Below are 72089 nucleotides of genomic sequence, written 5' to 3'. Positions count from 1 at the left end.
CCCTCACAGACACTTTTCCAGTGATAAAAATAGAGGCATATGATGTGCAGGTGATGTAAATATGTGAAGTAGGTAGTTGTATGACTGTGTTAACAGTTTCACTGTGTATCATTTGATGCATATCCAAGGTTGTATTTGGAGGGGTCTATATTAAATCACTGAAGGTTTCATTCTATGAACGTCTATTCATCGAGACAAAAACAGCAAATGTTTCTTTCAGCAAACATCTCTTTCAGTGAAAATCAAAACAGCAAATAACAGTTAGCCAATTGCAATTAAAGGCTATTTATTACATCATTATATCATCAGTTAAGTAGGAAGCATGCAGGATAACAATCGTGCACATAGTTTAGTTCACCAGATATATCAGTATACCTGTCACAATAAGTGTTTGTTTATATGTGATGGTTTTTATGGTTGTATTTCAATTCATTGTGTTTTCCGTTCTATCATACTGTATGGTAGTCAGGTACTTTTATGAATAAATTGACTGTTTATTTAATTGTAGTTCAGTCTTTGAACCACAAGATGGTGCTATTTCTAATTATATGTTTCAGTGATGTAACTTCCTTTTGGGTCACATGATTTAATGGAGGGTTATTTAAACTGTGTTCTTTACTTTGTGCTTGTTGTCTGAAGTAGTTCATTTTAATAAATACGGAGGAAAGCGCTTACATCATTTAAAATTTAGTGTCTGATTCTTGATTTACCCTTCCACTTCTTCCTAGTACTTGTATTACATCTTTGAGAAGGTTACCAAGGCCATGGATGAGAAAAAGAATGTGCATCCCACATAACTTGACCTGGTCAAGTCATATAACAAAATTCCACACTCGGATATTACAGAGAAACTGTCTAAGCTGGCTATAAACCACTACATCACCAAGTGTGTATCCAGTGTATCACCAGCAGGACACATACTGTCAAGGTGTTTAAATTCACCTGTTGCAAAAAGCCAGTGATCAGTGCATTACCACAGGTTCTATACTAGGCCCTTTCCTGTTTGGTATTTAATTCATAGAAGTCAAGGCAAACTTAGACAGCCTTTGTCCAACAAACTTTGCAGATGACTGCAAATTGAGGATAATCCTTGAACCCAGTGGCGTTATTGGCGTTCTGCAGAAAACATTAATGCACACAAATGATTGATGCCTGATCCTTGGAGACACAATAATGGGTAAAATACATAATTATTCCCTTTTGTAAAAAAAATATCCAAGCTAGTTACAATTTAGATAGCAGACCCTGATGAACAGACCCAGTGGTATATGATCTGGCTGCTCAGGTAGATAGTAATCAGAAGTTCGACCAACATGTTTCCACAGTGGTGACAAATCCCTTATATGTAGTAGAACTAATAAGTATGGGCATATCATCCAGATGAAAGGGCATTATAATTCTATTGTACTTGGCCTTCTTCACAACAATAAGTGAGAAAATGTACCATTTTGTATGCAACTCACCACACGTGCAACAGTTGAAGTAACACCAGGAATTTTGCACAAGGAAGATACACAGTGTACTAGACAAGTCCTACATGGAAAGATTTAAACCCATATCACTGTACACTGTCCTCTACAGACTAATAAGGGCAGATTTTTGTCTGGTCTACAAGGCAGTCTCCAATCTGTGCCTGATGGAAATATTACCCACTTGTAAAAAAAACTGTACAAGGGTTACTCGTTCAAAGAATGATAACCTAGCCTCTGACATAATAAACCATTTTGGAGAGATATAAATGTGTCACAGACACTACTCCTTCACTGGAACAAGTTTCCTATTCATGTAAAGCGAAGGCCTTTCCTGACCATATTCAAGTGCAATCTACATCAATGGATGCTTAATGTTAATAGCAATCCTGGTATTGCACCCATGTCCCTCATGGATAGAGGCAGTTGGTGTTTGATAACATAGCATAGGATCATAACTGTATGAACTTTGTTCACATAGATATTTAAAATTGTGAAACTAGTGTTAAATATGGCTAGGCTTTTATGTTATCTTGGAACATTAGCCTAGTACTCTCCTATGAACCTATGAAGTCCAATTGTATCTTAGTTACAGCTATAGTGTGACTGTACAGCATCATGGACGTACGAGTACATCACATCAGTATTATCACTCAACAGTTTGCATGAACACATATGCAGGCATGTCAGGATTTCATGCCAGTATGACATTTTTACTAGCAATGTCAGGGGGCAGTGGCAGTGTCTTCAGGTCTGACATGTGCTTATAGGGTGTGCTCCATACACTGCTTGGTATGTGAATAATATCACTTTGACGGTTTCCTTGCTCATTGATGCCACACTTTGCACTGCTGTAATTTCTGTCAACATGAGCATAGTTGATGCATTGCCATTAGTCCCATATACTGCTGTATAATTCATAATAACATACTAGCTTGTATTTCAAACATCTGTTGCAAATGCTTCATACAGTTTATCCATTGCTATTAAATTTGGCAGATGCATGCAATAGACAGCTGTGTGTATGGAATCCACTCATAATATCATGTTGTTTGTGTGTGTTGTTATCCTTATGTCCAATACCTACATCAGGGATCAGGGATGCTTTAGTTAGATGTATTACATTTGGCACATTGAGCTCACACACATCTTGTCACCCATACAGAACTATTCTTTGTCATGCAGACCTAGCAGGAATTGGCAGTCCAGACTTCCCTTCAAAGTGTTGTACATGATGCACATGTGATACACCTTTCTCTGCTGCACCCAGTAAATATGGAGATCATTGACAACATGAATGGCATGAGTTCCATTGTTGCATGCATGGCTTGTGGCTTTTGTGTCATGCCAACATCTCAAATGGCCAGGGTTGCCCCTGATTCAACTACAGGTTTAAAACTGTCCCACTTAACATCTCCAAAGACAGCTTATTTTTGGAAAAGGGGTGGTATTCCCCTTATAGAATACCGACCATCATTATAGTTGTGCACATCTGTTGCAACAGAACATGTATAATAACTTAAACTCACAAATTCTGGCAATGTCAGATTAATGTTGATATTTTTAAATTGTTTCTGATTGTACCTACTTCTGATAGCAGTTGTCTGTGAGATTGTTGCTATGTCTTCATAACTGATTGCGAGGTATGCTGACATTCCCAGTCATACACAAGCAAGTCATTTTGAAGATCTTCACAACATACACATACCCCATTGTATATACCATCCATGCTAAATGTCCTCTCCATTGTGCATGTCAGTGATATTCATACCACAGCCATTCATGTTTGTTGACGTGTAACCTTGTGTGGCAGTCTCACACACACACACACACACACACACACACACACACACACATATATATATATATATATATATATATATATATATATATGTGTGTGTGTGTATATATATATATGTATATATATATATATATATATATATATATATATATATATATATATAAATATATATATATATATATATATATATATATATATATATATATATATATATATATATATATATATATAGTTTATTATCAATATGTCGAATGGCAAAATAATTTCCTTTCGACACATCGAAAACAAAACTTGAAAGTCAAAAAAAACAAGTCACAATGTCAAATCAGCTGAACAAATTCAGCAGATTCGGCATTGTCTCCAACACATCACGTGATGTCTGTATAGGAGCTCACATCAAGTAAACTCCTATACCTAACATCTCATTTTTACCGGGGAGCAAGCCCCCTTGCAACTACCCTATGGGGGTCTGCACCCCCCCACACCCCCTGCTAATTATATATTCCAACTCCGAGATCGCACTACAGTGAGTCGAACATTGAGATGTTCAGCCAGATGAAAATTCGAACATCTGTTTCAAATTTTCCATCTGCATGCATCTCAACTCGAGATTTTGATATTAAACCTAAACACACACACACATACATATATATATATATATATATATATATATATATATATATATATATATATATACATACACACACACACACACACACACACACACACACACACACACACACACAAAAGCACACCCACAATCATGTGTGGTGATATACATATACTTGCAAAGAAGGTGTAAACAGCAGTACGTACTGTGCTATCTACATATGTGCTTCATGTTTTGCTACTGACTTGTCTTGGAAGTGTACATACCTTGACATATCTTAGGCACATTACCATATTGTACATGCCTGCTTCCTCTTTATTCATTCCTATGATATATGTCTGTGGCAATTGTAATCAGCACATTTTCCCCTGCCTAGTGAATTTATGTTGCATTGTATTTGCCTGTGCTGATCACCTCAACATCTATTATTTCTGTCTGGAAAAGCCTGTTGCAGTGTACCTTGCAATGAGTACACTTTTATATTATGTGTTCATATTGCAGTTGTTGCAGTATTTTCACCCCTGGTAAAGCAGAACCAAACATACACAGATTTGCCCATCTCTACATAACTTTGAATATTTGTAAAACAATAAACTTTACAGTGGGGTTGTTCTCCCGTTTACACACTTAGTGGGACATAGAATGCACATTGAAGTAGTTACATATTTATTAAAGCTTTTCATCTGCTACTTCATCAACGAATCTGCTTTTCTGTAATTAAGTTCCCATGCTCCTCAACCTAAATGAAACATATTACACTTATAATGCTGCCCCATGTTATGCACGTATGGTCCTTAACTGCTTTCTGTGATTTAAGCACTGCAAATCATGTCCAGTTTCAGTATATCAGTGAATTGCTCTAATGTGAAATGTACTTTAACATTAAGGTGGGGACAATGATTGCCAAGGCTGTAGTTTATATATGTGACCAGCTATTTATTTCCTGAAAAAAATGTTGACTAAAAAAAATCTATTAGGTGGCAAAGTTTTCATTTTTGTTTTAAATACCATCAACCATAAATAAAAAGAACTCCCCACCTCCTCCTGTATGCATTTGTACTCTGAAATTGCACTACACATAAGGACAAGGTTTGATACTTTAGAAGGAAGTGCCTCGTCAATGCACTACAGCTAAAAACTGTGACATGTCTGATCATGCGCACACCTCACAGCAAGAGGTTCCCCGGTTCGATTCTCGGGTGGGGTGCCGTTTGTGCGGAGTCTGCATGTCCTCCCTATGTTCATGTGAGTTTCCTCCAGGTGCTCCGGTTTCCTCTCACGTTTCAAAGACATGCATCCGGAGCATTTCTCACTGGGCCTCCACTGAAAATTGGCTCCATTCCAAGTTAGACTTTCCCAGTAAACAAATGTTAAATAAATAAATAAAACACAATTTCCATGTGTATTACACTGCTTGGACACCTGCTGAGTTTTATTACATTATAAAATGGGCAAACAATTGTTACCAAATAGCTTGCTAGATAGTTGTACCTCAACAATTGCTTCATCTCTGGAACACATTGCCCCTTCATGTTAAGCAGAGTGGTAACCTTACTACTTTTAAGAATAGGATAGATGACTGGATGTGTACAGACTAGTTCATCCCAGGCCGGATGTGGTTTTTTCCTCTTGGGAGTTGGGGATACATCTTGAGGGTGGTATATAGCAAGGTACTCATGGTCTTCAGACTTTCTTCCATTTTATTTTCTATAATCATGTGATTCTAAATGTTTTCAACACACAGGAGAAAATTAAGTCCAGACTACCTAGACTTTACATCCAGTCACAAATCCCCTCTGTCGCTCATCTAGTCAGGATGTAATAGATGAGTCTTTGTGGGTTCTGTTCAAGCAGCTTTATTATGTACAAACACATCACAATCAAAGCTTATCAACTTTAACTTAGGTAACTTATATACAAACTAGCTACATTTATTCTTACATGTTCACTCTCTGGCTGCACTTTCAAAGTGGCACTGAGTATAGCACGTGCCTCCTATTTATATATGTACGTTCAGTCCTTGATATGCTTCTTTAAAGACATAGCACACACACACACACACACACACACACACACACACACACACACACACACACACACACACACACTCTGTTCTACATCCTCCCATTTACAGAAACAGATCATGCAATGCTAAGAATATCAGTTGACATGCAAACAATACAAATAGTCCTTTGTCATGCAATTATGCAGAACTAGGTACATATATACAGTTATGTCCAGGTCGCTGTGTATTCCACACTAGGTCTGGAAGTACGACCAAATTGTGTGACATAAAACTGAGAATTAGACTTAGCAAATGGAACTCTCTCTCTGCTGAATGTTCAACCTTAGGAATATCGGGAACATCCTTAGGAATAGAAGTAGAAGTTAAGACACTTCTGGAATGGGAACATTGTCTGGATAGCTCTGAGATCTAGAGCCTGTATCACAGGAACAGTGCTGTGATAACGATTCTGGTACAGGAAGAAGATGTCTGCAATTTCTTCTGTACTCCATGCCCTCAGATTCTACAAAGTAGGATCTCGACTCGGTACATATACCTATTACTTGACCAATCCAGTCGAAACCTTTCATCGTTTGTATACTCACTGTCTCTCCTTCTTTCACTGGCAGAAGAAATCTGCTGGATTTATCATAACTGGGCTTCTAGAAAGAATGATTCCTGAATAATTGGGCTCTGATGGTTCTGATGTTTTTAGCTTTAGGCCTCAATAAACTGGAAATAATAGGCAGTGTTGTTCTGGTTTGCCTGGATAGAAGTCCCTGAGCAGGCGAGCCAAGTATATCGTCATGGGGTATGTTTATGAGATTAAGTAAATTCAAAAAGACATCTGTATTATCACAATTTGATCTTTCAAGTAATTGCTTTGCACTCTGCACTGCACGTTCAGCTAGTCTATTTGGCTGTGGACATTCTGGACTACTAGTAAGATGTACAAAGTCGCATTCTCTTGAAAATTTCTGAAACAACTGACTAGTAAATTGAGTCCAAAATAACTTTGTGTGGACTACCATGGACTGACAAAATGACATTTCAGCTTAGTTATAACAGTAGTGAATGTTAGATTAGGTAGTAAATCAATCTCAAACCAGTTCAAATAAGAGTCTACCAATACTAAGTAATGATGATTGTTCCACTCGAATATGTCAGTGGCTACTGTTGACCAAGGTAGTTCAAGAACTTGACTTAGCTGGAGTGGTTCTCTTTACAAATGTGGTTTAGTACTATTGCATACTGAAGAAGAAGAAAATACTTCATCAATGTCTTTCACTAGTGAAGGCCAAAATACTAATTCTCTCCCCCCTTCTTTTGGTAGATTCAGAGCCTGGATGACCACAATGCAAATTCTGGATATATTCATGTTGTAAGGAAGCAGGAACAACAATTTTAGGACCTTTAAAAATAATGCCATCTTCTATCAACATCTCATCTCTGTAAGGAAAATAGGTTTACACTTCAGGTGGTACACTAGATTGCTTTGACGGGCTTTTGCAAAATTGGATCGGTCTTTGTATAATCTCTCAGCTCATCAAGTTCTTGTGGTAGAAAAATTCCGAACTGACATTACGTCAAAGTCAAAATTCTCTGGGTCAAGTTGTTCCTCTGTATTTCTTGGTGATCTGGATAAGGTATCAGCCAGATAAAGAAGTTTGCCTTTTGGATAGACCATTTTGAAGTTGTACTTTTGTAATTTGAGCATCATTCTTTGTAATCTTGTTGAATGCATAGGCTTCTTTAGAATAGTAACTAGAGGTTGGTGATCAGTTTCAGTCTGAATAGCTTGACCATAGATATAATCATAAAACTTTGAACATGCAAATACCATTGCCAAAAGTTCTTTCTCAATGTGGGCATACTGCATCTTAGTTTGGATAAGTGTTGTAGATGCATATGCTACTGGTCTGCCTTCCTAAAGAATAACTGTGCCAAGACCAAATTCTGAAGCATCACAGGAAAAAGTGACTGGTTTATTGACATCATAGTATCTTAATATAGGTGGGCTGGCAATTTTTCTGCTTAAGGTCTTCAAATGCCTTTTGGTGCTGTTCCAACCAAGACCATGCAACATTTTTGCATGTCAGCTCTCGTAAAGGTGCTATCAACTCACTGAAGTCTGGTATGAACTTTCCTAAATAGTTGACCATGCCAAGGAAACACTGTAGGACATGAATATTATCTGCTGCTGACATCTCAAGAATAGCTGTTTGCTTGGATGGGTCTGGTCATAAGCCAGTGCTGGTAAATAAATTACCTACATATGTGACTTCTGGTAGCCTGAATTTACACATCAGAGAACTGAGCTTTAAGTTCTCTTCACGTGCTCTGTCCACAACTCTGTTAAGGTTTCTGTCATGCTCTGCTTCACCATTGTCTCCAATCAATAAATCATCTACTATTATGGCACAAGGATAACCTGAAAAAATTTGCTCCATTGCACACCGAAAGACTTCACTTGCAAAATTTATTCCAAATGGCATCATCAGGAATCTACATCTGCCAAACGAGGTATCGAAAGTGGTTAGTAATGAGGATTTGTGATCAAGCATCACTTGCCAAAATGAACTTTTTGCATCCAAGACAGAAAAAAAAGTGGCATTTGGTACTAAAGCTACAACCTCTTTGTATGTATTAAATGATGTGGTCTCTTTAATTCTTTGTTTAAATTTCTTGGGTCAATACATATTCTGATTTTGTCTGAGCCTTTTTTACCATGGGCTAAACACATTCATTTGGTTCTGTAACTGGAGAAATTACACCTTGCTGCACCATTTTATCCACCCGAGCTTTGACTTTATCCTGCATAGCTGTTGGAGCTTTTTGTGCTGGTCTGATTACTGGACTGATCTCTGGGTCTAGCTTCATAGAATACACAACTGGAAGTTTGTCCAACTTGTCATTGAAAACAGCATACTCTTGAGAAAATGGCTTCAGAAAAATTGGAGCTAGGATATGCATTTATATGATGAACTTCTTTGGTAAAAGAAAGAAGATTCATTCTCATACTGTCTCTGAGACCCAATAATGACTGCACAGGTCTTCAAACTGCATGGAATAACAAGCTGTAACAGTTCTTATCCAAACAACATGAAAGTACTACTGAGCCATCGGTTTGAATTTCTTCACCTCCATAAGCAACAAGTTTCACACTACTAGCCACATTAAGTTGCTCATTAGTTCTCACCTTAGCAAATGTATCTGCTGATATAATATTATACTTTGAACCAGTGTCTACTTTGAGCTCGGTGGATTTACCATTGATCTGGACAGTACAAAACACTTTGTTCTTTGCCAACAAATTCACTGCATTATCCTTTTCACCGATTACTGATACACCATCTACGTTGAAAGTGAACTGCAACCCCACTTGATCAATTTGCTTTTTAGAGTGACCCTTCTTTATAACTGTGTGGAGTTTACTTGATTTGCAAAATTTTTGAAAATGGTTCCATTTTTTACACTTGTGTCATTGCTGACCAAATGCTAAGGATCACTCTCTTTTAGACTCATGATTGGCACCACAAGTGTGACAGTTAAAAATAAAGCTGGATTTGGGTTTTGCTGGCTCATGCTTGTACTACACTAAGCATGCTACTTTCTTGGAACTTGCTGGAAAACTACGTCATTTCCTTGGTGAACCAGCAGGGGCTGTGGCTGCCATGTGCTTAGGCTTGCATCTGTTTGCCTTGTGTTGCATGCTATCTACATTTGTTCTGGAGTCTGCTGAAACCATCCTCATCACTTGAAAGCATACCTGTGTGCCTTTCGGTAACTTCATGAATTTGACAAATCTCAATGCCTTTAGTCAACTTTAAATCACTCTGTCATGAAGCAAAATATTTATCACAGCAGCACTATTAATACCACACACAAGCCTATCCTTTATTAACTCATCTTTTAAGTCACCAAACTGACACATTTTAGCTTTGTTTTTCAGGTCAGTAATATAAGCTGCAGACGTTTCTCCATGGTTTCTGATCTCTTGTGTAAAACAAATGCCTCTCTAATGTAATATTCCTCTGGGGGTTGCACATTTTCCTGAATTTGTGCTTCAGACACTCGGGTCTTCCCTTGATTCGGCCTGTACAACAATATGACGATTTTCACCTTCTCCCTTATATACTGCTATTGCATATACAAATGAATGCTCTCTTTCAATGGCCTCTGACCCAGCTTGGTTTAACAAAATGAATGCCCTGGTGTAGGTGTCGTTGTCAGAATAAGCTGCTTATATAAAAATATCATACTCTTTCTCAAATATTCTCCAATTCTCTGCAATATTCTGATCAAATATGGGTGGTGAGGATTTCAAAATCCGTCTACCATATTAACACATGCCAGTGAAGGGTTTTGCAAATATGCACAAATGCACACACATACACATAAGCCAGAAGTTTATGCTAGTATTTGTAACTTTGCCCAATAGTACAACAAGCCTCTGAAAAACTGAATTTTGCAAAATACGTCTCTCAGGCATTGTAATACTCTCGAAATTGCTGAACTGCAAGAAATCACCTCATCAGTGTAAGAAACATTTCAAATAACTGCACTGTACAAATAAGCTAGGAAGAAGAAGCTCAGAGTTAGAAACATTTTGAAGTAACTGTACTTTGCGAATAAACAGTACACAGCACACTAAGACTTCCCCCAAAATGGTGGTACCTTGCTAGAGAATTCTTTACAGTGCAAGAAACACTCTGTAATGGAGGCACTTTGTGACTAGACACACCCAGCACAAGAAAATTTTTGAAATGGCTGTACTTTGACTGTACTTCACAAAACAGTTGCACTTTGCACACAAATAAACTCTTCAGAATACATGTGTAGTAATAAGCACACACCGTAAGCACTTTTACACAATTTGAGATACTTCGAATAATTCTAGTTATGCCCTTGATACAATATAAAGTCGTAGATATGACAAAACACAGCACATTGCCAAAAAAACATGCAGATGCCTTGCTTAATTTATGCTTAATGTGCCCTTTTTGCCTTTATCATATTAATTTTGCTTGTTTAATCTCTTTTCATGCCCATTGCACTTTTCTTGTGCTTGTTTTACTTTAAACACGTCCGTTTTGCTTTAAATATACTAATTTTCCTTTAAACATATTCATTTTTCTTTATTGATAATCGTTTTGTTAAATATCTTAAACTTTTTGTTTAATTAGTAAACCTTTTGTGCCTCTCACTTGTCTAATAATGCGGTTTGTGCCCTTGTTATGCTCCTTTTTATCTTTTTTATAAAATGAACTCTTTGTACAAGTTTTCATTACCTTTGATTTTTTTTCTGGCCCTTTTTCATGCTCGTTTCTCTTAGTTTACTTTCACTGTTATCTCTGCACCTTGTAACTCTGAGTATGAGTCTCTGGAATCCCAGTTTTGACACCATGTCGCTCGTCTAGTCAGGCTGTAATAGATGAGTCTTTGTGGGTTCTGTTCAACCAACTTTATTATGTACAAACACATCATGATTGAAGCTTATTAACTTTAACTTAGGTAACTTATATACAAACTAGCTGCATTCATTCGTACATGCTCACTCTCTGGCTGCACTTTCAAAATGGCACTGAGTATAGCACGTGCCTGCTACTTATATATGCACATTCAGTCCTTGATACACTTCTTAAAGACACAGCACACAAAAACTCTGTTCTACACCCTCTCTCTAACAGCCTTCAAAATTTAACTGGTTGCCATTATTTATTACATATCACACCATTAATCCTAACCTGTAATGGAGAAAGACTTCCATATATATTTTGGAAAAAGGAGAAAATAGTTTAAAAAAAATGAAAAAACAAAAAAAACTAAATGAATAAATAAGTAAATAAATAAAGAATATCATCTAATAATAATAATAATAACAACAACAACAATAGCATACTACAGCTGCTATATATACAGTACAATGGACGCACTATTTCCAGCAATGCTTCTGTCAAGCTGTCAAGAGGAGAAATTGTCAGGTGCAGATGGTGTTAAATGCAGTACTGGCACTGCTTTATTAACTATGATGCTGTGAAGGTATTGCAGCTTCAGAAATTAATGCCAAGACAGGATTTGCAGCTATAGCAGAAGTGCTGAAGTGCTCAGTGTGTGTAATGATTAATTGTAGTAAGCTGCTTGTGAAATTTGTAGCAAGCATCTTGCTACAGCTCATGGAACTACACAGGGTGCTAGATGACTGAGTTACAGTTCTACCCTCTATAGTCGATTACCACCTGATTTATGAAACAAAATTTGTGGAACTCAAATGCAAAATGTAATTTATGAAAAAGAGTGATAATAGTTATGAACTGACTTGCAAAACAGCACACAGTGATTTGACAGAAAAGTTTCTAAAACTATGAAACTCTCATACCAAATTTACTTTTTTTCACTCTTTTTAAAATGTTCTCTACCAGTCATGATGAGAGTTCCACAAAGCAGCATACTAGAGCCTCTTGACTTTAATATTTTCATTAACAAACTCCATACTTCTGTAGGTAATGCAAACACTGTACACTATGTAGACAATTCAACTTTAAATATGTACAGCTTCAACATTACCAGAACTCCATGAAATCACTCAAACTTCCTTCTCTTCTATTAAGACCTGGTTAAGCACTTCACAGTTGTTTTTCAATCATAGCAAAACTCAGTTAATTCTTTTCAAGCCAAAACAATCTCTCAACCAAATTCATTTTTTACAGTCACCGCTGCTAATAACCCTAGAGTTGAACTAGTAACCTATACTAAATTTCATGAACTTCAAGCTATTAAAAAATGCACCCAAAACTAGGTACCCTATAAAGCATCAGACACTACCTAACTGACACAGTTAGAAAACCTCTAGCCTCAATCCAGTACAATCCCTTCTCTATGCTTCTCCTATACTTACTAAATTAAGTACCACACTAAAGGCCAAACTAGGATCCTGTTATAATAATGTTGCAAAATGTGCTGCAGGCGCTACAAATAGAGCCCACCACTGTGAGACCTTAAAACAAATATACTAGCTAGAACTAAACAACTTCCTGATATTCTCTCAGGTACTGATTACATATGAAATAATACAGTATCCCAAAAATGGCCAGCATTAAAAAACACAGTACTGTGTTAAGCTCCTGTAAAGGATGTCTGGTCCACCAAAAAATTCCTTCTAAGTTCTGTTAAATCTAACAACTCATCAGAAGACTCATTATACTCCTAGTATGTGTCCAGACTGTGGAATGCTATCCCCACACAATTAAAAAATGATAGACAAACCACCCTGCTTCAAAATAGACCTCAGCCAATGCCTAAATGAATCCTGGACATGTTCATGCTTTTCTTCAGGATGACAATTTCTCCCATGAATTCACACTCTTCCCTGATCTTCTCAGATCCTTTCACCTCTGTGACTGAGATAGCATGCCCTTTTTACAACCTTTCTAACATTTATTCATCTCAATTCATACCTTGAATGCCACCTCTCCACTCTCTCTCTCTCTAACTTAATATAACATTAATACTTATATACTGTGCAAAGATAAGGCAAGTAGAGCTGAACTTCAACAGCTGAATCACTCGAATTCAATATTTGTAGCAAAAAACACACTTTATTCACAAGAAATATATTACTCTGTAAGCGCTTTTGTTTAAGGCTATTTTAAACTTCATCAGACCCCAGACTGCTAGGACTTATTCCATAGGTTTTAGGACCACTTTGCACATAAATCTCTTGCAGGCTACAAACTTCACCTTCCCAACCTATAATGCATTGCCCCTTCTCGCTGTCCTCTTCAGGACCAAGCAAATGCATAATATAATGAAGATATAAAGCATGAGACAGAGTGATGGAGTGAGAGTTGCTTCCTGCCACTGGAGCTCTGCACAAAGATCTAGTGTTATGGTAAATTTGCATAACTTTTGCATCCAATATTCTACAGGCCCAGCTACAGGAATTGCTAAGACCGCACACACTTTAGTTTCTGTAATATACCCTGGATCAATATAGCCCTAATTGAATATCTACTTGTGGAAGTGATATCCAACTTACAGTGTTTTTTTAACCAAGCTGCAGTTACACAAGTGTCACGTAAGGTAGCATTTTGAAAATAAACTGTGTATTTGGAGACATGTCTAGTAGAGAACACTGCAACATTTTGCCATTTTTGATATGACAGAAAGCAATGCAGCTAGAAATCCATCTCAATAGGCAGTGTTTAGTAATCTTTTTTGTCTTCATGACTCTATAAATGATATGAAAAATCTGGTCATCCTTATGAACCGGTTGATTTCTAGCAAAATAATACCTGAGTTGAGCTATTTATGCAAATCCATACATTGAAGAAGGTAGTTAGCTTATACACTCATAGATTCATAGATGTTCTAAGGCCACTGAGTCTCATAACCCTTCTTGCCTTGCCAGCGCCTTCCCTCAGGCAGCACCTCCTTTCTCCAGGAGGGCCATACTAGTCAAAACTGGAGTAAATTTGTAGATATCCATCCAGTCATCTAGTTTATATTTAAAGGAGGATAGAAGGGGAAGTTTACTCCAGAAGTTGAGAGGTGCCATGTTAGAAACACATCCCTCTATGATACTTACATACCCATTGATGAAGAGTTAGGTCCCTGGTTCTGGTATTGATAGAAATATTGGATTGTCAAAAAAACAGGAGATGCTGAGCAATTGGGTCTCTAATAGTGTGGAATGTGAGACAGAAATCTCCCTTCAAAAGACTAGAGATCTCCTCTCAAAAGACTATACGATGCTGAATAAAAGGACAGAGCTTCCAGCCTCTCTTGGTGATTCAGGGACTTTAGACCTGTGATCATTTTGGTTAGGAACCTTAGGGGACTTTTAACTGTTTGCTATGTCTAGTGAGATAGATCCCAAAGGAGGCATTGTACTCTATAATTGGCCTGATCAATGCTGAGTATAGAGGGAATGATAACCTTTTTATACCATGACAATATTCCTTTGGTAATTAGCTGTGCTAAATAAAAGGATTTTGTGACCATCACTGTTACATGAGGGTTCAAAGAGAAGGAGCTGCCAACCCAAGTATCTAGGTCCTTAACCTTATTTTCTTTTTGTAGAGGTGTGTTCACTAGACAGTATGATGAGATGTTAGATTGTCTACCAAAATGATGATACTACACTTTTTAGCATATAATTTGAGCATGTTTATAGTACACCAAGAGTTTACTAGCTGAGTTTATTCCAGAGGGTTTGAGTGTCATAGGGTAATTTAAAAAAAACTCCAAGTTTGCAATCATCTTCACTCTCTGAGAAGTAAATGCCAAAAGGGAGAGGTCCCAGCATCAAGAACTGAGGGACACTTTCTGTTGAGGCACCAGCAACTTGCATTGCGCAGGTTATGACTTTCAGCCAGTTTGCTATCCATCTTGCCACATAGGATGATTTAAAAGCATTTAGCTTTTGTATGGTGTCAGCATGTGGAATAGTGTCAAAGGCCTTAGCCAGGTCAAAATATGCCACATGCATTGCATGGCCACCATCTACAACCTCCATAACCCATTCAAGGAAATTCATCAGATTAAATAGACAGGATCTATGCTTCACAAAACTTAGCTGTTGGGGGTCAAGTCTAACAAGATTCTTGATATCACAGATTATGAGATCAGTTAAAAGATGTTCCACAGCTTTGCATATAAGTCTTATAAGTTTGTTAGGTCTGCAATTACTCAGGTCAGTTGTAAGGCCACCCTTATGTTGTGTGCCATTCATGAGGGACAAAACCAGTAGCTAAAGTTAAGTTAAACAATTTGAGGACTATGCCTGCAAGGGCATGTTTAACACTAATAATCAAACAACCAGGTATGTTTTCAGGTCCCATGGAAGAAATCTTTGGTTTTGGTAAGCACTTTCAAGAAATTATTTTTAGAGACAATTGGATGAGTAAGGGATCAGATATTTTGGGACTTTAAACTGAAATCACAGGCGCAGAGTTGCACTAAATTTGTTTGCATGATATTGGCAATGTCAGTTGGGATAGAATGGGAGGCCCCATTATGAAAAGATTCTGAGCATTGTAGGATATGATTTTTGGTTTTCTAACACAGATAATGAAGTAGTTATACTTATCTTTGACTTCGGAGGCCAACTTTAATTCATGAGCAGCTTTAGTGGACCAGATAGTGTCATTTTTTTTTTGTAATGCTTTTGACATTATCCTTAAGAAGAGCAGTTTTGGACTACCAGAGTGCATTGTTCTTGAATTAACCATGATACATGGTTGTGGTAGGGACTGCTATCTCTATGCATTTTTCTAAATGGGTGTTGAATTTCTTAGTGATGCTTGCTGCTGTATTAAGGTCTGGGGATGTGCAGCCATATTGAGCAATGGAGGTGGTGTTTCAGTTTATTAATGCGTAGTTAAAGTCATCCTAAATAAGGGAATTTTTGCTAATATGGAGATCATGTAGAACATGGTGGAATCTTAAATGTCATTGGGGGACAATGAAAGTATTCTATAATAAGCTATTAGTTGGCTATTAACCCTACCTAGAATGATTTGTAGTTCAGTGAGCTCAGCTTGTGAGTCACTAGGGATCTGCCTGGAGGTAACATGTTCAGTGACAAATATGCAGACTCCACCATAGTTGCCACTGGAACGGAAGTAATGTAAAACACAAAACCTTTGTACAGAGGGAGCACTTTCTTTACATTTACATCAGATTTCAGTAACTACACAGACATGTTTTCCAACCGCAAGAGTGCCTCAAGATCAGGCAATTTATTGTTTAGACTTCTAGCATTAAGGAGAGCTACACCTTAATGCAATCCAGTTTTAGGACTGACATGTTGATTAAGTGAAATGCCCATCAAATGGAGTCTGTCTAAAAAAAGGTATGGGGGGCAACAAAGGTTTTAGCTAATGTTCAAAAGCATTGAAATGACTGGTACAGGCTATCCTTAGAAAATCAAGCCAGACCATTGAGCATCTCATCTCATGTTGACACATGCTAGACCCCCCCCCCCTGGAATGACCCCGGCTATTTCACCTATTATTGGAAGCAGTTAGCTTTTCTTTGTATCTAGGCATCATTCAAGCTTCTTGTCTTCTTATCCTGATTATATTACTTAACAAGAAACATAGACAAATGTACTGACTGCTACAGGGTCACTTCAGTGACTGCCTTAGGTATGAACAAAGGGCTGATCCTTCAAAGAAACCCTGTATTTAGGGAAAGTAAAGTAAGAATATTTTAGAGAAAGCATTTAAAACTCATATTTTTGGCATAAGTAACTGCAATAAAAAAAACTTTATGAAGTAGTTGGGTCATTATATAAAAATACTTAATCCAATTATAAGGCAATCTAAAAGAAAAAAAAAATTAACTTGTTTTTTAAAAGAGTTATAGCAGCAGAATTGCCAGAGACTCAATAGAAACATGCCCTCATGCAAATGGTTGTAACCAATATGCACTGGGGATTGATAATGCATTTTTTAAGTGAGTAAATGTCTTGCTGCCTTTAAACAATACAGTCTGATTATAGCCAGATTGTTTTGTACATGTGTATTTTCACTTACAGATTGCTGTAAAGTAGCAAAGGACTATATTTTGTAAAGACAAGTTTATAATGTGGTATATTTTTAATGGGATCAATGAAATGTTATAAAAATTTCAAATTGTCAGGTAAAGTGGCTAGAAATTACAAGAAAAATAAGCAAAATGAGTAATAAGTGTAAATGACTGTATTACTAAAAGAACTGACATATTACCAGTTAATAAAGAAGTGGAGATATACATACTTGTCAAAACGTTTGAAATTTGACATCAGGAATTTGTTTTTGAAACAGCAACTTAAATTGGTTTCTATGATTAATGGAAAGATTCACAAGAGAGTGGCTGTCATTCAGGCTCTTATAATGTACAGCAAAGAGCTATGTAGTAGCCATCCATGTAAAGGGTTGAGGGATTCAAAGATGATTCCTAATACACCTCTTTTTAGCCTTAGCCATCCCATGGAGTGTACTCCTGTGTATTATCTCATCTATGAATCCCACCTGCTATATTCTTATATTCTGACAGAATTCTATTCAGCATAGTACAGGCAAGTTTATGAGTTTTATATCTACCCTTTATTTGGATATTGTATAAATTTGATTTATTATTTATTTATTGACACGTGATTACTAGGAAAGTCCGACTGGGTAGAAGTTCATTTTCAGTGGAGGCCCAGTGAGAAAAGCTCCAAAGTATTATAAAACATTTTAAGAACCAACCACTCATAGGGCATCAGTAAACGAAAAAAAAAATAATCTGCCCACTAAGCATTTGCCTTTCTCTGGGATGTGCACAGCTAACAGGAAGTAGTTATTCTTGAAGGCCCACACCCATATTATCACAACCTGTCTGCAAAATGGGAAGGAGTGAGCCCCTCTCTGCTTGTTGATACATCAAACTGTGGCCATTTTGCATGAAGGAATAGAGATAAGACCAATGAATCTTTCTAGATGTCTAAATCCGATATAAGTGAGTCCCCTGGTTGGATTGCAGACCTTGGGTTGTACAGCCCCAAAGAACCCACACCACCAACTAAGGGTTCAGGCTTCTGTTGTAATGATGATTTAGGGTGATGGTCTTCCCTTCAGTAGGTGAGCTGGAAAATACCAAATTACTATAATGTTCTTGCAGCCTCTTGGCAAATTTATTATATGACCCAGAGGATTCATCTCTTGAGATCACTGGACTTTGACAGCACAGTGGAGGTCTTTAATATAACACAACCCATGAGAAACCACTACAGATACAATCAGTCAAGGGTCTCTAAATCATGTTGGCCATAGTGAGTGGCTCTGCCAGAAGTCAGTCTAATGCTTTCAGAATGTCTTGTACTTCCTGTAGGACTAAAATACTCAAACAAGGCTTGGTTGCTAGGAAATATCTTGTGAAGTTCAGCACCTGAAACTAGAAGTTGAAACTTTGCAAATTTCAGTGTAATCATCAAACAGTGGAGTACATGAAGAAGATTCTTCTCTTGCCTGACAGGACTGCAGAAACCATTTGTCTAGGTATGGGAATTCTCTGGTCTCTTGCAGCCTTAGATGAGCTGTGATTACTACCATACATTTTGAAAACACTGTAGCAGCCAAGATGGGACTGAAGTCGAGCATCAATTAATGGTTAAGACTATCTTAAAAGTGAAGGAATCTTTCTTGAATGATTGTAGTATCTATTGGAAAGTAACATAATCACATAGTGGAGATTCAAATTACACCTCCAATCACCTTTGGGTAGGATGGGATGTCACTCATCCAGTCAGGATAAAATAGACGAGTCTTTGTGGGTTCTGTTCAAGCAGTTTTATTATATACAAACACATCAAGATTGAGGCTTAATAATTTTAACTTAGATAAACTTATAAACAAACTAACTATTACACTCATACATGCTCACTCTCTGGCTGCACTCTCAAAATGGCTCAAAAGCTAGCATGTGCTTGCTATTTATATGCACAGGACGACCTTGAAATGCTTCTTAAAGGTACAACACACACACACACTATTCTACTTGGAAGAAATGGCAGAATGATGATCATAAGGAAAGATTATTTTAGGGCAAATGTTTTTATGCTGATTAAGTCTGTAATGGGCCTAAGGTCACTTGTCTATTATGGCACTATAAAACACCTGCAATAATGCCTTAGTGATTACTGGTTTGGAAGGAATTTTTTAATTGTCCTTTTTTCAAAGTGATTTAGAATCTCTTTCCTTATATCATCCTTTTATCAGGACAGTTGTAGATTTCCAAACTAAAGAGAACCAGAAATGGGTTTGGAATGGAAGGATAACAGATAACTTGTATTTATGATCTGTTTTTCCATGCCTTCTTGATTATGGAAAAACAAACTAGGACATGGAGTTAGAATCTCTCTCCAACCAACTCTGAAGGAAGCTAACTTGAATACAGACAGAACTGCTGTGAAACACCTTCAAATTTGTCATGTCCACTTTGGAAATATGAACAACCATGCCCTAATGTGGCAGATGAAACTAAATTTCAGTAACTGAAAGGCTCTACCCTTTGTCTTTCATGAACTTCAAGTGATTAATGATTTCAGGACCAAGCAGCACTGGGGTGTTTGAAAGCAGAGTTTAAAAAACATACCCTTGTGACTTCAGTGACTGTTGGGAGAAACAACAAAGAGTGCAGCTGAATGGCTAAGCTGAATCATATTACTCTATTGACCACATCTGTAATATAGTATGCCACATAGCCCATAAGGCTGGCTACTGTAACAGTCATGGAGGAATGTGGTTAAATGTGTTTTTGAAGCATCGCTCAGAAAGTCCTTCAGTAGTACATTGTACTTCATTCAATAATTCTCACTGAATATACAGCATGTGTTTTACATAGTTCATGTCCTCAGTGACAGTGTGGATGAAATAAATTTAAAACTGGAGGTTTAATACAGTTCATGCCTTCAGTGGTAGTGTGGATAAAATTAATTTAAAGCCGGAGATACTTCCCCCTGTACATCCATCTGTATTTAAGGACATCTCAAAAACAAACCTTCGTCAGTTACTTGACCCAAATAAATTCAGCTTTAACCTTCTTCCAATGGATCTCATTGATAACGCTGAAACCTATGCCTCTGACTTCCACTCTCACTTATATAGCTGTACTTATATAGCTGTACTGATAAGGCAGCCCCTATCCACACCAAATATAAATCTAAAAACAAACCCCTATGTTGGAATACCCATATACATTTACATAAGAAGAGAAAGAAAGTGGATAATTCTTATAAGAGATCTCTTTCTAGCTACTTAATCAAACTAGTAAAGAGTTTAAGGGAGCCATTATGATGCTCAAAGGTGAAGATCAGTTTAAAATAACCAGTAAAGCCATAAATAGCTACAAATCTATGTCTGAAAGTTAGGAATTAATACTTGACAATGTTCAAAGTTAGTCTACAATAATAGTGCACACTCTGCTCACAAGGAAATAGCTAATATCCTAACTAACTAATTTACTGCAAATTTTATTCTACCTACAAATATGGTTATTTCACAGATTCCACAATCCAGGCCCCTACTCTCATTTAATTACTGTGAAACAAGTTTGTGCAACCGTTTAAAAGCTAAGAACATACCATCCATGGGTTCAGGTAATATACCATGTTTTCTGATCATTTGTGCCAACTGTAACCTATATGGACCCCTACTTAACCTCTTTAATCTAAGCCTCTACACTGGTTATATTCCTGAAACCTAGACAACATCAATTTTAATGACATTATGCAAGACCTTCCCAACCATGGAACCTGGTAACTGTAGACCTTTTAGTCTGAATAGCCTCAGATGTAAAGCTATGGAGCATATTATCTGAGACCTCATTAATTTGAACATTGGAAATCCCTTAACCTGGACCTTCTCCAGGTCGGCTTTGCCAAATAAAGATCCTGCCTCTTTAACCTAATTAATTTCTTTGAAAAAGTAAACAAAACAGTGACTAGCAGTTATGCAGTACATACAGTATATCCACACCTGGCCAAGGCCTTTGACACCATTCTCCATGCAGGCCGTATTTGTATTATGTGGTGGACAGCTAATTAGTTGCCTGACAGACCCAAAATGTTTTGAATTGCAGGTGCTGCTTCTGGAAGCAAAAAAAAAAAGTTATCAGTGGTATACCAAAGTGCTCACTGTTGGGTCTTTTCCTACATGCATCTGTCTTTCAGACATTCAGGTCATCACTCCTGGCCTATGGTCATCTAAGTTTGCAGATGACTAAAAACGTGGTGCTGTTACTCAAGTTTCCACTGACTCACAATTGCTACAACCTGGGTTAGACTATGTTAACAGTTGGTGCAAGGACATTGGTTTAAAATTAAATGTGAAAATATTTAGTAGAGTTCATTTTGGTAAACAAAACATTTTTATATATTGTATAAGTGACACACTTTAACTGTAGGGATTTTGTCTGACTTTGACCAGTGAAAATTATACCTGATGGGTAAGCATTGGTAGAACTCACATCTGAAGTTCTGGTGGCTGGAAAACAGTCTCATCACTAAACATTTAATGACAGTAGCCAAAATATCATAATCAGTTCGAAAGAAGGTAGAAGACTTTGTGTAATATTTTCTAAACCTTTTAATTTTTATTTGGCCTATGCTATGTTCATATCCACAATATTTATAATATTGTTGTTCTCAAATTTTGGAAATTGTACTTGTTTAACTGTTATTTTACCTGTGCATTGTACTGCTGTGCACAACTTTTTGACTTGTACTATATTTATGTGACCCTACTTTAATATTTTGTAAATATCATACTTTTACTATTTCTGGAGTTTTTCTTCTTAGGTCTCAATTGAAAATGGGCCCCTAACTCAGCTGGACTAACCTGGTTAACAAATGTCAATAAATAATTAATTAATTAATAAATCAATTAATTAATTAATTAAATGAGAAAGTGAAGTAAATGCAGGATAAAATGCAAGATCTGCATTAAGTGGAGAAACCACACCAGAAGTGGTGGTAGGATGCATTACAATTAAAGTGGAACATTTGACTTTGGTATCAGTAAGGTGCTCCATAGTCTTGTAAGGACCTCGGGTGACTGCCCTAAGACTTAGAATGTGAAGGTATGGGTAGAGCCTGCAGCCAGATCTCTAGGATATTAAGCCTTATTTCCATGACATAAGGTGGAACATCTAAGCCATTTTAACTTCACAACTTCATCAAGAGGTGCCTTTACTATTCTACCGTTCTTTAATGCATATCAATCAGCAATTGATGTGGTTAATTCTAATACATCACTGCACAATGCAATATCTTCTTTTAAAACACATTTATGCTGTTAATGTTTTAAGTTTGCCTATAGAAATGTTATTTCCAGATTTTAAGACAAGGATTATCAATCATCAAAGTGATATATGAAATAAGAAAAAGAAAAATGGTCCGCATAAAACATTTATTATTGGGTCAATCTAGTAAAATTTCTTTCTTATTTTGGAGTACACTAGGTTGCAAGTTTATGTTTTATTTTGTTTATTTAACTATGTAAACCAACTAGACATTTGGCAGCCTCGGAGTACTGTCTAGTAAAGTGACTTACTCAGTCATACAACAGCTGAATGAAACCTGTGAGAATCAAGATGAGGACCACAGGGTGAAGCTCTTTAGCCGCCCATAGCCTTAGCTGTCTGTGGTTAACTGACAAATTATGAATAAATGAGTAGAAGTGTAGATAATTATTTGAGTAATTGTGGAAACTACTGATTTTGTCTGTGTATAAAACTTTTTTTAATCCAGCAAAGTAAAGTATAATTATTACATCCTAGGAAACATTAAGTTGACAGTGTTAATTAAGCAGATTTTTTATTGAGGAGACTTACATTAATGAACATTTTTTGTTAAAGTATATTTTTATTATAAATATTGTGGATACAAACATAGCATTTTATTGGGGAAATGTGTTTAAAAGGAAGATTTTGGACTGTCCATTGCTGCATGAGAATTGTGATGCCACTTGCTGTTTGACAGAAATTAAGCAGTGGCAAGCTAACAGAGTGTTGCCTGATGAAGATGTAAAGTTCAGAGGTAAGTACTAGGCTAACTGCCCTTGCAGACCATTTTAAGCTTAGTCAACTTTTGTTGGAAGGTCAGAATCAAATCCTGCATTTTGTATCTGTGAGGCAAACAACCTAATCATTACACGAATTGAAATGCACTGTCATTCATTATGGAAATGAAAGTCAGATGGTCAGGCAAGTTCTGTTGCTGATATGATTGCTGTTATTTATAAATGCCTCATTGCTGGATTTACCCACATCCTGCAATACCCACCCTTTATACTTAGCTCCTGAGGACAAACAATAATGGTCACAGGTAAATTCAACATTGTCCATATGCAAATATCCCATATTGCTTAAGAAATCACTGATCTCAGATTGTAGAATATAATATTGTTAATTAAATTAGTGTTTGCACCTCACAAACTCTGACAAGCAGTTTGTGTGCACTCTTGTGTATTTTGCTAAAAGCAGATGACAATGTCAAACACTTCATGACCGTGATTAGCCTCCACATTGGTAGTAGCATCTTCTTCCTTCTATCATCTAACTGCATCACATGTAACACCACTGAAGGGGATTGAATTTCCAAACTGCTCTTTGCTTAACATTTAGCAGTAAACAACTTGCTGACATCTTAAGGTATTAATATCACTGTATATCAAATGTCCCAAAGTGCTTTACTGCATGTCCTACTATGGTGTACATTCAGACACATCTTACATAGATTCACAGAAATGTACTAGGCTAATTACCACAAGGGCCCTTATAAGCCTAGCCATGCAACTCAAATGTGACCCACAAATTTGATTTATAGTGGATGATTTACTGACTGCCTCTGTCTATCTGGGATAGGTGCCAGACCAGGGGTGAATTTCCGATTCCCCATCACTAATCCATGTTGACATTAAATATGGTTAGGGAGGAACTCTGCTTCAAATGGATGGGGAGCCTGTTCCAGAATGGGAATTCTCTGAGAAGCATATCTGTCTCTCCAACATGTCCTATTTATGTCGCGAGCAAACTTTACGTCTTTTAATCTAGTAGTTCTAATGCTGTTTGTTTTGTAGATGTGTACAAGGTTCATCAAACAGGGATGCCTTGTATACCAGGCAAAGATCACTTTTCAGACTTCTGTGTGATACTGAGTAAAGAAACAGGGCTTTGAATTGATCAGCAAGGTACCATTGAGGACATTCCAGTTGTTGCATGTATTTGGTCAGGTACATATCAAAGGGGGCATTATACTCTATGGTGGGTCTGATGAGGGACGAGTACAGTGGTACAGTGACCTCTCTGGACCTAGATGCCATGTCCTTACTTATAAGTTGAGCAGCATAAAAGAATTTTCTTACTAACATGGACATGTGCTGGTGAAGAGTAGATTGGTATCTACATGAGTTCCCAGATCCTTGACTAATGAATCAACTTTTAGGGGCATTTTATTGATGATTTAGTTACTGGGTGGCTGACTTCCTAAAAGGTACTATAATGCATTTCTTAGTATTGAGTTTTAAGCCATGGCTTTGGCACCAAACATTTGTCTGTGTTAGACTTTCTTGAAAGGTGTTCTTGTCGTAGGGAGATTGAATGACTGCTCATAGTTTGCAATTATCTATAAACTTGGTCAGCCAGAAGGCTTTGACATTGGCTTGACATATGAGAAGAAGATATAACGGCTCCGATGCATGAATATGATACACCACAAAATTTATTCCAAGTAGATGTGAAGCGCTTTTCGTTTACATATTAAATAAAAGAAACATATAAAGTTAATAAAATTAATCTATGACACTAAGCAAAAATGTATTAACAGGCATATGGTATATTTACAGAGAAAGTCAGGAAAGAGCATTAGACAGCAGTAAGGAAGTAAGTGAAGAAGGGAGAGTAAGGAGGTATAAGGAATAAAAAGTTACTTGTTCACATTTAGGGATATAGTTTATCCTGGTTTAGGATAAGAAAAATCGATGCCTTTCAAACAGCACAGCCTTTACTTAATCATGTAATGGCTGTGCAATTTGTACCTTCACTAATGATAAGGTAAGTGTGGAACCTGCAACAAAAAATAAATATATTATAGAACTGACTACTCTCATATAGAAATATGTATATGCCCCTAAGCAGAACATTTCTCTAAGGTTTACAGTTATGCCAGTAATATCTCCTCGGTCATATTGTTGCTATATTCACTTACATGTCACAAACAATACTGTGCATCAACCATTTCAATTGACCATCATCTATAAAAATGGATCAGGTCAACTATGCCCTCATTTGCACAGCTATACCAAGAGGCAAGACTGCAGTACCTAATGTTTCCATTGCTGTTATGGCAATACTAACTGAAATGCAATGAGGTTCAACAAATATAGAAGCAAACATTGACAAGTGAGAATGAACAAGAAATCAACAATATTTCTTCTGAAATGCATATTGACAAATGCAAGCTTGTGAACAGGCAAGCATTAGCTATCTACTGTGTGCATCAGAAATACATGCAACCCAGTCATCATCATTCACATGGGGGGGTAAGAAGGCACCAAAGAAGTGTGTGTGCAAGTAAGAAACACATATATCTGTCACAAGTATACAGTGTTCAAAGTCAGTAACAACAGAGATATAGCACTCAAAAGTGCTGTGTAGGTAGTTTGCTCGTCTGTGAATTGGTATGGGCAAGTGTGTGTGTGTGTGTGTGTGTGTGTGTGTGTGTGTGTGTGTGTGTGTGTGTGTGTGTGTGTGTGTGTGCATGTGTGCGTGTGTGTGTCTGTTTGTCTGCATGAACACAATCAAGCACTGTGATAGCAGTACATCCTAACATCTTGAACAGGTGTGATCCGTGCATGGTGGAGATGTCAGTTGTTACCCCCATCCATGAGAACCACGTCTAACTGGACTTGCACTTCTACTTCCATGCTCCTGGCTTGAAGTCAAAGTGCTACCCGAATGTGAGTGATATAGCTGCTGGATGAGATCTCCTCATGACAATGTCCAGGACCATGGCTGCATGGCCTACTATATCTGTGCATGGACACTGCAATCGGTGATAGAGTAGTGGATAAAGTGTCACTGAGGGAGTGGGATCTTGCATGGCCACATCTGCTAACACCAGAAGATGTAGCATATTTCTGGCTACATAGATACTCACCTTCCCCTGACAGATGTACCATCACAGGCACTGCCTGATCCAGTATGTTATTCATCCTGTTCAAGGAGTTGCCCTCATGGTTCAGGGAGTCACTCAAGCCAGAATACATGACACTTACTAGTCATACTATCTCTTCTGAGGCCCTGGTGGAACATGCCTGTGCCTTGACTATGGCCCTACACATATGTATGGCAGCAACTAATGATACACCAGCATCAGGAGGAGAATGGACAGCAGACCTCCTCTGAGCACCCCTAACAACCCCCCTGTGTGGCCCCATCTCCTCACAATGGCTATCAGAAGAAGCAACTGGCTCTGCAGCCAAAGTAACTCACTAGCCTAATCAACTGTGTCACCCTCAACCTGTACTATATAAGAGTTCTTTGTGTAATTGGTATGCATAGGCATACTGACTTTGTCTAAAATATGGGCAGGGGATGTGGGAGTCACAACCTCAGTGTCATACTGACCCTCTGCAACCCCAAACTGCACCTCATCATCACCTCCACCACCACCATTATTATCATCAGAGTCTACCAATACTTTGACATCAGGTGTAGGAGTTCCACAGTGCCACTCTCAGGATCACCTATAATAAGAAGCAGTAAACACAACAAACAGAAAAAGGGGGAATAAAATTGATCACATATTTCCTTATACAAAAGATATGTTAAACTTTAACAGATGCTAAAGCAACACAAGCTTTACTCTCATATAGACCTGAATCTACCGTATATACAGTATTAACAATAACCAAATGTGTGCTGATCATGTGCAGGTGGGCTGGCAGTCTGTAATCCAGAACTGCCTGTATGTAAAAAATGGAAAGGAAAGAAGTCTGCTAAGTATCATCATGTAAACAAAACAAGAAAAAGAGAACAATCTCCTTCAGAATTACAGATTAAAAATATTCTCATACAAAAAATGTAGTGAACAGTTGGCTCTCTCCAAACCCCAAAACATCTTTTACTATTTCTCTATGACTGCAGTCTGGCTCACAGTTATTGCTGGCTCTCTATATATGTATCAGACATCTAAGATATATGCATATAAAAGTATAAAAATGGCAATTGCATTTTGCATACCTGAAAAGTCTGCTTGTGGCAGCCTGGGTGTGTTGTCCACATCTCTGCACCAACATCAAGGATTCTGTGGGAACCCTCTGCCAAGTTATCTGGGTCTCTGACAGTGGACAGGAACTCTGCTGTTTCAGTTAGTGGTTGTTCACTAGCAGAACTACTCCCCAATAGCCACTTGCTCCTGGGCAACTGAAGCCACCCTATGGTGAGCAGAGGTTATCATGTCATTTGCCCAGTCTCATATCTGGGAGCAAGTTCTTCCATGCCTTCCAATGGCATTAATGTCATCAACCACCTGCTGCCATATCCTGTCTCAGGCATATTGGTCACCTCTACCTCTCCCTAACAGAACAACTTTATGGCAAAATAAGGCCTGGATAATGACCTCATTTTCTGCATCAGTATATGGTGGCTTTCGGGGTACAGATTTTCTCTTGGGTGCCATATCTCACTATGAGATAAAGCAGAAAACAGACACACATAATTACATATATAATACACAGGATGGCTGTGAGCTAAATTTATGTGTGACTGTGTGCATCCAACATGCATCTAACAGTTTAAAAGTTAATGCCCCCTATCCCTATGAAAACACTCACATTAAGACAACCCCCCAAAAAATATTTCAAAATCAAATATCAACAAAGATCTGTAACACTTCTGTTATGCAAATAGCACAGGCTTAACTGTGCAATACATTGCAGCATTAACAATAACAATGAAAAATGTAGCAATAGAAATGTAAGAAAAAAAACATTATAACTGCCAATGCCTCTGGTGTGGAGGTCAATCAGGTAAAAATCCACAAACAGATCACATTTTCTTTTCCTGCTAACACAGGTAAAAATGCTAAACCTTCCTACAAATTTAGAATACACTCATCTGCAATAACTGTGCAAACATCAGATTAAATACAAACTAAGAAATAGGTCATGTTACATTCTGTTGCATACTTGTTTGTAATAAAGACATAATTATGCAAAAAGAAAGGGATAAAAAATGCTTTTCACTGGTCAGTGAAATTCAGATTTTAATGTTAAACTAAAAGCATTATGTAAGATATTACAACATATCTTGACAATAAATCAGTGTAGAAAATAAGTAATTCTCCAAACATTGTGTTTTTTAGGAGTATCAACCTTTTGGGATCAAAACAGTCTCTCCAGTATGATACAAGGGCATTAGCTACATGATTTCCTTCATATAGTGCATACTGAACCCTTTCAGCACTGTGAGTATGCAAATGAGGTATTACATCATTAACATTCATGAATACCCCAATCTGCACTAACTGTAGGGAATGTAAGCATGGTGTAAGGACCTACACAATTATATGCTTACACAATGCAAGGTAAAGCACTGAGAAGTGTTCCCTGTTAATGGCTTGCAGGTGTCTATGATTACTCTGACTGCAGAAACAATCAGCTTTCGCAGCCTCTCTTCTTTAATGTATAATTACTGAGGATGTGTCAGGGAGAAGAGACTTACCAGAAAGGCTGAAAATACATTCAATGTTTTAGGAAAGTGTCATTCCTAATATTTAAATGCTGGCTTTAATGACCACAGTTACTGCCCCTTAGTAAGAAATGCTGTTCATATTTAAGCATTGATAAAGATAACATATGGCAATAAAACAGAGATAAACTTGCTATTAAGAAATCATAGATAAGGGACTGAGGCACCAGAAAGAAAAAAAGAAAGAAAGAAAGAAAGAAAGTAGGAAAGAAAGAAAGGGATAAACCTGCAGTGTTTGCAGTCTTTATTTAATATTGTGCAAGTATATCAGTATCATTACTGTTTACAATATCCCAATCAACTAGACATTTACTGTCAAATGAGAAAGGACAACTTTCATAACTTGCTTCTTTTGCACTTTCAGTGTGACTTGATACAGTGTCACATTTTCAACGCATCTACACTCTTTATCACCTTGCTAATATATGTCGTTGTCTGTGGCAACTCTGAAAAATTGTGTGTATAATTATTTTCAATACCCTTTTTGAGAGTAAAGAAATGCAGCATCCTGTTGTAAGATAACAAAGTTGCTTGAACATGTGAAATGCACATTTAAATTAATGATCTACATGTTTTCCCCTTGTATCATTTGCATGTCGTTTGGCATTGCATGCCATTGACTGGCAGAGGCAAATAGCATTGAACTGCATTTCACTGTCCAAAGTAAAAAATGACACATTTTACTTGGACTGCGATCAATAGTGAAATGAAGGCTAGCATTGTTTTGCTTTCCTCAGCAGTGTGAACAGTACTGAGTGAAGAAATTAAAGTTGTCATTCTCCTATCTCTGTGGCATAATGCATAAATGAATTGAGCTCAGAGAAAAAGTACATTTGATGCAGGATTTGAAACCTGTTCCCAGATAATTTTACTGAGGGAGTTCATGCTAAATCTTGACACTTATTTTATTGTATGAATGTGTTGATGTGGGGAACTCAAGTAAGGTCAGTATTGACTAAAATGGACAGACACATAAGTCATTTGAAATGACAGCAATATTAATTGTGTGTTCTGCGTGAACAATGAAAGCATTTCTGCTATTCCCTGTGCTCTTCCTCATTCCCATGGCATTAGCTAAAGTCCTCATATTATAATGCACACAAGATAGCACTGATGTGGCAATGAGTTCTGAGACAGCAAAATGTATCTAATGTATCTAATGCAGTACTATCCATACTCATTACTACATATACACTGTGAATCATTTCATGCGTCTTCAAGTTGTTATTCTCAAAAAGTTGCTTGAATGCTTCTGATAAATATTGCCTTCTGCATTTGCATGCCACTTGAAAGCATGAAATTCTCTTTCATGGCTTAAGGAAAAAAGTGAAAATTTTAGTTTAGGCTGCCTTATGTAGCACAAACCATCAGAAGCATTGCACAACTGTCAGCACTCTGGATAGTACTCAGTGAAGAAAATACAGCTCTTAGGTAACTTTCTCTGTGTCACAAGGTATAAGTGCAGTGAGCTTAGAGAAAAAGGAAATCTGATTCATGGTCCAAATACAATTAAATAATAATTTAACAGAGGGTGGTCTGAATATATATTTAATCATGTTTTGTAATCCCATTGTATTGTTTTTAAAAAGCAAGTCTCATCACTACTACTAGCAACATGTGAGATTTTTATCTGTTCACTTTCACATTATTTTTATCATTAACTATAAGTCTGATAATGTGTACCACAAAGTACATTTCTGATGTTGCAAGGAGATGTGAGAAGGATGAATGTGTCACCTGACTGTACCTCTTGCTCTGGTCATTGCTCCATATACCCATTCACTGTATTTCATTTATAGTCTGCTTTTTTGTCTATCATATATTTATTTCCTAATGTCTTTTCCATTTTTCTTCACTCAGCAGTGTGCAAAAATGGTTCACTGCCTAAGGAAAAAGTGATAGTTTAGGCTGCCTTATGTAGAGCAACTGTGCCTGTCCTCATTGCATGGTCTTCCACAACTTGGGTAGTACTTAGAGAATACACCTAGCAGATGTCCAGTTCTGTGGTACAAGATGTGAATTAAGTGAACTGAGAGAAATAAGGCACACAAAGCATTGTTTGAATCCTGTTTAGAGATCCTATTGCAATTATTCACAATATGTAATTTTTTGTCATTTTAGTTTGCATTTGCTGTCCACTTGGCAGCACACAAACATGGTTACCTACCCAAGGGAAAAAATGAAAAATTTAGTTTAGTCAGCCTTATGTAGCACAAACACGACTGGCAACTGTGTGCTTTCTTCGGCATTCTGGACATTACAGACTGGAGACATTACACCTATCACATAACCTCTGTGACGCAAGCTGTACCTGATGTAAATTGTGAGAAATAAAGCACATGAAGCATTGTTTGAATCCTTCTTAGAGATCCCATTGTAATTATTCACAATAAGTAATAATTTTTGTGACATTTTAATATGCATCTGCTGTCCACTTGCCAGCATGCAAACATGGTTACCTACTTAAGGAAAAAGGAGAAATATGTAGTTTTGGTTGCCTTATCTAGCACAAATACATCTGACAGCTGTGCAATATACCCATCCCTATGGACAGTACTGACTGGAAAAATTTCACTTGTCACATACTTATCTCTGTGGTACAAGGTATAAGTGTAGTGAGTTTAAATAAGGAATACAGCTAATCAAGGATTCAAATCCAGCTAAAAGATGTTTTTACAAAGGCTGTAAGAATCCCATTTGTCAAAATATTTTTATTTGGATTGTAACAGTAAAGAAAAATGAAAGTATTAAACATGTTTCTTGTAAACAATGTATCAGCAATGCTTGTATAAGTAAACTTTTCTATTTAGCATGTATCACTAATGATTCACATATAAACTCAAGATAATATGTGTGTCCAGTTTCTTGAACCTGACGAGATTTAATAAAAAAATTGCTTGCATATGTATGATGGGCACAATAAATGTGTTATAATCATCACAACTCATCCAATATCCAAACTATGTTTTTAGGACAGTTATGTATTGTGAAGTATGTATGTACCATACCCCAGCCTGTACAACTCAGCTCATTCAACTGTATCCATCTGAAATACATTTACAAACTGAAATAACGAGTTTTACATAGGAATTAATTCCCAGGACTAATTAAAATTCCAAACATACAGGCCTGTCTGTAGTTTATCGCCATATATTCCTAAATTAGTATAAAAAGAAGTTATGTACCTACCATAACATTCCATGTTTGTTGTCCTTCATCTCGCCTTCCTTCTTGCTGGTTGGTTGGATCGGCTCCGACTCGGCTGATTTACTATAGCTCGAGAACTTTTACTGGCTCGAGGCTACCCCTTATCCCTACATGCCTAGCGGCAGCTACCCAGATCTCATTTGTTATAGCCAACACTAGACATGCATAGTAAAAAACAATTTTACTAAGCTCTTATACATCTAAGGTAGGCAGGAAGGAGGAAAAGACAATGCATGGTTAACTAACCTGGTATGTCAACAGGAAACTCAGCCAGTGTAACCAATAAATAACTCCTCTCATACCTCCAGGAAGGAGGAAGGAGGGGGGATGCAAGAAGGAATGCAAGATGAAGGACAACAAACATGGAACATTATGGTAGGTACATAACTTCTTTATGTTATGTTATCCCATCTCTCCTTTGTTCTTGCTGGTTGGGACCACATCCCCTGCACCTGGTTCTTGGGTGGCTCACTGGAACAAACTCTTCAGGACCGTGGAACCAAAGGATGCCCTATTCTGGGAGACAACATCCACTTTGTAATGAGAGATAAAGATATAAGGATTTGCCCATGTTGCTGCTGCACAGGCAATTTAGTTTGGAAGGTAACAGGGCTAAGTCCCTGGTTGAATGTCCTCTGGGCCTTCCTGGAAGTGTCTTTTTACACAAATCATATGAATAACTGATTGTGTCCGACAGCCATTTTGATAAGGTCACTTTTGAAACTGGATAACTTTGTTTATTGTCAGCAAAGGATATAAACAATTGGTCTGATTTTCTGAGGTCTTTGGCCCTGTGTAAATAAAAACATAATTGCCTATGAACATCTAATTGGTGTAATCTATACTCAGCCTTGTTGCCGTAATTGGGGAAGAACACAGGAAGCTCAATGGACTGATTTAAGTTATACTCTGAACAAACCTTTGGCAAGAAAGAAGGATTGCTCCTAAGAGAGACTCTGTCTTTGTGAAAAATGAGATAAGGCAGGCAAATAGACAAAGCATGTAATTCAGAAACCCATCTAGCTGAGGTTATAGCAACCAAGAAGGGGTTTTTCCAAGATAGAAACTTTAAGGGGCAAGATTCTGCTGGTTCAAAGGGAGGCAGACCCATCGAAGCTAAAACCAAGTTTAGGTCCCGGGGGGGGGGGGGTCTCTTTCCGGGGCCCATAAAAGTGCTGTACCTTGTAAGAATGCTCTGCATAACTTATGGGACATAATGTTAGAACCCAAGTCACCTACATGAAAATTGTTGATGGCAGCAAGTTGAACCCTAATAGTAGCTGCAACTGCCCCTTTTTCGAAGGTTTTGGCCAGAAAGTCAAGAATCTTGTGAACAGCAGCCATAAAGGGATCAATGTTATTGCTCTTCACCCAATAAGAGAACCTCTTCCATTTGCTAGTGTAAATCCTCCTGGTACTGGGCTTGTGGGAGGACACTAGGATGTGTTGTACAGCAGGGGAAATGTTTGGGAGCCTGGCTAAGACTGGAAGTGGAGTAACCAAGCAGTCAGCTTGAGATTTTGGAGGGATGGGTGAAGCCCGCCTGACTGATGCATCAGGAGGTCCGGAACTGGGTCCAGTATCCAAGGCTCCAGTTGAAGATGATGGCGAAGAAACGGAAACCACATCTGACGAGGCCAGTAAGGAGCAATGAGGATGAGTTTGCAACCCAACGATATTGCTTTCTGAAGTACCTTTGGAATGAGAGGGAAAGGTGGAAAGGCATATAGTAGTCCCGGAGGTCAATCGTGAACAAGTGCATCGCTGGGTGACTGTCCCAGAGGGGGAAATAGAGCAAAGTAGCTGCTGCATTTGTTGTTTAGGGGAGTGGCAAAAAGATTGCAGCATGGCTGGACCCATTTGCAGAAAATCAAGGCCACTACTTCTTGCTTCAGGGACCACTCATGAGGCATGAGGAGAGCCCTGCTGAGCCTGTCCGCTATCACTTTGGATTTTCCGGGAATGTGCATCGCAGTCAGAGACCATTGGGAAGACATCGCCCATTGCCATACTCGAAGCACCTCCCGACACAAGGGGTAAGATCTGGTTCCACCCTGCTTCTTGATGTACCATACCACTGACATATTGTCTGTCTGGATTGCAATGGTCCCGGAAGGTAGAGAGTCTTAAACTGCTTGCAACGCCAGAAGTACCGCTCTCATCTCTAGAACATTGATGTGCAAATGGTACTCATGAGGTTGCCATGTTCCTTGGACAGTCTGTCCCAGATAATGCCCCCTCACCCTATCTGGAAGCATCCATAGTCACTGTGGCTACAGGATGGGGGTCTAAAAAGTGTCTGCCCAGAGTCACCTGGGGGGAGACAAGCCACCATAGTAGGTCCTTTCTGCAAGATTCCGTGATCACGATCAAGTGTGACATTGGCAAATCCTGGAAAGACCACTGAGCGAAAAGAAGCCACTGTAGAATCTGCATGTGGAAGTGTGGTAAAGGAACTAGTGTAATTGCAGCAGCCATTGAGCCCAGGACTTGTAAAACTTGTCTTGCCTGAACTCTCGTCTGCTTTATGAGAAACAAAACTTGCTGATGACTGGTTAAAACCCAGTTTTGAGGCAGTTTTGCTATCATGCATCTTGTATATAAGTCTGCCCCTATAAAAGTAATAGACTAACAAGGCAATGAGGCAGACTTTTTATAGTTTATGGTGATGCCTAACTGGGAACAAGTTTGGATTGTGTAGTCCCATGCTTTGATCAGTTGATGCTCAGTGTAGCAGTGAGGAGCCAGTTGTCTGGATATGGAAACACCTGGAATCCTAGATGCCTCAGGTGAGCTGTGACCACTGCCATACACTTGGTTAACACCCTGGGGGCTGTGGGGAGACCAGAGGGCAGGGCCCAGAACTGATAATGACTGGCTCCCAGCCAGAAGTGTAGGAATCCATTTTTATATGGTATTACGCATCCTGGAAATCTATGAAGCACATCCAATTGTCCTGACCCAAGTAGGGAAGAATGGACTGCAGTATTACCATCTGGAACTTCATCTTTTTTACTGATTGGTTTAGTTTGCTGAGATCCAAAATGGGTCTCAAGTCCCCTGTCTTTTTTGGAACTAAAAAGAACCTTGAGTAAGTTCCAGAACCAATTTGGTCTATGGGTACTTCCTGGATGGCTCTTTTTTCTAGCAATCTTTGAACCTCTAGGATTGCATGATCCCAAAGACTGGGAGGAACATCTGGGATAGAACATTTGTCTTTTTGGGGGGGGGGACTGAGAAATGGGAATTTTGTAACCCCTGGATATTATTGACAGTACCCATGTTTCTCTTGTGATAGATTGCCAGGCTGCTGGGTACAGTGATAGTCTGCCCCCAACTGTCTCCAGAGGTGGACAGCCAGACCTCCCATCAGGAGGGCTGGAAGGACCTAGCAGAGAAAGTATCTCTCTCACCCTGCTGTTGCGACCCCCCTGTGCCACAAGGGTGGCATCTTCCATTGTTCTTTCCCCCTCTGCCCCTGAGAGAAAAATCTCCACATGTGTCAGGCGAAGCTCCCTGGGATTTTTGGAACCACATTTTTTCACTCTTCTGACCTTTAGGATAGGGTCTAGATGGAGTGTAAAAATGGATTCCTATGGCAGTGAGAGTCCTGCCATCCTATTCACACCTGGTGAGAGTATCTTTTACCTGAGGCCTGAACAAGGATGAGCCATCGAAGGAGGTGTTGGTAAATGAAGACTTAAAAGGTTCCTCAAATTGACAAAGGCGTATCCAGGAGTGTCTCTACAAAGCTACTCTGGTACCTGGTTCCCTACTCACTTCATCTGCCACATAAGAAATGAGCCTCATGGAGGAGTTAACCACGAAGGTCAAGGTCACAAGCTGGGAAGCTGCCCTGTTTGCAACTTCCTCAGCTGTAGGATCTTGCAGGGTATCTCCTAGCTCATCAGGAGATCTCTCTGAAGTCATGAGAAATGAGACAAGTAATTCAGCGACCTGAAAGTAAAGGTCGCTGAAGAAAACATACACTTCCCATACCTGTCCATCATACGAGACTCTTTGTTTGGTGGATGGACACATGAGTACGTTTCCACAAGTTCCTCCTTAGTGGCTGCTGCCACCACCATGGCATCAACAGGGATCCCTTTGGAAAGGAAAGACTTATCCTCTGGAGTAAGTAATAAGTTTGTTCGGTCACCTCAGAACTGGTTCCATGGTCTCTGGAGTGCTCCATGCCTTTCGATTCACTACAGACAAAAGTGGGTCGAAAGGTGGAAACACCCAAGAGGTGGAGGGTCGGGAACCAAATGCATCCAGACAGACAGAGTCATCCTCAGAAGGGGCTAGGGACTTCCAGCCACCCCTCTGTCTAAGGATCTCCAAGATGTCTGAAAAAGAGACATCCTCAGAGGGGGACTGTGGGGAACCTTCCGATTCATACAAGTCTGTATCTGAAGTGATAGACTCTGGGGAGTCTAGATGCTTCCTCTTACATTTCTTCTTCTGAGGTACCTCCTCTGAATGTTTGGGGGAGGTTTTGGAAGAGGTGGGGTCACGCAGTGGGGCATGCTGGGGCACAGGTTCCCTATGCTTGGAGGCAGGAATAGGGGCAAAGGCAGGCACAGGCACTGAGGGAAAAGGAGCCAATGGAGCCAAGGGTGGAGCAGTCTCAGGAGACAGCAGGCTCCTCATCACCTCAAAGGTACCATGGTCCTGAGTTGAAGGAGCTGCTGGCTCAGAAGAGCCCAGAGATCTCCTTCGAATCGGGAGCGACGGCTCCGAGGCTGATGTCGGAGCCGAGCTCACCTGTGCCAAAGCTCCGAGAGGAAGAGTGGGGTCAGACAAGGGTCCATTGCCACTTTCCCCCTCAGAGCTGGCAAGAGAGCTTCACCACCCAGATCCCTCGATAGACTGAGACATCGAGGAGATAGGAGTGGTCATGGTAACCAATAAGGGAGAAGAAACTGGAGCCGACGGTTCCACCACCATGACCTTCATGCACTCCGGCTTCGAGATAAAGAGAATCAGAGGAGGAATCAATGGAGAAGTTGGAAGGGCTGAAGGAGCCAATTTCTTATGGGCTGGGCTTGAAAGTAATTTGGCAAGTGCCTGTGACTTGAGGACCCTGTTGACTACTCTCTCTACGTCGTGATCCGAAAGCCTGGAGGATCGAGAGGAGTGTGAAGAGGACCGGTGACTGCCCACTCCAGGTTGCAGCAGAGGAGATTGTGGAGCAGAGCATACTGGCTCAAAAGAAGGAGACCTTGATCTCTTATGGGTCCGGACTGGCTCCAAGGACACAGAGGGAGCCGCCGGAGAATTTGCTTTGTCAGAGCCAATGCTAGAAGCTGACAGAGCCAAAGGCTTTTCAGTGATTTTTGTCTGTTCTGAACTCAGAACCGATGGCTTGGACTGTTTCTCGGACACTTTGGCTGGCTGAGAACCCTGAGACGAAGAATCTCGAGTGTTCTTCAGGAGGCCACATAAAATAAGCTTATTTCTTCTCTCCTGCAAGACTCTGGAAATGAAAGCATGACAGATCGAACAAGAGTCCTGCAGGTGAACAACCCCTAAACAATAAACACAACTCATGTGCCCATCCGTAGGGGACATTTTCTGGCAACACAAGTCGCATTTTTTAAACCCAGAGGGTTTCGACTCTTTAGACATGGTAAATACTAGACAAGGATTTTTCACAGTACAGGAAAAAACACAAAGCTAACTAACAGCACACAACAACTAACTGCAACTAGGCTGTAAAGGGTAGCCCAACAACAACAAAGGAAGAAATTTGTTTTTTTTTTTTTTGTTTTTTTTAGGGGAGAAGAAAGAAGGGGGAGAGCCTCTAACTTAAATGGTGCCTCGAATTTAAATAGCAATCCCAGAAAGGGTGAGGAAAAAAGAAGAACCCTCTAATTTAAACGGGCTCTAAAGGGAAAGCAAGGCCTGAGGAGAAAAAACAATGGCCAAAAGCACCACGACAAGCAGAGAAAGGGGTTGTTAGGCTAAATGGGGATAGTACACACTCTAACAACAAAAGATCGACCTGGAAGCTGACACCACAGTTAGTCGATAGTCCACAAATTGCTCTTTATTGTGAAAACAGATGCCCAAAAACGTAACACAAGCGCTTTCGCTAGGATGTTCCTAGCTTTCTCAAGTACAAAAACACATTGTAAAACTTCAGTTTAAATAGTTATTTGTCATCAATTAAAACAGTTTTACACCAATTAAAAATTAATTAATTGATAAATTGAAAAATTAATCCATACCATTCCCACTGTTTAAAGAGCTACCTACTAAAAGGTTATGCTCATAAACAAATATGTACCAGGCTATATTATTTTATATTGAAACACCTTACTAAGCAATAATGTGCTTCATTTAAAACTATAAAAATGCGCTAAAAACATACATATTATGTTAAAAAACTAACTAACATTAAAAGGGGGAACCCCTTATTTTTTCTTTAAGTGAATACAGGACCATTATTATTTTTTTACTCCTGTAGAGTTGTACAGACTAAAATAGAAATACATACTTGTGGATAATAAGCACTAAGTGGATCTGCCAGTACAATGTGAGGATGTCGTAATAACAAAGGCTTACCAAACAAAGGAAGGAGTGCAAACAATAGCTACAGTATGAGATACATATGTAGGGAAAGAAAAAAGGAAAGAAAAGAAAAGAGAAGAGAAAGCAAACAAAAAAGAGAAAGGAAAAACCAAAGATAAACTCGTAAATAGATGGCCTTTTCTTTTAAACTTAGCATACCCATAAACATACACTGCCAACAAATATAGCACTGAATAAACTACCTAAATAAATAATATTATAATCTAGCCCTTCTCAGCTTCAAGATGGGCTTTATACTAATAGTATCATTCAGCCCAGGCCAGCTGGCTGCGTTAAGCTTAAGCTGCCACACTAACTCCCTATATTCCAGGGTGGCTTCCCAATCGCCACCTCTGGAATCCTTGCTGATTTGCTCAAGAATCATAAATTTGAAATTATGATGGGGACATACCAGGGAGTGCTTAAAAAGAGCATTGGTTTCCTTGTTTTTGGCTAACTCATAAAAATGCTCATACATTCTTTTCTTAATTTCCCTTTCCGTCTTCCCTACATAGAAACTTTTACAAAACATGCACACAGCCAAGTAAACCACCCCTCTAGAATTGCATGTAAAATGCATAGGGGAATCCACCCTAATCCTTCTAGAAGGCAGATATATTCCTTTGCTATTCAAAATTGCATGGCACTGTTGGCATGCTCCACATTTGAAAGTACCAGGCTTTTTAGTTGTTAAAGCTTTTGTGTTATATGCCCTTGAATTTCTTTCAAACATGTCCTTCAAATTCACACCCTTCTTTCTGATAAACTTCGGTCTACTTGGTAAAATGTTCTTAAATTCCTCTTGTGCCATTAACAGTGGCCAAAACTTTGCAATTGTTCTCTCTATGTCTTCTGCCTGACTACAATAAGTGTATATGAACTTAGGACCTGCGAATTCATTATTGTTTACCTTGTTCTTATTTCCTTCCCCAGGCAGTTGGTTATTCAACACATGTGTACCTAAAAGTGGAGAATACAATGTGTCCCTTTTACTATTCACTTCCTTATGTAATGCTTTAAAGAGATCTAAGGGATAACCCCTTTCCAAAAACATTTTTTGCAACACCACCACTTCATTGTTAAAATCCTGCTCTAAGCTGCACATTCTTGAGGCCCTAATCAACTGGCCTTTAAGAATCCCTTTCTTTTGTGCAAAAGGGTGGGCGCTTTGATAGTGCAAAAAAGAATTTGAAAATGATGGCTTACGATAAATTTTGGATTGAAATGTTTTTCTACTGTAATCCTTGTATAAGCACACGTCCAAATAATGTAATTCGGCCAATGATACTTCATGGGTGAATTTCAAAAAATTAGTTGAGTTGTTAATATGAGTTAAAAATTCTAACAACAAGTTGTGTGTTCCTTTCCATAGGATGCATATGTCATCCAAAAACCTCCTATAGAATAGTAGGTGCTGGTTCCAAGGGGGTACAAACACAAAATCGTGTTCCCATCTATGAAGGATGATGTTGGCATAGATGGTAGCACACGGTGCCCCCATTGCTACCCCTTTTAGCTGTTTGAACATTTCACCCTTGAAAAATACAATGTTGTTGTCCAACACTATACCCATAAACTCAACAATCAAATTGATTAAATTAGAGGAAAGATTAGTTTCCTTCATAAAGAATTCACCAGACCATTGTAACCCAATATCATGGGGTATACTAGGAAAAAGATCCTTTATATCAATGGTTACCAACAATAGTTCTGCATCAAAGTTGCTACACGGAACCGTGCGTAAAAAGTCCCAAGAGTCCCTACACACATAACTTAGCAAATGTGCGAATTTTTTTGCTACATGTTCAATGAATTTCGAAAATGGCTCCGTTATACCACCACTACCTGCCACAATTGGTCTAAATGGCAAGGGGTCAAGCCCCTTATGGGTTTTAGGAATCCCAAAAATTATGGGAGCCTAGGTTTTGGGACTAACAAAAAATTGTGCAATTTCTCATTAATGGCCCCTTGCCATAGGTGGTCATTCAAAGAATACTTAATCTTAGACCAAAAAATGTGCACTTCATTTCTCGAAACTGCCATGTATTGACTACTGTCTTGCAACATTTGATAAATGTACTCCTCATAATTGTTCTCATACATAAGTACAATGCCCCCCCCTTATCGGGTTTCATCACCCTTATGCTCTCATTTTTTAATAGCTGAACAAAATCAAACTCCACCTGCTTAAAATTGAACTTATCAGAGTTGCTTGAGACTCCTAAGCTCATCTTCCACTAGTTGTTCAAACAATTTAATGGATGCATGCATGGGGGGGGTTAAATAAACTTTTCCTATTTAATTTAGAAGTTGTGCTTGTCTGCTCTTTAAATAATAACTGCAAATTGAGACTTCTAGTGAATAGTTTAACATCTATTAAGGTCAGGGGTATGTTACAATTTTTTAATGGAACAAAATGTAAACCTTTTGTGAACACATCAAAGGCATTGCTATCAATTACAGTGTCCGTATAATTATAAATAGTAAAACTAGACTTAGTGTGTGTTGTGCATACTCCTTGTTTAGAAATTATAATTACTTCATCCACCTGCTCCGGGCCCTCTGGAAGTACATTGTTAACCGTACCTATAATATTCCCCATCATTACATTTAAAATATCAGGGGATGTGTTAAAGCCTATGTGTTCCACTGACGTGGTCCTTGCTGTTTCTGCTTCCACCCCATTGCCCTGCCTGGAGGCTGATGAAAATCCTGCACTGAACCTTTACGTTCTTTACCAGCTAGCCTTTCACTTCTCCTTAAAGGTTCCCCCCCCAGCTACTTAAAGCTGAATTTTCTACAATATTGGGGTTCTGAACCTCAGCTCTGTACTGTCTAAATAGGGGATATGCCTTGTTGCAAAATGCATCAACCTCATCAAATGCTTTGCCATAATCAAATTTAATTGCCATAAAATTAGAGTCAGTAACAATACAGTTGTTTAAAGCATTCAAGTCATTAGTGAGTGTTTTCTGCTTAAATTCGTATTCTTCAATCATGACATTAAGCATTTCAATGCCTGCTCTATTGAAAATGTCACAAAGTTTAAAGTAGTACGGTGTTCCAACTTGAACATTATTAGGGAACTTGAATATTCTCAGGCCCTTAGGAACACGCTTTTGATTCACACACTCTTTCAAGTAGTCCACTTCAATTTGAGTATTTTTCAAAGCATGTAATTTCTTTTTTAATTCCTCAAGCTCAAGCTCAATGTTAGTTAGTTTTTTAACATAATATGTATGTTTTTAGCGCATTTTTATGGTTTTAAATGAAGCACATTACTGCTTAGTAAGGTGTTTCAATATAAAATAATATAGCCTGGTACATATTTGTTTATGAGCATAACCTTTTAGTAGGTAGCTCTTTAAACAGTGGGAATGGTATGGATTAATTTTTCAATTTATCAATTAATTAATTTTTAATTGGTGTAAAACTGTTTTAATTGATGACAAGTAACCATTTAAACTGAAGTTTTACAATGTGTTTTTGTACTTGAGAAAGCTAGGAACATCCTAGCGAAAGCGCTTGTGTTACGTTTTTGGGCATCTGTTTTCACAATAAAGAGCAATTTGTGGACTATCGACTAACTGTGGTGTCAGCTTCCAGGTCGATCTTTTGTTATTGGTCTTGGTTCTTGGTTTTTGCGGTTTTGTCAGAGTTCTACATGGCTGCGGAAGCGGACACTTTTGATCCAGTGGAAACACCACGTATTTTGGCAAGCAACGACTCAGACGCACCGGTAACTCGTGCGGAATTTAATGCTGTGCTGGCAGCTTTATCTGATTTAACTAAGCTCCTGAAGGGAGCTGAACCGGATGTGGGAGGTCTACTACCAGGTCGGCAGCACGCAGCACAAGCTGATGGCAAGTCTGGTGTAGCTTGTGGAGGCGCCAATGTTTTTGGATCCGCAAACGGAGCTAAGGACAACCCGAATGTAGGGCAATTCGGGAATCAAGGTCCTGACCGAGTTGAAAGGGCTAACAACACGGAAAGGTGCAATGGTTCCAGAGCTGAGAAAGGGCAGCAGCGTAAGGACTTTAATTTTGAGAACTGGATGGAGCAACAACACGCATTCACTAAAGGTACTGTTAATGTTAGTAAAACTGCTAACATTGAGCTTGAGCTTGAGGAATTAAAAAAGAAATTACATGCTTTGAAAAATACTCAAATTGAAGTGGACTACTTGAAAGAGTGTGTGAATCAAAAGCGTGTTCCTAAGGGCCTGAGAATATTCAAGTTCCCTAATAATGTTCAAGTTGGAACACCGTACTACTTTAAACTTTGTGACATTTTCAATAGAGCAGGCATTGAAATGCTTAATGTCATGATTGAAGAATACGAATTTAAGCAGAAAACACTCACTAATGACTTGAATGCTTTAAACAACTGTATTGTTACTGACTCTAATTTTATGGCAATTAAATTTGATTATGGCAAAGCATTTGATGAGGTTGATGCATTTTGCAACAAGGTTATCAGCAGGAAAATTCGCAAGCTTGAAAGAGACTTGAATGAATATAGGGAGGGGGTGGCATATCCCCTATTTAGACAGTACAGAGCTGAGGTTCAGAACCCCAATATTGTAGAAAATTCAGCTTTAAGTAGCTGGGGGGGGAACCTTTAAGGAGAAGTGAAAGGCTAGCTGGTAAAGAACGTAAAGGTTCAGTGCAGGATTTTCATCAGCCTCCAGGCAGGGCAATGGGGTGGAAGCAGAAACAGCAAGGACCACGTCAGTGGAACACATAGGCTTTAACACATCCCCTGATATTTTAAATGTAATGATGGGGAATATTATAGGTACGGTTAACAATGTACTTCCAGAGGGCCCGGAGCAGGTGGATGAAGTAATTATAATTTCTAAACAAGGAGTATGCACAACACACACTAAGTCTAGTTTTACTATTTATAATTATACGGACACTGTAATTGATAGCAATGCCTTTGATGTGTTCACAAAAGGTTTACATTTTGTTCCATTAAAAAATTGTAACATACCCCTGACCTTAATAGATGTTAAACTATTCACTAGAAGTCTCAATTTGCAGTTATTATTTAAAGAGCAGACAAGCACAACTTCTGAATTAAATAGGAAAAGTTTATTTAACCCCCCCATGCATGCATCCATTAAATTGTTTGAACAACTAGTGGAAGATGAGCTTAGGAGTCTCAAGCAACATCACTCTGATAAGTTCAATTTTAAGCAGGTGGAGTTTGATTTTGTTCAGCTATTAAAAAATGAGAGCATAAGGGTGATGAAACCTGATAAGGGAGGGGGCATTGTACTTATGTATGAAAACAATTATGAGGAGTACATTTATCAAATGTTGCAAGACAGTAGTCAATACATGGCAGTTTCGAGAAATGAAGTGCACATTTTTTGGTCTAAGATTAAGTATTCTTTGAATGACCACCTATGGCAAGGGGCCATTAACGAGAAATTGTACAATTTTTTGTTAGTCCCAAAACCTAGGTCTCCCATAATTTTTGGGATTCCTAAAACCCATAAGGGGCTTGACCCCTTGCCATTTAGACCAATTGTGGCAGGTAGTGGTGGTATAACGGAGCCATTTTCGAAATTCATTGAACATGTAGCAAAAAAATTCGCACATTTGCTAAGTTATGTGTGTAGGGACTCTTGGGACTTTTTACACACGGTTCCGTGTAGCAACTTTGATGCAGAACTATTGTTGGTAACCATTGATATAAAGGATCTTTTTCCTAGTATACCCCATGATATTGGGTTACAATGGTTTGGTGAATTCTTTATGAAGGAAACTAATCTTTCCTCTAATTTAATCAATTTGATTGTTGAGTTTATGGGTATAGTGTTGGACAACAACATTGTATTTTTCAAGGGTGAAATGTTCAAACAGCTAAAAGGGGTAGCAATGGGGGCACCGTGTGCTACCATCTATGCCAACATCATCCTTCATAGATGGGAACATGATTTTGTGTTTGTACCCCCTTGGAACCAGCACCTACTATTCTATAGGAGGTTTTTGGATGACATATGCATCCTATGGAAAGGAACACACAACTTATTGTTAGAATTTTTAACTCATATTAACAACTCAACTAATTTTTTGAAATTCACCCATGAAGTATCATTGGCCGAATTACATTATTTGGACGTGTGCTTATACAAGGATTACAGTAGAAAAACATTTCAATCCAAAATTTATCGTAAGCCATCATTTTCAAATTCTTTTTTGCACTATCAAAGCGCCCACCCTTTTGCACAAAAGAAAGGGATTCTTAAAGGCCAGTTGATTAGGGCCTCAAGAATGTGTAGCTTAGAGCAGGATTTTAACAATGAAGTGGTGGTGTTGCAAAAAATGTTTTTGGAAAGGGGTTATCCCTTAGATCTCTTTAAAGCATTACATAAGGAAGTGAATAGTAAAAGGGACACATTGTATTCTCCACTTTTAGGTACACATGTGTTGAATAACCAACTGCCTGGGGAAGGAAATAAGAACAAGGTAAACAATAATGAATTTGCAGGTCCTAAGTTCATATACACTTATTGTAGTCAGGCAGAAGACATAGAGAGAACAATTGCAAAGTTTTGGCCACTGTTAATGGCACAAGAGGAATTTAAAAACATTTTACCAAGTAGACCGAAGTTTATCAGAAAGAAGGGTGTGAATTTGAAGGACATGTTTGAAAGAAATTCAAGGGCATATAACACAAAAGCTTTAACAACTAAAAAGCTTGGTACTTTCAAATGTGGAGCATGCCAACAGTGCCATGCAATTTTGAATAGCAAAGGAATATATCTGTCTTCTAGAAGGATTAGGGTGGATTCCCCTATGCATTTTACATGCAATTCTAGAGGGGTGGTTTACTTGGCTGTGTGCATGTTTTGTAAAAGTTTCTATGTAGGGAAGACGGAAAGGGAAATTAAGAAAAGAATGTATGAGCATTTTTATGAGTTAGCCAAAAACAAGGAAACCAATGCTCTTTTTAAGCACTCCCTGGTATGTCCCCATCATAATTTCAAATTTATGATTCTTGAGCAAATCAGCAAGGATTCCAGAGGTGGCGATTGGGAAGCCACCCTGGAATATAGGGAGTTAGTGTGGCAGCTTAAGCTTAACGCAGCCAGCTGGCCTGGGCTGAATGATACTATTAGTATAAAGCCCATCTTGAAGCTGAGAAGGGCTAGATTATAATATTATTTATTTAGGTAGTTTATTCAGTGCTATATTTGTTGGCAGTGTATGTTTATGGGTATGCTAAGTTTAAAAGAAAAGGCCATCTATTTACGAGTTTATCTTTGGTTTTTCCTTTCTCTTTTTTGTTTGCTTTCTCTTCTCTTTTCTTTTCTTTCCTTTTTTCTTTCCCTACATATGTAACTCATACTGTAGCTACTTGTTTGCACTCCTTCCTTTGTTTGGTAAGCCTTTGTTATTACGACATCCTCACATTGTACTGGCAGATCCACTTAGTGCTTATTATCCACAAGTATGTATTTCTATTTTAGTCTGTACAACTCTACAGGAGTAAAAAAATAATAATGGTCCTGTATTCACTTAAAGAAAAAATAAGGGGTTCCCCCTTTTAATGTTAGTTAGTTTTTTAACATAATATGTATGTTTTTAGCGCATTTTTATGGTTTTAAATGAAGCACATTATTGCTTAGTAAGGTGTTTCAATATAAAATAATATAGCCTGGTACATATTTGTTTATGAGCATAACCTTTTAGTAGGTAGCTCTTTAAACAGTGGGAATGGTATGGATTAATTTTTCAATTTATCAATTAATTAATTTTTAATTGGTGTAAAACTGTTTTAATTGATGACAAGTAACTATTTAAACTGAAGTTTTACAATGTGTTTTTGTACTTGAGAAAGCTAGGAACATCCTAGCGAAAGCGCTTGTGTTACGTTTTTGGGCATCTGTTTTCACAATAAAGAGCAATTTGTGGACTATCGACTAACTGTGGTGTCAGCTTCCAGGTCGATCTTTTGTTATTGGTCTTGGTTCTTGGTTTTTGCGGTTTTGACACACTCTAACAAGTCAATATAACCACAATAAATTAGGAAAATAGCGATAAATAGAAAAAAAGCACAAAGTACTTAGCCTGAGCCAGTAGTAGCAATCCCAACACTGCAAGTGGCAAACGAGATCTGGGTAGCTGCTGCTAGGCATGTTGCGATAAGGGGTAGCCACAGGCCAGTAAAAGCTCTTGAGCTATAGTAAATTGGCCAAGTTGGAGCCGAGGATCAGCTCCGAACCCAACCAACCAGCAAGAACAAAGGCGAGATGGGACAACATAACATGTCTAATTTCCATGCTTATGGAGCAGTTCTCCTGTGGGAATGTCATTTAATAAGCTAAATTTTATTCCTTGCATGCTTTATCCCATGAGTTCAATTCCCATCTGGTATAATAATACTTTAACACTGTGTAAACCCCAATGTCATAATATGTCAGACTTCATCCTCTTTCTCCTTCCAAACTGCAAGCAGTAAAAGCCATACCATTAAGCATTCCATTGTTGAACACCAGAACCAATGTCAATAGAATGAGAATCATGCATAGCAAATCGAAATACCATATTTCACACCTTTACTTCTATCAGCAATGCTTGTATAAGTAAACTTTTCATGATGTAAGCAGTACCAATGTGTCTGCAAGGAGTCCATCTGCTTTCAAATATGCAAATGCAGTTGGCAAGGTTGTATGTCTTTGTGCACAGTGAGTTACCTGTGAGATCTCAACTGGGTGCCAATTCAGACATATTTTGTTAGCTTGACTTTTGTAGACTTGGCTGACAATGAAGAGAATGGTGCAAAATGTAGAGCACAAAGGCGGGGTGTTGAGGAGTTCAGGATATTTGTGGCACTCCTCATGTAGTGCTACAGCTGCAAGCTACTGCAGGGGTATCATACCAGGACTCGTTATAAGGCTGAGGCTTGGAATAGCTTTTCCAAGGTGGTCTCCAATACAATAGACATTCAGTGCACTGTGGAACAGTATTATCACCACTACAGTGACCTTAAGAAGTGCAAGCAGGTCCTTCTAAGGTGATGGGAGGCTGAATTTAGGACTGTGAACACCTCCAATTGTGTAAGTATACTGATCCATAACCAGTCTATGACATGGCATTAATGATCTAGTCAGTGAACACAGGTACTCATTATGCTTTCATATATATATATATATATATATATATATATATATATATATATATATATATATATATATATGGATCTAGGACTTTTGATCGAAAGATCAAAAGTCCAAATCCATTATCACCGAACATACTTTACCGAAAGCGCTTTTGTGCACGACATTCTGATTTTCGGCAGCATACATGCCAACAGAATGTCGTTTGCACAAATGATAGTAAACTATATATATAGATATATATTTATTTTCATATTGTACAGCTGCAGTGGAGATAGCTGCAAACTATGAGGTACACCAACAGAGATTAACTTGCCTCAGAGACACTTGGACTGAGAATTACTCAGGTACAACTTCAAGCCTAAACTTTATTTTCATTCCCTCAAGCACTAGCATCTTGAGCAGGCATACCTCATCCTTCATCTCAAGCATGCATGCCTTCCCCAATAACTCTTGCTACTTGCATTAGGCAATGAGAACACCAACTTAACTGTGTGTGGGTTCAGTATCCTGAGGCAACAATTACTTATTATTGCTGGATAAGCATTTATAAAATATTAACAGCAATAATATATCAGAAAGAATTACATTATGGCAATTGCAATTATTAAATTAGAATGCATATTTCTTATGCATCATAGGGGAATAAATGCTACTGTTCTTATGTCATAGGAGTGGAATTTGTTTATTTTATGACACATACATATCTTTCCATCATATATGGATGTGGTAAAGGTGTACAATAGTAAATTATCATAATTGTTTATATATTGCCAAACCAGGATTATTGAAAAAATGGATCTAGGACTATTGAACGAAAGATAAATAGTCTGAATCCACAATACCCAAATGCACTTTAAAGAAAGCGCTTTCACCGAAAAAGCGCTTTCATTAAAGTCTGTTCAAAAAAAAAAAAAAAACACTAAATCTTCTTTTATCCAGGGGGGGCAAGCCCCCCTGCACCCCCCTACCCCCTATTTTTATATTCTCACTCCGAGGTCGCACTACAGTGGGGAAAAGGGAATACTCCCTTAACCGCACCATAGTGCAACCAGCACAACCAGCATACATAACTGAAAGTGCTGCTTCGGTGAACAGCACTTTCGGTTATGTATGTTCGGTGATTTCTGCTTCAGCAGAAAGTGCCGTCGGGGATCTATACAGATCCCAAAAAAAGACAATACTGTAACATGCTATGTATCTAATTATCTCTTTTGCTTGTCTCCCCCACCCTTTCTTTCTCTCCTTTTTTTTTGGAGGAGGTGGGGTTATGATTTATTAACAATCTGCTGTTTACATAACTTGCAGCTGAAAATTAATGATTAATGATCAACAGCACAGAGAGGTACACTGACCACTGTGGCTTGCCCCATCATACCTCTACAGATGTCATCACAGATACCCAGCACTTTGGGGTCACAGCCGGTCAGTGTTGCCTCAACAACCCCTGCTCCAACTGCATCAGGTATCTCTGCCATGGCTGCTGATGCAGTGGTACCCTGTGACAGCAATTCCAGTGGAGGTGGCAGTTTTGTGACCTAGCTGAAGCTGACAAGGCTCAAGGAGTATAAAATGGGGAGGGGCATTGGCCCCCAAATTGGCAGGGTTGAAAAGGTCCAATGTTGCTTTGCAAATATGATGCCACATCCATCACTGACTCAGTGAGCTGCTGCAGGAGACAGTGATGACAGTTCTGAGGGAGAGGACTAGATTAAATAACACACACAGAGTGAGGCCTTGAAGGCCTCTTGGCCGAGGTACCAGGAGCATTTTATATTAAATGTTATTGCAGCTTTCCGCCTTGCTCTGCGTGTGTGCTATTTAGTGTTTTTCAGTGTTTTGATAGTAAGAGAGGACTAGATTCTCACTATTCTGTAGCTGGATGTAGGTGGGCCTCTAATGTCCTCTACCTATCTCCAATCATGGTGTCTTTCAACCTTTTTTTTCCATCACTATCCCTATCTGTCTTGTATGTTCATAGATAGATTAGGTTCATAGATTAGTCCTAGGCTAACTGACCTCCTGGGCCATTTCAAGCCCAGTTAATTAACCCATGTGGGAATCAAACCCTGCACCTTATGTCTGTAGGGCAAATATCTTAACCATTATGCCAACCTCCCTTCCTTAAAAAATTCAGCTCTGCCAAGTCTCAACCCCAGGACCTTGTTAACTACACCATAGTGTATTAGCCCACTAGGCCACTCAGCTGTGCTCTGTATGTCTGCCAGTGCTTCCTAACCAACCCTACCTACCCAACCCTCTCATTCCTAAGCACCTTTCCCAACATTCCTTTTTCACCCCCCTAAAAAAATGCGCATCTGTCCCACAGAAAATTACACCCCATATATAGCTCTCTGCTTTGCCTATGTGTCATCATCACACAACTGATTTGCTCCAATTGACCATACAACATTATTCTGTTGTTGTCACCCATCATTGGTGTGGTGACACTACAAAGTCATGACATTGTGCGTACAATTACACATTTATATTGTGAAATGGATAGCTATGGGGCTCTCTCATGACCCCTCCTGCAAATTCCTGTATGCTTTCCCCTGTGTCCTACCCTCTGCTTCTCAGCCCCATTATACACTGTCTTATCCACCCCCTTTTCACACATTTAATCTTGTCAAAAAATAGATTCATATACAACACACTTGACCAGAAATTGTCCATGGAAAAGCCTTCACTTTATGTCCTTGATATTTGTGCGGAGTTTGGCATAGCACAGCAATGCTAAGTGACAGTGAATGCTGTGCAACTTCTTATTGCAAAAGATGAAGATTTCCTTTTAGTCTGCAGTAGTCTGGTTACATTTGTGCAAATGAATTTAAATCAGCACTATGGGGAACAGAGATTAAAGGCAGGCTAATGGATGTACTGTAGAACAGTTAATGTAACAGTTCTTAGACTGCTGGATGTTTTAAAGTAGGAGATCCTATGTGGTGTGTTGAGATAATTTTGATGTTTTTAGCCCAATGCTTTTGCACAGTGTCATGAGTTCAATTTCAGTTATAGGTCAATTTATTAATTCATGACATTTCATATTCCTATCGTATATTTAACTGTGCACATCTGTATTTCCCTGCATATACATTTCCTTAACACACCATTGGAATAGTGCAGCAAGACATCATTTTAAAAAAACATTGCAGCCCCAACTAGGGGGAGATTTATAAGCCAGCATTATCCTGGTTATGTCTTCATGTTTATTGCACACTCTCCTACCTCTTATTTGTCACTATAGCAAGCACTTTATGTACACAGTATGACAGGTTAATTATGATCTAATAAGTAAGAGTAACACACCATAGATACATCCCTATGTCTCACAAAACATGTTGTTATTACTCTCTGCATCTGTCTTTATCTCTCTCTCTCTCTGAGCACCCCTTCTGTTTTAGTAAGTTGTCACTGTGCTTTCATTTGGGTTATTTTAATGCTGTGAAGTAATAATTCCTTTGTAGTGTGACGAGCTAACACTCACATGGATAGAAAGATTTTTGACTAATTTCAAGGGTTCTAATTCAGTCGCTAGTCAAGTGTTGTTGACTGATTTTGGTGCACTAATCTATGTGTACCTGTTGTCTATATTATCTTTCTTCTGTCATAAGCTACTTTATCCCTGCCTCCATGTCACCCTGTTGATGTATCTTCTCCCTCCTGTATCATTAATCTTCCACATCTGCATTTGCTCAATGTCTGTCACCAGGCATCAAATGCAACTAGGGCTAAGTGAAAGCTCACAGCTTATGGCAATATCTTCTGATTTTACTGCCTTTGGATGCATTTCTCTGTTACACTTCACACCACTGTGCTAAGCTATGTTTGGTCAGTTTCATGTACTTTTCGACAAGCTGAAGAGTTGGATGTACAGATTACAGTGGTCAATAGAATAATGAAGATGAATACATACATTCACATTTGCTAAAATATGGTGTCAAATGTTAACTGTCAGAAGTATGCCTTCCTAAGTGATGTGCTTAGATAATACTCAGGTATTAATGTTTTTCTTAGAATTCTGTAAAGGATCAAATACAGATGGATGAAAAACTGTTTCAGGATGTGTTGTCTGACTCTTGTGTATGTAAATGCTGGCTATACCTTTACTTAACACATCATTATCCTGCTGCTATACTGATGTGCCTGCTACCTATTGTGAAGCCTGTCTTGTACAGATCTTTGTACCAAAGTTGGCACAGAGCAGCACAGTATACTGCTAATTCCCATTCTACATTAAAAACATTAAGATATTATTATGCATGCACTAACACTTTGCCATCAGCAGCACAATTCAGCTTGGTAATGCTGCATTCAAAGACTAAAACAAAGATAAAAAATAAAATAAATGAATTCTTATTTTAGCCTGCACAATGTTTGTATTTCCCTGTTACTTTTGTTAATAGGTGATGTTGATTTCAGAATGATGTTGGCTCAATTAATTCAGCCATTTAATGTATGTCTGCTCTACAGTGTTTAAAGTTGCAACCGTGTTACAAATTTGCTTAACCTATTCTTACATAACCCATCACTGTTATTCTGCAGTGCACTGTGCTATGCATGACTTACAAGTTTCTGTTGGCAATGCACATAGGGCAAGTATGGGGCAATACAAGGGTGCAATCATCCTGACATGAAGTCGCAGGAAAGTCTAATTGATAATCCAGTGGTGTACAGCAGTGAATGTCTATGTCACCCAATAATGTGAAACATGTCAATATCCCTCACAGCAATGCAATGTACATGAAAAACATTATCTAAATTTTACTACAGAAGTATGTCATTAGATATGACAATTACAGTGATGTTACACTGTCCTGTGCACGCATATGTATTTGTTACACAGCCTGTGATGCACAGCACCATCTGTTCAAAAAGTGAATTTTAAAAAAGGTCAAATGTCCTATTTCACACCATTAAAGACAGACTTCTCCAGTGGCTCTTGTGACTAATGCAGTGCTCTCTAGATTATGTAACCAAATAGGTTTGATGTTTGATGCCCAACATGAAAAACTTGTATGCGTTTGTAATATTTGGTACTGTATCTACTTCCTGTGAGAAGAATACATTTAACTGTTCACACTGCTCTCTTATACCACTTTTGAATGAAACACACTGATGAAGTCATCCTGACAAAAGTAAACTCTCTAAGCTTAAGACTCAGACTTCTCCTGTGATGCTTGTGACTAATACACTGTTTTCCACCTTGTGTAACTATATAGGTATGAGGTTCAATGCTCACCATTGGGAATGTGTGTGTGTGTGATGCTTGGTGTTGTATCTACTTCCTCTGAAGGGAAAGCATTTAAATGTGCACAAAGCCCCCTTGTCCAAATTTTTACTGAAACATTGTCCATGAAGCACACTGATGAGGTCATTCTGACAAAAATGCACTCTCTACCATTAAGAGTCAGACTTTTTCTGTGGCACTGGTGACTAATACAGTGCTTTCTACATTGTATAACTAGGTAGGTATGAGGTTCAGTGCTCTACATGAGACATGTATTTGTGTGTGTGCAATCCTTGGTGCTGTGTCCATTTCTCCTGAAGAGAATACATTTAAATGTGCACACAGATCTCTTATTTCATGTTTTACTGAAACACACTAATGAGGTCATTGTGACAAAAGTATATTCTCTACCCTTAAAAGTCAGACTTCTCTTGTTGTGCTTGTGATTAATACAGTGTTTTCTACATTGTGTAACTAGATAGGTAAGGAAGCTCAGTTCTCAATCTATGGAACTTGTATACATCTGTATGTGAATGGTGGTGTTTACAGTAAGGTGAGCATGTGCTTAATCAACGTCTACTCTGGATAAGCATTTTAAACAGCTGCATAACTACACCATCCCCTAATCCCACTTTTCACAAGGGTGTAGCTAGGTATACTGTTTGTACTCTACTGAGTACAATTTCTATACATTACTTAAAGAAAATATGACTTTTTTAGGCCTTAGTCTGTCCACCAATGTCTAAATTAATGCTTCCAATAAGAGTCTCATAGACTGAAAAAATGTCCATTTAATACTTTTAGAGTGAAAGTGATGCAAGCATTTGTTAAGTTGGGAGATTTCTTTTTTTTTTTCAAATGACAGGTGTTTTGCTGGCCAGCTATAAGGCTGCACAATTACAAAATTGTATTATCTGCCTACACTCCTGGTGCTACATACTGATGAAGTCATTCTTTCTCAAGTGAACTGTTGGAATTTAAATGTCAGACTTCTCATGTGGTGCTTACATTTCTTACAATATTTTCTAGAAAGTATAAATGGATAGGCAGGAAGTATGGATACAGCAGTCCTTAACTTCTATAGATGTAACTGGAAATTAATTCAGGACTGTTTTACACGCATTTGCGGTGGCAACTTTTATAGGTCCGTAGGTTTATAGGAGGTTACTAGGTTAGCGGCCCTAAAGCCTTTATAAACCTAGACATGTTAATCCAGATTGCCTCAACTCCAGATATGCTGTTTGACTGGCTTGCACTCAGTATTCTCCTATGCTGCTGGCTGCTGATAATGTGGTGTATAGATAGTATAAGTGGATAGGTAGGTGGTTCAATTCCATCACTGTTTAAATAGTGTGGCTGTGGTTACTATCATATACCACTGGCCATCTCGCAACCACCTTTATGTATGTGATGGATTTATGTGGAACACTGTGACACTAGCAAATCTTAGCATCCACAGGAAAATAGTGTTTTGTCACACAGTGATTATATAATGCTATCACATGTGCAGTATCTCACATCTGGAATGCAAAATCTCTTGTGTTGCCTGCCTTTTATATTGTGCTTTGTACATTGTGTAACTGCATAAGTAGGATGTTTGAGGTCAGATGTGAGTGTCTTTCACTCTCATACTATGTATGTTATTCTTCAAATGCATATATGATGTGTAGTTGTACAGTGTTATTGTGCACTTAGACCACGTTTTAGCTTAAACATCCAGCTAATAAACAGTAGTGATGTCATCCATTTAACTGTGCAGTGCCCCAGTTGCACCTCAACATGTTGTGTGGCACTTGTGATTCAGATAGTAATCTTTAGCTTGCGATCTTGGCTATTTAGTTCAAATCCAGCCATTACTGCTTAGACTACATGGTGTCAGTCTTATTGTGACTGTTCATGTCACCAACACCACTGTCAAACATGTATAGATATTGCACCCTCTTACAAAAAGTTATGATAATTTGTTACACTCAATGCTTTTGTTCAGAGTAATAATGACATGTGACTACATTTTCCTTACATAACATATGTACAAAGTGTTCTTGTCTGGCATGAGGAAATAAGATGACATGCTGAATGCTGTTAACTTAGTACAGCAATTACAGGCACACATATCCCTTGCAGCAATAAGATGATGTAATGCCTTCATATAATGACATCTCTCCAATTGTAGTGATACTTCCACTGTGGTGCATGCATTTGGTACAATATCCTGTGTTTTCTGTTGTCAAATGCTCATGTGTTCAGCATCCACATTCATTGCCTGTAAGTATTGCTGTACCTTATACTGTAATGCATGAATAGCATCTACCATAGTTATAATGTGTCCCTTTAGAGCAGGAGAGGCCTCCACCATATGTTTTATCTCAGAGATTACCACACATACATCTGATGTAATAAATTAGTATAGGTGGAGTGTGACAGTAGTGTTAAGACTTCCACTGTGGTGCTTGTGGTTGATCCACATGTCATTACTCAACAGAGTTACATCACTTGCTCTTCAATTCCTAAAAGGGGTAACATTATATGAATGTACTTTCATTACATAAACATCATTGTATATAGTTATTGAAACCCATTTTTATGTTGGACATTAATATATTGTCATGGGTTGTGATTGCATGGGAGTGAAATGGTTATTTCAGGTATGTAATGCTGTGAGTGCTCCTATGGTATCTGCATTGGTTTGTATAGCATAGCTGCACAGATAGACTGTGGTTCATTTCTCAGACAATACGTGTAATACATGATGGAAACAACTTCCTTGTCAAAGAAGTATTGAGATAGTACTGCTCACTGCTGTGTGGGCAGTAACATGTGTAGTTCCTTTTCAGCATTCTGACTAAATCTGATTGTTCATATTATAGTCCTAACTTCTTCCTTAATGCACATGCTCAGTTCAGTTATTTGTGACAACCTGCATTGCTATCTGCTGTAGCCAATGCAGTCAATGCAGAAGTCTGGAGACAGCCAATATAATAAGCAGGGGTTTGAATCTGATAATATCTGTCAGACTAATGTGTCAGAAAACAGTGACTTAAACACAGAGAACAGTTATGGCACACTCAGAGGGCCAGCTTTTCAGGCCTTGTCCTATAAGACAGGTCATCCATATACTTTATGATAGGAAAGTGCTGTAAGCCCTTCAAGGGTATTCTTCATGACATGAACCACGTTGCCAAAGTGGTTAGAAAAACATTTTATATAGCCCACCTAATCATGAAGGGATTCACATCTAGATCAGGGGAGGTCATCGTGCCTCTTTACTCATCCCTCATCAGGTCCATAATTGAGTACAATGCCCCTTTTGGGATGTACCTTACCAGACACCTGCAGCAACTGGAAAGACCCCAAAAGTACCTCACCAAGAGGATCAAAGGGCTCAAACAGATGCCATATGCTGCCCGGTTAAAGAAACTCCAGCTCTACTCAGTGGCATACCGCCTGCTCAGAGGCAATCTGTGCCTGACGTATAAAGCCATGTCCAACCCGGAATTAATTGACATGCTGCACCTCAGAAAATTCAAATCCCATCGAGCTACGCGCTCGAGAGACTTGAACCTCAGCACTGAAATAAATAGGACATGCTGGAGGGACAGATTCATAACCCAGAGGCTCCCTTCACTCTGGAATAAAATCCCAGTCCAGGTTAGGCAGATAGTACTGCTCACTGCTGTGTGGGCAGTAACATGTTTAGTTCCTTTTCGGCATTCTGACTAAATCTGATTTAGGGGGTTTGAATCTGATAATATCTGTCAGACCAATGTGTCAGAAAACAGTGGCTTAAACACAGAGAACAGTTATGGCACACTCAGAGGGCTAACTTTTCAGGCCTTGTCCTACAAGACAGGTCATCCATATACTTTATGATAGGAAAGTGCTGTAAGCCCTTCAATGGTATTCTTCATGACATGAACCACATGGCCAAAGTGGTTAGAAAAACATTTTATATAGCCCACCTAATCATGAAGGGATTCACATCTAAATCAGGGGAGGTCATCGTGCCTCTTTACTCATCCCTCATCAGGTCCATAATTGAGTACAATGCCCCTTTTGGGATGTACCTTACCAGATACCTGCAGCAACTGGAAAGACCCCAAAAGTACCTCACCAAGAGGATCAAAGGGCTCAAACAGATGCCATATGCTGCCCGGTTAAAGAAACTCCAGCTCTACTCAGTGGCATACCGCCTGCTCAGAGGCAATCTGTGCCTGACGTATAAAGCCATGTCCAACCCGGAATTAATGGACATGCTGCACCTCAGAAAATCCAAATCCCATCGAGCTACGCGCTCGAGAGACTTGAACCTCAGCACTGAAATAAATAGGACATGCTGGAGGGACAGATTCATAACCCAGATGCTCCCTTCACTCTGGAATAAAATCCCAGTCCAGGTTAGGCAGAGTCCTCATTGACTCTCTTCAAGAGGAATCTTGATGAGTGGATGGGAGATAGTAGGTTTACCCCTGGTATCACTTCTGTGTCACTGTTAGACAGAGGCACAGTATACTAACCTCGAAAAAGGGCATAGCAAAATTCATTTGAAATGGGTGGCGAAAGCCAAACACACTCTGGCTAGGCTTATAAATGCCCTAGGGCAGATAGCCTAGTATGAACCTATGAACCTATGAACCTATGAACCTATGACTGATATGCATATTTCTGTGGCACCCATGATTGTCATGCATCTCTCTCCCTGATATCTGTCCTGGCTTGTGTTTGAAAATGACATGATGTGAATGTTTATTATGTCATTCATTAGTCACATGCATTACCTATTCACAAGATAATTATGCTTTTTATTGCATGTCTTCATTTGGACATTTCTTTATTACTGCAGTTGTTTTTGTCACATTATACAACTTAATGTCAGATGAAGGGTACCATAAATGTTTCTTACTGTATGGCATGCTACCAAACTATAAGAAACGTAATTGGTCCTCTCTTACAACATTTTCTATTGTGTTGTTGCTGTTGAATTGTTATGTTACTGCTCCCTGTAATTCCATGTGAGCATGCCCAGTGTATCGATGTCAGAGATGTTTGCAAATCACCAATGGAAAACCCGAACTCATGACATGTATTCTGATCAGTGTTGTGATTTGTCACCTATGTAAATTGTGTATTAGATTGCCATTTAGCATTTATAAAACTATCCAGCACTTGTTTATCTATTATATGGTCATAGGTGATGAACCCCTTTCCTATATATGCTACTGTCATTTCTTTGCAAAAACATGTCCATTTCTGATGTACCTGACAGTACGGCTGTAAGATTCATTTGTTCTTGTGTATACATGCTGAGGTGGAGAATACAGTAGCAGTGTCAACTTGCTTAAATAAATTCCATCTCACATTTTTGCATTCATCTCATAATGTTATTTTCTGCCTTTGCTGTTATCTCAACTCAGCATTTAAATAACATGTATATCACATTTTCACTCCCCTTTGTTACACTGCAGATTTATGTCCCTATCACATCTTTTATTAGCATATTAGCATTTAATTATGTGCATAACTGTGGTATTGTCATTGATATTAATTATCATTGCATCGATATTGCTGGTTTTATATCAGAAATGTTTATTTTATACTTCATCACATTTGCCTGAAGTATGATTACACTTTACACAGTTCCTCTTCAAGCTTAATTAATTGTGCAATATAACACAATTTCTGTACAATTCACCCATTTCACTGCCCATCCTTCTGCAGTCTTTCCCTGTACTTGCAAGTACCACAAATAGAAATGAAAATATAAATACCACAGTAAAAAATCACAGGCACAAGACTCAAAGCAGCAGTCACAGCAATTTAATTCCAACTTAGCGCTTCAGCACCAAGCCTCCAATGAGAACCAATTCATTCACATTTACATTAGTATTTATACACATATAAAATCAAATTCAATTAAACAATCAATCAATTAGACAATTAATATACTAAATTACATATTTCCAATTTACTTCCTTATGTAACCCATGATTTTCTAAAGTATTGTATTTTAAAATAAAAAGAGTTTCTTTTTTCAACAACTTTTCTTTAATACATGAAACTTCACCCAATGAAACCTTCATTTTTTCCAGGATGCATCCTTGTAAACAATCTGGTTTAGCATTGTGTGCTATTATTAAATGTCCCAAAGGACTACCTATTTTACAATTTTTAATGTCCCTTATGTGTTCTTGCATACGCATTTTGAAAGCGTTCCCTGTTTCTCCTATATAATATAGGTTACAGCTACACCTGAGAGCATAAATTACTTCTTCAGTACCACATGTATAGGAATCTCTAGGGGTAAATTTGACACCATTAATTTTTAGAAAAGCTACCACAACATGTCTATACACTGAGCACTTTTTACAAACCACGGTACCTACTTTTTTATCCTTTACTCTAGGGTATATGATAGTTTCAGGTGGTATAAAACAATTATGTACTACCATGTCAACCAAGTTTCTCCTTCTTCTATAAGAAACTTTTATCTCATTTTTTAACAAATATTTCAAATCTTTATCATTAATTATCATTTTCCAGTACTTCTTAACTTCCCTAACCATAGCTTCTGTCAGAACATTAAAAGTTGTTACACAATAAACTTCTCTATCACCCCCTGTAGAGTTTTCTGTCTTATTTTTATTTTTATCTCTTCTTCTTTCACAATTATTTCCATTTGCTTCACCTTTCTTCCAGGCACTATTATGCCTACTTATTATTCCATATCTATATTATTTTACCTTATTCTTGGATTCTTTCACTGTTAGTTTATTATACCCCCTCTTTATAAACATATTTTCTATTTTATGTAGTTCACCCTCAAAAACATCATCTGAGCTACATAATCTGTTAAGTCTTAAAAACTCATTATATGGCAATACAGATATCATATGGTTTGGGTGACAACTAGTGCCATACAGAAAGGCATTATTCTGGCCAAACTTCCTATGCACTGTTGTTTCTAAGCCATTAAAATCAATATCTAGAAACTTAACTTTCTTATCCGTTTGTATACCATCAAATTTAAAGCCAAACACATTATTATGTAGGTCATCTATAAAAGGTTGAACCTCATCCTTATTTCCATTACATAAGAATATCAGGTCATCTATAAACCAAAAATAGTAGACTACTTGATTTCTATAGAATGAATGTGTGTGTGTGTGTGTGTGTGTGTGTGTGTGTGTGTGTGTGTGTGTGTGTGTGTGTGTGTGTGTGTGTGTGTATATATATATATATATATATATATTCCATTTCAAACTTTGCCATCACAATGTTTGCATACGTGGGGGAAAAAGCTGCCCCCAATGCAGTACCTTGCAACTGATGGTAAATTTCACTGTTAAACAGAAAAAAAATATTTTTTAAACAGAAATCTGTTAATTCTGTTATGAAGTGGGTCAGTGGAGAATCACCCAAGAAATATCTTAATGCTTCAATGCCATTATTATGCCTTATGTTAGTATACAGGCTCTTAACATCTAGCAAAGCCAATACATGTTATCATTCCAAACTTCTTTTCTGATTTTGCACAGAAAATCTTGGCTGTCCTTAATAAAGGAAGGTAAAGCAAACACATAAGTTTTTAGATACTCATGCAACAAAATACATATGTTCTTTAAAAAGTATTTTTCAGCTGACACTATTGGTCTGCCACTCAGATTTATTAACCCTTTATGTGTCTTTGGTAGACAATAAAACTCTGCAATACATGTGTTTTCTGTACTAAGTTTTTTTAAATCATTCTTAACAAAATATTCTAGGCGTAAACCTTTCTGAATCAAAACGTCATATTCTGTTATAGCTTTTTCATATTGTTTTACATTACATTTTTCATATACTTTTTCATCCCTCAAATGAGCAGAGCATATTTCAATATATTGCACATGATTTAGTATTACTACTTGATTTCCTTTGTCAGATCTTTTAACTACTAAATTTCTATCAGCACACAATGCTAAAAGCCATCGATTCACTTTTTGTCAGGTTGTAAGATACATTTTGTTTTTCATTTTCAAAATCTGTACATAACTTTTCAGCAAAAAAATTTAATGTCATAATAAAACTTTGTATATTCATATTTACAAAAGGTGGAATAAGCTTTGATTTAACCTCTATAGCTTCAGTATTTAAATTACTATAAGCATTAATTTCATCTCCAAACAAATCAATTTCATCTGAGATACATGAATAAAAAGATTCATTAAGGCTTTCATTAAAACTGTTATCAGCATTTTCCAATTGATTAACATTTAACATTTGATTCCCATCTTGCCTATTGAAGTAATCAATTAAATGCAACTTCCTACTTAATTGGAATAACTCACTTTTCACTACATGTAACCTAGGCAAAGCCGTTGGTATAAACTTTAACCCCAAATTTAAAACAGAAATTGCCATTTCTGGCACATCCATACCTGACAAATTAAGCACCAACGTTTGAATTAAGGCATCATTGCATTTAGTTCCATTTTAGTTCTCTTGTTAAAATATTTGTTGTGACCGCTGTTTCTACCCTTTCCCCAGTCACTTTTGTTTCTTTTCTTTCCCTGATAACAGTTTCCCGGTTCATTCCGAAACCGATTATTAAAGTCACTTGAATTCTGGGCTGTTGGTAAAGGTGGATATTCCTCTGCATCAAATTCTCCTTCTGTAGTGCCATCTGTTTCTTCAGAAGTAACAAAAGACAAGGAAGCTTTAGCTGATGTTTTTCTTTGGTTCATAGTTCCATCGTGTGTTTGCGCCAGCCTATTACTTTTGTGTTTCCATAGAAACGCTGTTTCATTGTTGTAATCCCTAATATCCCTTGTGATTTTATTGCTTTTCCTTCCCACAAGTTAATTTTCCAAAGTAATCAATTTTTTATTTATATCCCCCAGGAATTCATCCATTTTTGAACCACTGAGGTGCTTTTGTAGGTCAGAGCTAACCCGTTTAGCTTCCCCTTTTAGTTTTTGTTGTTTTAACAAGTCTCTTTTTACGAGGATTTTTCACCCATTCCATGGCACAATGATGTGCCGCTGCTAACTACCTTTGTTTGAACAACAAATCTTCCTTATTTGTTGAATCAAAAGGTGTGGTAGGGGATTTAAATGCCCTTAATCCCCTCGGGGCTATATCTAATTCAACATACCTTTTCAGGCACAAAATGTTTAAATGTGTACTAGTTTCTTTCCATAGCAAGCCCTCCAATTTTTCACACAGTTCCCAGACTTCAGCAGGAAAAATATTTCCTCTCCTCCTTTCCCTGTACTTGCCCTTAATATGTCTGGGCTACAACACATTCTTGTATGTGAGCCTTGCCTATCTGCAAACCATTTTGTTTACATTCAGTGTTTGTGCTTGCAAGCACCTTTCCATGGCCATGAGCACTATTGCTCACCATGAAAAGGTGCTTGTAAAAGTGTATGCACGATGATCAGCCTGCATATTTGATTAGTGCTGATGCTTATCATGCTGTCATGCTTACATCATGCGGGTTTAGTGGGATATCTAGATGATGGTTAATGAATCCCAGAGTATATTATGATTGTGCAGTCATTACCTAGCTGTGCTGAAACATTTTCTTTTCAGTATAATGTTGTATAGCTCCTTCGGTACCTTGCTGTGAATGTCTTTGTTCATGTATCACCATTACAGACAAAGTTTTACATTTATTAGTCCTCTTTATGCTCTTAAATCCCTTTATTCTCCTCTGGAGACATCTGCTCTACAAAAGTTACATGAATGATGCAGGATGTCTAAAAGATGAGAAAATGAAACACGGAACGGATTGTATAAGGTGCCATGCACAAAAGATGAAAGGAGCTTAGTAAGTATACCTTTAGGAAGAAGAACATAGAGTTTGACATTGTATATGTTCCTGCCTGCATCCTTTATACATTGCTGTATATTGTTTGTTTCATGGAACTATTACTTTTTATTTTCCAGTTGTTTAAACTATACTGCTTAATGTATAATTATGACTGAAGAAGGGCCAGTTTGTCCATTCCATATGTACACTATATAAAAGAAAATAAAACGGAATCTTAAACGCTCAAGTGAGTAGCATGTTTCAAAAAGGAGATTTGTAAAAACAAAGTGAAGCACTCTGACATCTGAGGGGATGAGATGACTTTGTAGCTGTGTGGAATGTGTAGGTTTTTCTTCAAAGTATAGATTGGAGGGCACATAAAACAGCTGCTCTGAGCATATTATAGTATCAGACTCAGTGGAAAGATTCAAGAATGTACTGGGCAGATAAACAGTAATTCCAGTATGAATTAGACTGTTATTTAACTGGACTGCAGCTTATCAAGTAGAGAGAAAAATGAAAATATGTCAGTGTAGCTGGATTAAGCACTTATCTGCTGGATACAGAATTTGTGTTCATGTTATGAAGTAGTTGTCTGATAAAGCATTACAATGTGTGAATGTTGTACTCATTCAGCCTTGAAAGGATATCAACTAACAAACATTGTACCTGCTGCAGCCTAGCTTTTCTTTTTGTGTGAATCTCCATCTTTGTTTAATAATAGATTCTAAAGAAATTAATGTGTGCGAGAGTGTGTGTGGGTATGTATGTGTCTGTATGTGAGCACATGCGTCTGTGGTTTTTCACATTTATGTGTATGTGTAATGTGTCTTCATTTCTGCTATTTCTTGAATACATACATATCTACTGTCCAATTTCTATTTTTGTCATTTACCTGTGTAAAATTAATACACAGTAAGACACTCCTGAAATGACAGCTAAACAATCTGACATAACTTTCTTCTCTTTGTGTAACTGAATTTTAGCCACTGTTTTATGCAAGTTGGTAACTTTGTTAGGCAGCATACATGGGAACAAAGGTTAAAACAAAGCACTCTATCAGTCAGGAAAGATATGATCAGTATTCTGAATAAACAAAAACTTTGAATTAGAGGATCATGAAAGGATCACCTGAATTAGGTGGGAATGAGCCATTTTACTTTTAGAATGATTATAAATTCTTGTTTCCTTCATTTAAAAGAAATCACTGTTATTATCAGTTGCGTTATATCTCAATTCAGTATATGTATTAAACTAGATCTTAATGAAACAACACACATCAAGCATAATGTTCATTTGCATGTGTGCGCAAAATAATTTGGTCATTTTGAATAGTTTTCTAATAGAGTTTTTTTTTTTTCTTAATTTTATTTTGCCTCACTGTTCTCCATTCCTAAAGTAGCCTTATCTCGGTCCCCATTTTTGATCTCCATATTCATTGAAGAGGAGCTGCGGAAATCCCACCAAGGCTGCTTCCTTGCAGTGAGGAGAATCTCCACCCATTTAAAGCTGATGTGCAACAATTCCAGTGCAGCATACTCGATTTTATGTGTGTACCTGTAGACATCTGCTGGTATGCATACTTTGACTTGCTAGATCCTCACTCTGCCAGGAGTGGAGAGATGGATAACACAAGTTTCCACAGTCAGCCATTTAGCACTGGGCTCGCTACTCAGGCCTGGCTCACCAACATCACAGATAGAAACTCTCTCTCTACAGCACCAAATCAGCTGATTTGCTGGCCTTTAAACCATGTAGTGCAGGTTGACTCAGTCATAAGAGTGGCATATGCAGTTCTGGAGCCAAATTGTATATCTGTCAGAATGAGATCAGATGTTAACATACATTATAAGTTAAATTAATAGAAATCTTTTATTTATAGACATCCAGTGGAAAAATACGTATTTTTTTATTTCTCTAGCTATCATCTCAAACATGTAGGAGTAGATCTTGATAATAGACAGTTATTAATAGCAAGCAGGAATGCCAGCAATCACAGAAATGTTTTTAATTATACCAGAGAAATGATCAAAATGTGACAAGGGGGAACTCCACAGATGTGATTTTTAAAGTGATTGGGATGTAAAATGTGACAAGTTTAAGGACAAGGGGGACACTAGTGTGAATAAGATTGTGAATAATGACACTACACATAGCTACACTTATACAATAATAGCACTGAATAATATTACTACACAGTTACACTTATATAATAATATCACTGAATAATATTACTACACATAGCTACACTTATATAATAGTAGCATTGAATAATGATACTGCATAGCTACACTTATATAATAATAGCATATGCATTGGAAACATTTTCAAAAATGCTGACGTTTTCTGACTAAGGATGACTAACAACTCTAATTGGACATTAATCTGTATATTATCATTATACATATTTTGACATTATTGAAGATTTTACGATTACATAGAAAGTTCTCATGGATTACAATAGGTACTTTTATATGTGGAGAACAGAACTGTGGTACATATGAAGGCTTGTCTTTAGACATCTAAATAGACATAAAGAGTGGACATTTGATATATATATATATATATATATATATATATATATATATATATATATATAGATAGATATATATATATATACACACACACACACACACACACACACACACACACACACACACACACATATATATATATATATATATATATATATATATATATATATATATATATATATATATATATATATAAAACACACACACTTTTTTTATTAATATAATTGCTATATTTAGTGAACTGTTGATATAGACATTTTGTGATGGGAAGATTGAGAGACAGAATGAGTGGACTTAGGAGATTTAAAAAAATTGAGTGCAATGTTTTGTGCATACATATTAGGTATGCAGCATTCTTTCAAATGTTAAGGCATTTGGGCTATGTTAAGAATATACAAGGGGGTGATGTACACAATGAACCTGTATTTTAGGAAATGAAATAGCAAAATATCTTAAATACATGTGTACCCCCAGGGTTAAATCAAAGGTTTTCTGTGATTTCACTCTTAAAATGCAAACTAATTTATTTGTGCATGTGCAAGTAATGTTTCTTGTATATTAACTGAACATACACACATAGATATATCTATGTCTCCAATATGATTTATTTATGTCAGAGGCTAGGTTAAGATCCTTGGAATGAGTGACCCTCGTGCAGTTTGATTTATGAATGTGTAACATTTCCATCAGGCCCTGATTGGACACTGCTCTGTAGGCCAGGCACAGATCGTCCCCTTAGTAGGCTGTAGGAGACAGAATACAGTGATAGGGCTTTCAATATTTCTGCATAGGACTTGTTTTTTATAACGTGTATCTTCTTGGTGAGAAAACTTTGTATTCACTCTGGCTGTTGCAGATGTCTGGTGACGTACATGCAAAAGGGTGTATTGTGCTCAATTACTGGTGTGATGAGGGCCAAGTACAATGAAATTATAATGTCTTTTAATCTGGATGCTATGCCCTTACTTATGAGTTGTGCCCCAAAGAATGACTTTCTCACCATGGTGGACACAGGGTGGTCAAAGTTCAGATTAGTATCAACCTGAATACCCAGATCACATAACACTAGGTCTACTCTTAGGGGGCTGCTGTCTATATTATAATTAGGTGGGGTATTTGATTTCCAAAAGGGAATAATTATTAATTTGTTTGCATTTAGTTTCTCTCCATGACTCTGGCAACAATCATTTGTGCGTGTTCATCCTTTCTGCAGTATATCAGTATTGTTCGTGGATTACATGATTTTTCTCAATTTGCAGTCATTTGCAAACTTTGTCAGACAAAGACTCTCTACATTTGCATTGACTTCTGAAAAATAAATACTGAGCAGGAAAGTGCCTATTACAGAAGCCTGCTTTATGCCCCTGATGACTGGCCTCTTGCTAGAGGTGAATTCACCCACTTTGACAGTAAGTGTTCTGTTGGTGAGCTCTTTGGCTATCAACCTGGTAACACGGGGGTTTATGCCCAGCTGAAAGAGTTTCCCTACAATACCTGAGTGCGGAATTGTATCAAATGCCTTGGTCAGGACAAATTAGGTGGAATGCACAGTCTTTCCCTCATCCATGGCCTTAGTGACTTTCTCAAAAAATTCATCCAGATTTAAAAGACATGATCTACCCCTAACAAGTCCAAACTGGGTTGGTCCCAGAGTCAGGAGGTTACCTATGTCTCTGTTGATACGGTCCATGATGATTATTTCCGTGGCCTTACTGACAAGGCTATTCGGGCTTATGTGTCTGTAATTCCCTGGGTATGTTGATGGTCCTCCCCTTGTTCAGAGGGATGACTGTTGCTGTCAACCATAGGCTGTCTGGAGGCTGTGGTGTAGGAATCCAAGACTGGTCAGGTTTGAAGTTATTTAAAAGACAACCAAGGATGTTGTCAGCACCCATTGATGCCATGTTTTAAGCCTCAGAGAGAGAAGAGATGACCTGGTCTCTCAGGATAATAGGCTGACAAATGGTGGCAGGTATACTTTAGGTGAAGACTGGTGGGGGCAGGGAATTTAAGTTTGAGCCAAATCTGTAAGCTAGAAGGTTTTCTATTTCTTGTGGTTGAGTATAGGTGGTGCCATCCACAACTAGCTCTGTTTATAGCTGGATATTCCCCTTAAGATTTCAGATGTATTTACAAAATCCTTTGTGGCATCACCTCCAAATACAACACTGGGTATGAATCACATGCAAATCAGTGGAACTGTTAACAAAGTCATACAGCTCAACCTATTTCATGTCATTACATCAGTTGTACATCATAGGTCTATGTGTTTATCAGTGGAAATGTATAGATGAGGGTCCTGACACCATACATGAATGCATTACAACTGAAATGGATGAAGTTCATGCAGAACAGATAATGACACAAATGCTGATAGTCCCACAATGCTTCTGTGGAACACCTGAATAATCATTCTGAATAGCAATACAATTGTGCATACAATGAATTCTCCAAGGTTGCAAATGAACAGATCATGTGTTTATGTATTTAACAGCATTACAACATGTGGATGAACCCAGGTATATGTGCCCATGTAATCAGTATGAATTAATATTGATATATGTCAGATAACATTTCCAGATGCTAGGTGTACACTTGCATACCTATGCCATACTGCAGCTGTGATGGTTGAATGAAAACTGTGTGGAATGTCGATATACTGCAGTAGAAGAACACATGCCTAAATAAGGCAACAATATACATAGCATCATCCAATGTCAACAGTCCTCAAGAGACATATTACTACAGGTGCTGTGGAAGGAACATGTAATCAAATGGCAGCAGTGGGGATCAGGACAGTAGTTCAAATCACAGACTGGAAGGAATACACTGTTGTAAGGCTACATACATATCTAGACATAGTGCATGTAGATGACAACAACATTGAAATGTGCAATCTTCAGAGGGTCATAAGGCATTACTAGGCTAACAGTCAAGAACACATAAAATCTTAGCCATTATTATACAATTTAAACCAAAATTACTATATCTATGTGATGGAAGATAGTAGGGGTATGTGAGTATGTGTATGTGTTTGACTTTATTACAGACTGCCTCTGTCCGTATGTGACATGTGCACCACTCTATGACAGAATTAGCAATCACACAATTCCAGTGGTCTACAGATGGTTTGTTCATGGTAATATAGATGTTCTGCTTCATGTGTATATGCATCTTTGAGATGACATACTCAGTGTTCCACAGAAAGGATGTTACTTGTACAGAAGGAACAGGGGATGTTGGATTCATGGGGGTTATGTAAAATGTTCTCCCAAGTGGGGGTCAAATAAAAAGTGATTCAAAACATTATACGATTGTAATGTACCACCAAGCAAACACACTCACACACACACACACACACACACACACACACACACACACACACACACACACACACACACACACACACACCAGTTGATTGAGGTCAGATTCAAACACAACACCGGTGTAGTTATACCAGCTGGAGTCCATACAACATAAGACTAGCACCACCACAGATGTCTGATTTTAACAATGTCTGAGTACACTTTATAGGGGATGACATCATCACTGTATGTTGAGAAGATGATGTTGGAAGGATTGCGTGACACAGATGTGGACTCACATCCTGATGTAAAATTGTCTCCAGACTGATAGTTTAAATGAACACACATGATCAATTTGATTGCTGTTAGAGTAAAACCCCTACCTAACTAGTTACACTATCTACAGCACACAGTAGTTAATGCTTGTGACAACACAAATATCTGAGTTTAATGCTGTCAGAGCGCACTTTATAGGGGATGACATCATCAGTGTATGGTGAGAAGAAGATCTTGAGAGGATTGTGTGGCATAGATACTGACTCACTGAGTAAAATTGTCTCCAGATTGATAGTTGAATGAACACACAGACACTCTCAAGTTGATTATGGTGAGACTAGAACCCCTATTTATCTAACTGCACAAGCTGAAGAACACAGTACTTAATGCTAGTGCTAAGGCACAAGTCTGACTTTAACAGTGTCAGAGTGCACTTAATAGAGGATGACAACACATTGTGAGAAGAAGATGTTGGGAGGCCTGTGCGACATAGAATGAGATTGTCTCCAGACTGATAGTTGAATGAACACACACACACACACACACACACACACACACACACACACACACACACACACACACACACACAAACGTGCGCACGCACAATCTGTTAATTGCTGTTAGATTAGAAACCCTACCTATCTAGTTATACAAGCTAGAGAACACAGTACTTAATGGTAGCACCACAGCACAAGTCTGACTTTAGTGTCAGTGTGCACTTTAGAGAGAATGACATCATTAGTGTATCATGAGAAAATGATGTTGGAATGGCTGTATGAAACTGCTTTGGAGTCATGTAGCACTGTAAAAGTATTTTCTGAATGATACCTAAGTGAGGGCAGAAGGGCCTGGAGTCAAGTTCTTCTGACTATGCACACACAAGTTAACTGTTGTGAGACTTGATCCCCAACCTTACTAGTTACACAAGCTGCAGAACACAATACGTAAAACTCGCACCATTGCAGATGTCTGATTTATCAGTGCCACAGTGCTCTTTTATATAGGATTACATCATCATAGTGTTACGGGTAGCATATACCATTATGAGACTTGTGTGCAAAGCCAGGACTTGTGATATGATTGTGTGACTGCAATTTGCAAAAATACATTTTAATACATCCTGGTGACCTAGGTGAAAGAAGCTGTCATGAATGCATATTGCAGAACTGAGTCATACATGGAACTGTTTCTCAGGATATTGTTTTGATAACACACTCACACACATATACACACACACGTATACACTTGCACACACACACTCACACACACACACATACACAATGAGCGTGTGCACGTGCACACATGCGCACACATGCACACACATGCATGCACACACTTTGGAAACACCAGTACTGCAAGGATGGAGGTATGTGCCTTCAAATTCAGATGAATTGATGTCCACATGAAAAGAATATACTGACAATATCAATGTGACATGATCATAGATGACCAATATCCAGTGTCATTATAAACACATACTAAATGTAACAATGCAGTTATGCTCTGTATTTCTGTAGTCTGCTTGACAATGGCCCAAGTACTAATATACCCCTCACAAGTGCATTACTGTAGGGTACGCATGAATATCAGAAAATATGTGTTCATTCAGGCACACATGTCACTGCCCTTCTCTTGTGTTTATGAATGCATTTCCATGTAATGGAAGATAACAGCTCACTAACCAGAGTAAAACATGCTAAACACTTCTTTACAAAGTGCATCACAGGCAAACTGATTTGTGTAGAATTTTACTGAATGCTTGCAAGACATGCTATGGAAGAAATTCCTGTCTCATACTATGATGGTCATGCCAAAGTCTATCTTTGAAAGTTTATTACGGAAATAACTGTTGCCATTGCTTTTACCATTTGCATGATGTTAAGCGCTGAGCATATACTGTTCTTTGCTTTCGTAAAATATTGAAAAAGGTAATGTAGTATGCCTTCCTTCTTGCAAACAGGCTAAGCAGCGACATGCAGCTGTCAGCACTGTGGACTGTACTGAGTGTAGGAAATACACTTGCTGCCTAGCTTTCTCTGTGGTACAGTGTGTAAGATCACTGAGCTTTATGTCAGAGCACAGATGAGCCAGGGTTCAAACCCAGATTATCCTATTTTTTTTTGTTTGTTTTTTTATTTACAAATGGTGTCAGGATGGCATTAGCTAAGTAAATCAAGACTGCAAATGTGACTATCAGTGACTACATTAAAGTATGTGTCTTTCCCATATTTTATCAGTAATGCTTACCTCAACATAGTTGCACAAGTATTAGCTGTTTTGCAGTCCTCACTGCAAATCAGAAGTTAATTGTGTGTACAGCTTTCTGGAAATAACAAAGAGTGGAGCAACTTTTGAAATGATTACTATGGCTTAGCAGATATGCTAACTATCTGTGTGGGGCCGGATATCCTGAAGAATGTGTTAAGTATGATTCTTCACAGTAAGGACAGTTTCCACATCACATTAGATGAACATTTCATCCATCATCATCTAAACATAACAAAAATGGAATCCTATAGCAGATTTTGAAACCTTGCACTCTACAGGAGCACTGATAACCTATTGAATATTAAGGTAACATACTTGTATTATCCATCAGCAGTCATGTGAGAGAGCAGAAACCATGAGATGACCTGTACATCCATCAGCCTAATAGATGCACACACATGTAAAGATGGATGAGAGTAAAAGGGTGAATACAAGGAGAGATGGACATACACATAACAATGTTTGCTGTAATGGAACATTCATGGACGTGTTTTTGGTCTTTTCAAATTATTAAGCTGATGTGCTGTGTAGCAGAGGGACAACAGGCTTATTCCAAGCAGAACAAGGATGGATAAATATGTGGTAGATGTGGGGATGGCTGGTACTTC

The sequence above is a fragment of the Protopterus annectens genome, chromosome 2.part0, assembly GCF_019279795.1.
Source record: "Protopterus annectens isolate FY-2018-M chromosome 2.part0, PAN1.0, whole genome shotgun sequence".
NCBI lineage: Eukaryota > Metazoa > Chordata > Ceratodontiformes > Protopteridae > Protopterus > Protopterus annectens.
The sequence above is the reverse complement of the archived record's forward strand: the minus strand, read 5'-3'. Positions refer to the sequence as shown.